Source organism: Pelodiscus sinensis, chromosome 1 (genome assembly GCF_052426305.1).
Source record: "Pelodiscus sinensis isolate ZL-2025 chromosome 1, ASM5242630v1, whole genome shotgun sequence".
Taxonomy (NCBI): Eukaryota; Metazoa; Chordata; order Testudines; family Trionychidae; genus Pelodiscus; species Pelodiscus sinensis.
Genome location: NC_143052.1, coordinates 354550747 through 354620374, shown reverse-complemented (window position 1 = coordinate 354620374; position 69628 = coordinate 354550747). Strand labels below are relative to the sequence as shown.

General features: G+C 52.7%; 6 protein-coding genes across 6 annotated transcripts; 2 read left to right on the top strand and 4 right to left on the bottom strand.

Moving 5' to 3' along the window:
• The first annotated feature begins 7649 nt into the window (after positions 1–7649).
• Positions 7650–8825, top strand: LOC142827388 (olfactory receptor 52B2-like). The gene has a single exon (XM_075922760.2). It carries the CDS (start codon positions 7650–7652, stop codon positions 8598–8600), a length of 951 nt encoding a protein of 316 aa, XP_075778875.2. The 3' UTR covers positions 8601–8825.
• A 4018-nt stretch (positions 8826–12843) lies between these two features.
• Positions 12844–13795, bottom strand: LOC149526069 (olfactory receptor 51I1-like). Its single transcript, XM_089777141.1, has one exon. It carries the CDS (start codon positions 13786–13788, stop codon positions 12844–12846), a length of 945 nt encoding a protein of 314 aa, XP_089633267.1. The 5' UTR covers positions 13789–13795.
• A 12471-nt stretch (positions 13796–26266) lies between these two features.
• Positions 26267–27423, bottom strand: LOC149526068 (olfactory receptor 51I1-like). Its single transcript, XM_089777130.1, has one exon. The coding sequence runs from the start codon at positions 27421–27423 to the stop codon at positions 26479–26481; it is 945 nt and encodes a 314-aa protein (XP_089633256.1). The 3' UTR covers positions 26267–26478.
• Positions 27424–32864: 5441 nt separating this feature from the next.
• On the bottom strand, positions 32865–34286 carry LOC142827387 (olfactory receptor 51I1-like). Its single transcript, XM_089777120.1, has one exon. It carries the CDS (start codon positions 34062–34064, stop codon positions 33120–33122), a length of 945 nt encoding a protein of 314 aa, XP_089633246.1. The 5' UTR covers positions 34065–34286; the 3' UTR covers positions 32865–33119.
• A 9472-nt stretch (positions 34287–43758) lies between these two features.
• LOC142827385 (olfactory receptor 51I1-like) lies at positions 43759–44869 on the bottom strand. Its single transcript, XM_075922729.2, has one exon. It carries the CDS (start codon positions 44692–44694, stop codon positions 43759–43761), a length of 936 nt encoding a protein of 311 aa, XP_075778844.2. The 5' UTR covers positions 44695–44869.
• Positions 44870–63060: 18191 nt separating this feature from the next.
• On the top strand, positions 63061–64249 carry LOC102446062 (olfactory receptor 52B2-like). The gene has a single exon (XM_089777108.1). The coding sequence runs from the start codon at positions 63091–63093 to the stop codon at positions 64036–64038; it is 948 nt and encodes a 315-aa protein (XP_089633234.1). The 5' UTR covers positions 63061–63090; the 3' UTR covers positions 64039–64249.
• Positions 64250–69628: the final 5379 nt, after the last annotated feature.

Genomic DNA, 69628 nt, shown 5'->3' with positions numbered 1-69628 from the left:
TGATTATAAAATGACTATGAGCCGCCATTGTGACATGGCCGTGAAAAAGGCTAATACGATCTTGGGATGTATTAGGCGAGGTGTTTCCAGTAGGGATAAGGAGGTGTTAGTGCATTGGTGAGACCCCATTTGGAATACTGTGTGCAGTTCTGGTCTCCCATGTTTAAGAAGGATGAATTCAAACTGAAACAGGTACAAAGAAGGGCCACTAGGATGATCCGAGGAATGGAAAACCTGTCTTATGAAAGGAGACTCAAGGAGCTTGGCTTGTTTACTTTAACCAAAAGAAGGCTGAGGGGGGACATGATTGCACTTTTTAAATATATTAGAGGGATAAATACCAGGGAGGGAGAGGAATTATTTCAGTTTAATACCAATGTGGACACAAGAACAAATGGATATAATTTGGCTAGTAGGAAGTTTAGACTTGAGATTAGACGAAGGTTTCTAACCATTAGAGGAGTGAAGTTCTGGAACGGCCTTCCAAGGGAAGTAGTGGGGGCAAAAGATCTATCTGGTTTCAAGATTAAACTAGATGGGTTTATGAATGGGGATCCAGCCCTATCTCATAGACTCATAGACTTTAAGGTCAGAAGGGACCATTATGATCATCTAGTCCAACCCCCTGCACAGTGCAGGCCACAAAATCTCACCCACCCCTCCTAGAATAATCCTCTCACCTAGATCTCAGATATTGAAGCCTTCAAATACTTTGAAGACCCCAAGATGCAGAGAATCCTCCAGCTGATGCAGTAGCTGGAGGGCTGATGCAGTAGCCAGACATGCAGCAGCATATGGACCTCTGGCTCCCTTTCAGATTCTGGTCTCTCTTTCTCTCCCTGTTTCTTTGCAGGACCTGATAGAACTACAGCAAGCTGCTCAACCTGCAGAGAAAAACCTTTGGGAGAAAACAGGCTGCTCCTTATCCCCAGCTGGGATAATGGGTGCACCTGATGGCTGCCCAGTCGCCCCGAAAATCTCTCACACGGCAGCTTGCTCAGGTGTCTCATCAAATGACACACATGAGCAAAAGGGGGGTGGCCTCACAGATCCCAAAACAATGGTACGCCCCAGGCGTGCACCTAGAAGCTGTCTCAAGAATATCTAATTCATGTGTGATTTGTAAGCAGTTTAATGTTGCAGGAGGCCCACAGGCTAGCAGCCACACAGAAAGAAGAAACCTAGACATAAAATGACGGTTAGGAGAGCTTGCACCTGCAGGTGAAGGAAGCCCTCCCAGTACCTACTGATGTACCGTGCCACAACATCCAACCAGGCGACTATGTTCGTGAAGGAACATCGCAGAAAGAATTCCCTGACAGCCCGGTGGGAAGGACCGTTCCAATCCTGCTCATCACCCACACAGCAGTAAAGGTGAAGGAGCGCCCCTCGTGGATCCACGCAAGTCATGTACGCCGAACTGCAGATCCAACAGAGCTGATTGACCCCGTCACCCAGGACCCCTCCCTGGAGGAATCACCTGAGGACGAGGTTCAGCGGACCGAGGAGGCAAACTCTCAAACCAGACTGTTACCAAACCGGCCTCCACCAGGAGCTTCGAGGTACAACCTGAGAGGTAGGACTGTGCCAGCAAAGACCTACAGGTCTTTCAACATACCTGTGTGAACAAACATTTTCAAGTATGAAATACGTGAAGAACAATTTGAGAACAAACTTGTCCGATGATAATCTCAGGTCACTGTTGATGTTAGGGACAACAAATCTAAAGCCAGAAATGTCTGCTATTTTGGCATCCAGGAAACAATGTCACCATTCACACTAATACAGGTGTTCATGTGTAGTGTATCAATGTGTTATTAAATAATAACTGAATAAAATAATATTAAATAAATAATTAAAAACAACATCCATGTTTTGATTGTTTTTTATTTGGACCTCAAGTGTGTAGTCGGCCCCCGAACTGCTGTTTGATAGTTAATGCGGCCCTCGGGCAGAAAAGTTTGGAGACCCCTGGACTAGATGATCATAATGGTCCGTTCTGACCTTAAAGTCTATGAGTTTATGAGTCTATGAGATAGGGCTGGATCCCCATTCTATTGGGCATTGAGCAAACAAGCCCCAAAAGGGTCCCCAGAGCAAAACGAGAATCAATTTACGGGTCACAGCCATGACGGGACAGTCGCGGTTCACAGATACTGGAATCCACAATGCTCAAAACTCCCATTGACTTTGATTTCCCATCATAGGAGACAAAAGGAAAACTCTAAAAAGAGGAGATAATGGAGTCGGTGGCAGGCCACTGGCCACGCAGGGTTTTAATTGTTCAGCTGTTTTATCACTCAGCTGCGTCTCTGCTGGAGCTGGAGGGGGAATTTCCAGCCGCGTTTCTGTTCCTAGACACCAGGAACATCACTCCTGTAAACACACAAATCCCCTGATCCCAGCCTGCCCCTGCCTGCAGCTGAGCTGGAAACTGCTCTGTGCCCAGGGCTCCCTGCTGGCTCCGACCCCGCTGGGACTCCCAGGCAGGCAGGATAAATGTCCCTGCCTCCGAGCCCCGGCCAGTGCGGTTCCTGCCCCTGCAGCTCCCCACCTGGATCCCAGGCAGAGACTCCTCATCCCCGGCTGGGGCAGGCACCCGGTGAGTGTTTGGGGAGGAGGAAAGGTTCCCTCGTATATCTTCAGTTGGACCTGAGCTCGCCAAGTACCCAGTCCTGGGGAACCACCCACGACTCCTGGAGTCCCTGGGAGCGGGGGCAGGTTGGGGGGAGCTGGATGGTGCCCGCAGGGGAAGGAAAGGCAGAGGAAGCACAGAGCGGGCTGCCAGGGGCACAAGTCTTGGTTTCCCTGCCACAAAGCCCAGGGCAGAGCCGGGCAGAGGCACCAGCATTTCCTATCCTGAGCCCCAATGACTCCGCTACGAAATGCGAATGAACGTCCGGGACACAGACACGGGGGCAGGGCTGGAGGTGGCAGGGAGGGCGGGTGCATGGACAGACGGTCAGGGACAGACGGAAGCTCTGTAGTTACTCTGTAGTTACTCAGCAACCAGCAAAATGCAGCTCCTGCTAACGGGCGTTTCCAGCCTGGGTCAGAGCAGGGTCCGGTTTGACCAGCCTGCCCCCTGCAACTGGCAGCAGCACCAGAGGATCCAGGGAATATAGGAACAGAACAGCCAGACTGGGACAGACCAAAGGTCAGCCAGCCCAGTGTCCTGTCTGCCCACAGTGGCCAATGCCAGATACCATCACCTGATCCCTCTCCTGTCACCTATTTCCAGACAAACAGGGGCTAGGAACACCATTCCTGCCCATCCTGCCTAATAGTCATTGATGGACCTAACCTCCATGAATCTATGTAGCTATTTTTTAAACCCTGTTAAAGTCCTAGTCTTCACAACATCCTCTGGCAAGGAGTTCCACAGGTTGACTGTGCGCTGAGAGATTGTTTTAAAACTGCTGCCTATTAATTTCACGTGGTGACCCCTAGTTTGTATATTGTGGGATTAAATAAATAACGGGAAGGGCAAGAAACTCCAGCCCGGGCAGATGTGGGACAACGTGACACTTCTTCCGGCATCGCCGTGAGCTGCAGTCGTCAGCCACCAATTGCACGGACAGGCGAGAGGTTTCATCTCTCTTCCATACTCGTGTACTCAGCATTTTCATAATTATTAATGGCTGGTGATTAGCATAGGGCTGCAGCCACGCTCTGCCCGGCAATGCCCAATTCCTACTGGGGAGAGGCTGAATTTCATTTGCTGCGGCCACACACGCTGCGGTGAGTCCTGGCCTAAGACCGGTGACTGTCCAGCACATGCAGGGAGATCGTACCACAGGGGAGACCACTGCTGGGGTTCTGGTCCCAGCTCTGGGGCCCTCAGCGGCAGGAGGCCGTTGAACTGACGAGGGGTCCGTAGAATAGACTGGGGAACCGGCCTTCTGGGGACAGACTGGAGGCTCTCACTCGTCTGAGTGGTACTAAGAGGGGGACGGGGTGACGTGAGCGCAGCGTCTCCGTGCCCACGGGGGGAGCAGACGTTTGCTAAGAGAGCTCCTCAGTCCCGCAGGGAAATCAAGCACTTCCCCTGTCCACTACACTTTACAAACTCAGGTAGATAGCAAAGGTGTTGGCCAGTGGACCAGGAGAACCAATCCAAATAGAGGGTGGAAATGTGAACTGGATCTAGGTTCCCTGCCTGCTTTCTTTGGGGGGGGAGTGAAAAACTAGTCATTGAGAGAGAGAGAGAATGATTTAAGCCCAGGCAGGATTACCAGGCTTCCAAGGAATTTGGGGTACGGGGGAAATCTCGTTCCCCTGGGGTACAGAGCCCCCAGCAGGGTCCGAGGCCGGAGGTCAAATCAAATCAGTCAGGCAGGAGAGAAATCTAGAAGGGAAAACTTTATGATGCATGCATGCAGGCTGACAGCAGAGCCATCGCAGTCAGCCCTGAGTTACAGGTTTTTTGATCCTTTATACAGAATGCTTAGACAGTTCAGTTGTGGATTGTTTTTCTTTAACATATCAAAGTCTCAGCCGAAGCACTCTGAGACTTCTGTTCACCCCAGGAGTGCTAGAAGTAAGTTTTACAGAACAAAGCCATATGAGAACTTGAGTGGAGAAGTTTACAAGGCAAACTGTGACAAAGATAAGGGTTTACATGACAAATTGTGACAGACTAGGAGTATCCATGAACTTGAGATAGGCATTGTAAGGGTCTTTGATTAGAGTTAGTTTGATTTCACTCTGATACAAGGAGAGAGGTCTGGAAAACTTAACCCTTACAGCAGTTTTCTTTTAGAGAGTTTTGATTTCCTACACAGTCCCCCCTTTAGACACAATTGGAGTTATTTGATTTTTCTCCCACAGGGGCATGAGAGTGAACTGAACAAAGAGAAATTTAGAAATAAAGTGAAAAGTGAATCTAGTTGTGTTCAGGTTAATTTTTTTTAATGTTGCGGTTTGGTTTGAAGTGCTCTGTGTGAATCTCTGCCTCCCCTCCCCATTTACCATCTAGCATTGTGACCAGAGACTTTTCTCTGTGGGTATGTCTACTCTACAGAGTCTTGTAGGAAAAACAGCCATTTTTCCGACAAAACTTGAGGAACATCCATACTGCAATCGCATTCTTCTGCAAGAAAATTGAAAGAACAGAGGGGTTTTTCCGACATCGTTAATCCTCATTCTGTGAGGAGGGGAAGCCTTTTTGTGAAAGATCTCTTTCAGAAAAAGGCGTGTGTGGACGGGGAAGAGGGAGATCTTTCGGAAGAAGAGGAAAAAACACAGGTGCCCTGGCATTCCGGTCATGGCCATCACAGCTTACATGCGAGAGAGCATCCATTCAGTCTGGACGCTCTCTTTCGAAAAAGCAGATCGCTTTTTTAATGCGCTTTTTCATTGTGGACACGCTCTTTCAGATGTTTTTTCGGAAGATGTCTTCTGAAAGAAGCCTGCAGTCTAGACATAGCCTGAGTTTTAATGTGTTTGCCTTAGTTGCTCTGTAACATCTAGCGACCAAATTTGTTTTCTCAAGTTTATCTTTTGTTTTCTAATAAAAAAAAACTTTTTCTAAGTGTCACGTTACTGGAATTTGAGGGAAGCAGCCAGCTCATGGCTGCACCCATAGGTGGGGGTGCTGGCCCCAACAAAGGTCTAAAAGGGAGCCATGTGGGGTATTGAATGAGAGCTTATTGTTTGCTGATCCTGTGTACGCTATTTATGTGAGTGTATAATGTCTGTGTGTGTAGGTCTGTCTGCGTATCTGCAGGTCTCCGACTGACAGGTCAGCTACTGGAGCCTGCAGCTTGTTTTCCTCTTTTCTTTTTTCAAGCTCTTTTAAGGGAAAAGAACTCGGGGTATCCGTGGGGGTGGGTTCAAGTGTTCACCCCTGATTTTTTAAGGATAAATATCACTGGATGGTGGCAGCATATCCCCAAAATCTGTGTGTTGTGATTTGGGGGGGAAGTTTTTGTAACCAGTGCCTGGAGAAGCAAAGGTGGGTTTTTTTCTTTTCTTTTTGAGCTTTGCAGGCCTTCACCTTCTACACTCGGAGTCCCGGAGCAGGGAATAGCCCTGACAAACAGGGAGTCAGATGTGATGGTCCCAGGAGTGATTTCTGGTTTTCGAATCTGTGACTCTGGGAGTCACCCTCTCTGATGTGACCAGATGTGGAGGGGTCGGTGTATTTGCTTGCTCCGCTGTCTACTGTTGTGTTCAGCATCGCTCAGTGGGGAAGTACAGAGAAGGAACAGAGCTGGGAGAAGATGGTTACCAGAGGTCGGACAGCTGAACTCCGCCTGTCACTGTGTTTCTGCGTCTAGTCCTAGAGAGTTATCCGCCCGGCCAGTCTTGCTTTGTAGCTTGTTCCCTTGGGTTTGCGGGTGTTCACGTCTGCGCTCCCTGACGGGTCACTGTCCCAGGGTACGGTTCTGATGGTTGCCGCTATAAATGCAGCTCTTGGACTCAGTTTGCAGTACAGCAAAGAAAGCCCTGCTATGGACGCCCCTCTATGCTTTATGAAATCGAGGGATGGACATGAATTTATGTGACTCAGAGGTGCTTTGAGCGAATTCTTTCGTGCAAACCACCAATTTTCATGTCACAATCCGCTGGGTCTGTTTCCCTTCCTTCGATACGTGTGTCAATGGTGTGCATAAAATTAGACACGCGGAGAGGGGAATACTCAGTGGGGATCAAATGTGTAGACATGGAGGGGGTTATCTTCAAAGTCTTGATGAGTGACGGTTAAACAATCTCTTTTGCCCTTAAGTGCTAGCAGGGATTGGTAGCGAGTGGCCTAGATTACAAAAGAATAGGAGAGCAGAGGCCTGGGTCTTTTGGCCGGGCTGCACCTGAAGGAAGGAGACGAAGACCCCAGGGTGGGGAGACAGCCTGGTTTGGAGGGGCAGCTGGAAAAGAGGTTCTAGGGGGAGTTTGAGTAAGTTTCTCCTGAGGTTTCAGTGGAGAATTAGCCAAGAGATTTTGTTATTTTTGGTTAGTAACCTACTTTGCTCGGCCTGTTCTCACTTATCACTAATTAAATCCTACTGCTCGTGCTTAAGAAAATCATTTTTATTTTCTATTAAACCCAATGTAAATAATTGTTCCCTATGGGGGCAACCAGTGTGCCCATCCCCCCTTCCACTGCTAAAGGACTTAATTCTCCGGGGTCCGATCCCAGCTGGGGAGGGGTATCCCAGGGAGCTGGGCCCTACACTGCACTCGCCTTCACCTGAAGAGGTTCAGTGTCTCTGCTGCTTCTCGGTGGGGGCAGGGACCTCAGTCTGGGGCGTTGGCTGGGGGAGACCAGGGAGCTGGCCCAGCAGGACCGGGTTGTGAGGAGCCCCAGAGAGCGGGAAGGTGAGAGGCAGGGGCCGTGTCAGCCCCTCAGGAGGCCCCCCGAGGGCTCATCAGTGACCGCCCCCAGTCACAAGCTCATTTCAAGGGCCCCGTCTCCATCAGCCCCCCAAAAGTGCCTGTTTCAGGATGGAATTCCCTCCGTGCGGAGCACGGGCCTGGAGAGCACAGCCCATCCCCCTTCCCCTTGAGCCTTTGTGGCCCTGCAGAAGCGGAGGTGGGAGGGGAGAGGTGGGGGGATTTCAGTGTGAAATAGCCACGACCCCAGCAGGCACTGACCTTGTCTCTGATTCCAGCCGGGCCCGGCGCCCAAGCGGAGCCCTCAGCTCCCCATGGCCACGCCCAACAGCACAACGATCAGTCACCTCAGCTTCGTCCTGGTCGGCATCCCGGACCTGGAGCCCTGGCACCCCTGGATCTCCATCCCCTTCATGCTGATGTACACGGCGGCTGTTCTGGGGAACTGTGGTCTCCTCCTGCTCATCGCCACCCAGCGCAGGCTGCACGAGCCCATGTTCATCTTCCTCTCCATGCTGGCGGTGGCCGACGTACTGTTATCCACCTGCACAGTGCCCAACACGCTGGCCATCTTCTGGTTTGGACCCAAGGCCATTTCCTTCAATGCCTGCCTCACCCAGGTGTTCTTTGTGCACTTTCTGTTTGTTGCTGAGTCAGGCGTCCTGCTGGCCATGGGGTTCGATCGGTACGTCGCCGTCTGCGATCCCCTGAGGTACACGACTGTCCTCACCAATGAGAATATCGGGAAAATAGCCACGGCCATTGTCATCAGAGGCTTTTGTGAAATTGTCCCTTTTGTCTTTCTCCTCAAACGGCTGCCCTTCTGCGCCAGCAACATCATCCCCCACTCCTACTGTGACCACATCTCGGTGGCCAGACTGGCATGTGCAGACATAACCATAAATAGCTGGTATGGCCTCGCAGTGCCTTTGTTAACCCTTATTCTTGACACTGTGTTTATCGCTGTGTCTTATGTGCTGATCCTCAGGGCTGTCTTCAAGCTGCCCACCAAAGACGCCCAGCGCAAAACTCTCGGCACCTGCGGCTCCCACGTCTGTATCATCCTCTTATTTTACATCCCAGCCTTTTTCACTCGCCTAAGCCACCGCTTTGGTCAGAACATTCCTAAACACATTCACATCCTGCTGGCCAATCTCTACATGCTCGTCCCCCCCATGCTGAACCCCGTTGTTTACGGGATGAAAACCAAGCAGCTGCGGGAACAAGTGAGCTGTGTGTTGTCTCGGAAGGGGAATTGGTGCTAAATGGTGCCTAGTCCTGAGCCATCTGACTTACTAGCAGGCTTCTTCCACAATGCAAGAAGAGGGCCCCTCGGCACCGACACATGGACGTTACCACTCTAACTCCTAGTTGCAAAACAGACTTTTTCAGCTCCTTGGATGTTTTGTTGTACGTCCAGGTGTATGGAACTACATGGGTCCTTCTTGAGAGAAGGCTGGGGGGCACTGGGAGAGCGCTGATAAAAGTCTCCACATGTTGTAAAGGTTCTTACCAAGAGGATGTTGATCTGTGGAACTCCTTGCTAGAGGATGTTGTGACAGCCAAGAATATAACAGAGTTCAAAAAAGAGCTAGATACATTCATGGGGGTTAGGTCCATCAATGGCTATTAGGCAGGTTGGGCAGGAACGGTGTCCCCAGCCTCTACCAGAAGATGCGAATGGGTGACAGGGGATGGATCATTTGATGATTCCCTGTCCTGTTCGTTCCCTCTGGGGTACCTGACACTGGCAGCTGTATGACTAGAGGACACCGGGATAGGTGGCCCTTTGTTCTGAGCCAGTGTGGTCGAGAGAGGCTGTGGAACCCCCGTCACTGGAGAGATGTGAGACCGGGCTGGGCTCAGGGCTGACGGGATCGGTTTCACTGGCCCTGCCTCAGCGCCGGGGCTGGACGATACGACGCAGCGAGGCCCCTTGAGCCTGACGTCTCTCTGCAGCGCTGAGCACTGATCTGCTGAGGGGGCCGGGCCTGTTTCTTGCCCCTCGCCATGGAAAGGAATCCCTTCTCCTTGCCCTGTCGCTAGGCGCCCTTCGGCCTCCCCGCCCAGCCCTTCTCCTGGGCTCGCCTCCCCTCACAGCTCAAAGGCCAGGCCTCCACGTTGGACTTGCTTTCATTGGCCAGGGGAGCCATTGGGGGCAGGGTGAGACAGGGGAGCCCCTCCCTCGCCAGGGATGTGCAGGCCAATGGTATAAACATCCCCCTGTCTCCACCCCGGTCAATGTGACCAGGCCCAACCCCTGAGCAAATGGCACCCGGGCAAGCAGCATCTTCGGTGACCCCCCCTTTGGAATTCCTTCTTTGTATTGCCCCTGTAGCCTGTCTCGTGCTTGGACGCGCTCACATGCACCATTCAAAGCCTGTGCACGAGGAGCTGTACAGCTGTGTTGCTCTGGGTCATAGGACAGCAAATAAAAACCCTGTTTCCTCAAAGCCTCTAGAAACTATTTCAGTTGCAGAAGGACCGAATTGTCCCAGCAGACCCAGGGGAGTGCGCCCAGTGCGGGGTGGGCCGGCGGGAGATCCTAGTCCTGCACTGCAAGAGGTTGCTATTCTCGCCTGTGCCCGTGTGCACTGGTGCAGAGCGTCCAACCCAAAGCCTGGCCCGAGGCATTGCCAAGTTGTGAAGTGGCACCTGCTTTATCAGTGGCTCCTTCCAACCCTGCAGGCCCCCAGCACCCGCAGACCAGCACAGTCGCACAATAAAACCAAGTTCACAACATGGCAGCCGGGCTCTCACACTCTGAGAATACCCCCAGGGGCCTGGCAGACACGGTTCCGGGAGGCTGCCGGAAAACGTAATTCTCAGAAAGTCTGGAAGGTTCCACAACATTCGACAAGGCCCAGAACACTCTGGGGGGTGAGCGAGAAATGGACCCACCTCCGGGGGGCCTGAAACATTTTCCCCCAGCGCTCCATGCTCCCTGTTGTTGCTAAGCCCAGTGCCCCCCATGCCTGACACCCAGCCAGGCCCCTGGGTCTCCTGGTCCTACATTCATATTCCCCCCACCTGCTGCCCCTCAGCAGGATCGCAGGCAGAGATTCCTCATCCCCGGCTGGGCTGGGCCGGATGCAGGAGGGGGGAGCAATTCGTGACTCTGGGCCTGACTCTCTGACTCCCCCAGGTGACATCAGGCCAGATTGATTTTGGGGGCCCAACCGTAGGCACCGAAGTTTCAAAATTGGTTCTAAATGTTGGTCCCACCTGCCCCACCCCAGAGCAGCAAACCTTCCCCCAGCCCACACAGCTAAGGCGGGAGGCATGGCCGCCTGGCGCACGGGGGCCCAGCACCGCTCCGGTTTGGCCCCACTGTCCCTGGGCAGATGGAGACAGGGGAGCAGCTGGCCCAAGCAGAGGGGGCAGGGCTGTGACCCCCCCCCCCGTGCTTCTTTCAAACAGCGTGTTCACACAGGAGAACACACGTGTGTCTCCATAGCTACCGCTGACCCCTAGCATGCTGCCCCCTCCGGGGACGGGCGGGGCGAGGGCAGGGTGCTGTGACCCGCGCTCTGGGCAGGGGATCCTGGCTCTGCCGAGGTGACCGGCAAAGCTGCTAGTGACGTCGCTAGTGCCAGGAATTCCTCCCCCGGCGCGCTGTGAATCCCCCTCATCCCCCCTCCCCGGGGCTGCTTTTCCCTTTCAAAAACAACTTTCCCAGAACCCCCAGAGCCCTGTGGCACCGCAGAGACCGACACCGATCCCCACGTTGTGTCACGCGCCATGGTGAGAACCCCCTGCCGCCGCTGAGACCCTCCTGAGTGGCCCCCTCACCCGGCGAAGGCAGGGCCCTTTCCCTCTTCCTCACCGGACACTGAACAGAGCAAAGGCCCCCGTGGCCGCTGCCCATCGCAGACCCCAGGGGAACGTTCCCCCGGTCGGTGTCCCTGGCACGGAGGAGTCGCCCATCCGGCTCCCCACCCCCCTTTCCTCCAGGCGCATTATCCCACACATGGAATGGAATGTGGATCAATGCAACGTAATGCACATTGGAGTCACTGTGGAGCGTTCTCTGAAAGCCTCCACCCAGGCTGTGTCTAGACGACTGGGCTTTTCCTACTGCTTCTACTGACTAAAATCTCCTTTTATTTTGTATCAAACCCAGTGTAAATAATAGTTACCTGGCGGGGGGGGGCAACCAGTGTGCACATTCCCCCTTCCATTGTTAACGGGGGCTCACCCTTATCCAGTTCTTCGGGGTCTGATCCTATTTGGGGAGGGGTGTCCCAGGGAGCTGGGCCCTACACTGCACTCGCCTTGGACCTGAAGAGGTTCCGTGTCTGTGCTGCTTCTTGGTGGGGGCAGGGACCTCAGCTCGGGGCCTAGGCCGGGGGAGACCAGGGAGCTGGCCCAGCAGGACCGGGTGGGGAGGAGCCCTGGAAAATGGGAAGGAGAATGGCAGTGGCCGTGTTGCAATTTGTGTGGGAATCTTCTTGCCGCCCACAGGACCAGCCCTGTGGCTTTTGGTTCCATCAATAAAATATCAAGGGAGCCAAGCAGAACACAAGGAGGGGTCCTCGGTGTCTGGTTAGCTGCAGCAAAAGCTTTAACATCCCCCCACCACCACACACACCCAGATTTGGGTCTACATCAGTGTTTCCTAAATTTTTTAAGACTGAGGAACATGAAGCAATATTTTTTTTATGAAGAATACCAAGGATTTTTTTCGACGAAAAAAAAGCGGGGGGGGGGGGAGCTTCAAGGGGACAGTTATTGAGGAAAAGAAAGTCACCTGTCCCTTTAAGAGTGGCCATTTTTAATTCTGTAGTTCTCCGCGGCACACCTCCGACTGCCTTGCAGAACACAGTTTATGAAACACTGGTATTGATTAAAGTCACAGTTTAATGAACCAAGTACATTTCCCGGCATAACGACCACCCCTGTGTCCACTTTGGCCTCCAAAGAAATTAACAAGGTCGCCCATTCAGATGACTTCTCTGGTAGAGCGAGGGGAACCAAGGACTGGGGAGATGGGGTGTCCTCTAAGAGAGGTACACAAAGAGCTTGAGGGGTGAGCAGGAAGGATGCCCGGAGGCTTTGCTGTGTGAAAGAGGTTCACTTTGCAGATGTGACAAAGTGTGTGGTCTCCCGGCATTTCGGACACAGCTATTGGTCATGTATTGAGATAGGCCTGGATCCCCATTCTATTGGGCATTGAGCAAACAAGCCCCAAAAGGGTCCCCAGAGCAAAACAAGAATCAATTTACAGGTCACGGCCATGACGGGCCAGTCACGGTTCACAGATACTGGAATCCACAGTCCCTGCTCAAAACTCCCATTGACTTTGATTTCCCATAAGAGGAGACAATAGGAAAGCTATAAAAAAAGGAGATAATGGAGTCGGTGGCAGGCCACTGGCCACGCAGGGTTTTAATTGTTCAGCTGTATTATCACTAGAGCGTTTGGAATGTTTTCTGGAAAGATCTAACCTTCATCCAACAGGGCACTGAAACCTCGTTCAAAACATTGTATCGGACAGGATTCTCTAGGTCACATGAAGTTTCCAGAGAAAACTCGGAAGATCCCCTTGCGAATCTCCTTTGTTTTCACACTGTAAACAATGGGGTTTAACACAGGAGGGACCAAGAGGTAGATATAGGGCGTAAGAATATGCACCAGTCTAGGGACATTTTTCCCAAACCTGTGCAAAACGGAGACACCGAGTGTGGGGACATAGAAGAGTAGGACGGCGCAGATGTGGGAGATGCAGGTGTTCAGGGCCGTGAGGCGCTGCTCATGGGATGCAACATTTAAAACAGTCTTCAGAATCTTAATGTAAGAGAGGATGATGAACAGCGAGTCCAAGCCGTATGTGACAACAATGGCAAACAATCCATAGATGTTATTGACGGTGGTGTCTGCACATGCCAACCTCATCATGTCTGGGTGCAAGCAGTAGGCGTGGGAGAGGACGTTGCTTTTGCAGATTGGCAGACGTTTAATCAGAAAGGGGAAAGGGAAGTTTATACCGGTACCTTTCATCACAGCGGCCAGCCCGATTCTCACGATCCTGGGGTGGGTCAGGATGGCCGCGTAGCGCAGCGGGTTACAGATGGCCACCAAGCGATCGAACGCCATGGCCACTAAAATCCCCGACTCCATGAAGGAAAAGGAGTGAACGAAAAACATCTGGGCCAGGCAGGCGTGGAAAGCGATGTCTGTGGATTGGAAGCAGAAGGTGCCGAGCACGGTGGGCAGGGTTGACAGAGACATCCCGAGGTCGTTGACTGCCAACATGCAAAGGAACAGATACATGGGCTGGTGGAGACGCCGGTCTGCCCAGACAATGCAGAGAACAAGGCAATTCCCCGCCATGGCAGTGACGTATAACACAACGAAGGGGACGGCGATCCAGTGGTAAGCCGCCTCCTGGCCTGGGAACCCGGTCAGCTGGAACGTCGCAGGCTGGAAGCTGGTGCTATTGAAACCCACCATGCTGAGCAGTCGCTGTCCCGGCCAGCTCCCAACCCCTGTGTCAATGCAAAATGAACCTGTGAGTCCCCCTGGGACCAGGGCACCGGGAAGGGACCTGCAGTTCCGCACTGACTTGCCAAATCCTAATACAGAAGAGCCCTCTCCTGCCAGCCTGGGGCTGCTCTCACCAGGGAATTGGTGAGGACTTGTTCAGAATGGAGCCGGAGAAGCGAGTCTCTTAGAGTGCGGGTTCTACCCTCCTTCGTTGAAAGGGAGACAAGAGATTCTGCCCCTCCCGCTCTGCTGCCCACAGCTGAGGAACGTGCTTCGGAAAAGTGTCAAACAGGAGACCCGAGCCAGAACGAGCCCAGCGGCCCTGCCGGTGACACACCCCCATGTTGGAAGCACATTTCAGCTACTTCAGATTTTGGAGCTGGGGAGTGGAGGGACAACCTGTGCATGGCAGGATGCAGCGGGGGGAAGAGGGTGAGAGCATGAGGGGAACGGACCGAGGGCAGAGGCTTCAGCAGTGTTACTGAGCATGTTCAGCACACGCCAAGCATCAAAGGGGAGGGGGGAACAACCCTGCCCCCACCCACACACCATCGCTAGCCAGGGCCTACTAAAGCACTGGAAATCTCTACTTTTTTGGCAGAAAACTTAGCAGTGAGCTGACAGGAGCACTGTGTCTAATCCCTATATAAAAGAAAGAAAATACAATCAATATTAGACCCACTCAGCTCCAACACTCACGTATTCGGACACCTTGTGGCAAGTCACTTATGGGACACTGTTAAACTTAACATGGTAGGTTGTGTCTACGTTATCACCCCTTTCCGGAAAAGGGATGCTAATGTAGACTTCGGAATTGCAAATTCCGCGGGGGATTTAAATATCCCCCGCGGCATTTGCATTTACATCGCTGCCGCTTTTTTCGGGCTTCGGGATAAGCCGGAGAAAAGTGCCAGTCTAGACGCGATTCTCCGGAAAATAAGCCCTTTTCCGGAGGATCTCTTATTCTTACTTATTTAAATCCCCCACAGAATTTGTAATTCCGAAGTCTACATTAGCATCCCTTTTCCGGAAAGGGGTGCCAATGTAGACACAGCCGTAATGTCTAGTCTTAGGATCATAGAACCATAGAGTTGGAAGAGACCTCAGAAGGTCAAGTCCAGCCCCCTGCTCTAGGCAGGACCAATCCCAACTAAATCAACCCGGCCAGGGCTTTGTCAAGCCGAGACTTAAACACCTCTAGGGATGGAGACTCCACTACTTCCCTAGGGAACCCATTCCAGTGCTTCACCACCGTCCTAGTGAAATAGTTTCTCCTAATATCCAACCTGGACCTCTCCCACCGCAACTTGAGACCATTGCTCCTTGTTCTGCCATCTGTCACCCCTGAGAACAGCCTCTCTCCAGCCTCTTTGGAGCCTCCCTTCAGGAAGTTGAAGGCTGCTATCAAATCCCCCCCTCACTCTTTGCTTTTGCAGACTAAACAGACCCAAGTCCCTCAGCCTCTCCTCATAGGTCATATGCTCCAGCCCTCTAATCATTTTGGTTGCCCTCCGCTGGACCCTCTCCAATGCGTCCACATCCTTTTTGTAGTGGGGGGCCCAGAACTGGACACAATTCTCCAAATGTGGCCTCACCAAAGCCGAATAAAGGGGAATAATCACTTCTCTGGATCTGCAGGCAATGCTCCTCTTAATGCAACCTAATATGCCATTAGCCTTCTTGGCTACAAGGGCAACTGTCTTACTTTGTTACTAACTCTGTATAGAGAAAAAGACCCCTACCTGGGCTCTGTGTCAGCTCTGGAAGGGGCGTGGGGTCCAGTGGGGTACAGCAGAGGACAGATACATTTCAGTTCTATATAAGAATATCGGCTCGGCCAGGTTGGTTAGACCAAAGGTCCTTCTAGCCCTGGATCCCGTCTGCCAACACTGGCCAATGCCAGGTGCTTCAGAAGGAATAAACTGAAGAGGCAACCATCATGCTCCATCCCCAATCAGCTATTTTGTTTGTGCGAGATCTTCTCCCTATAAATGTAATTGGGCCAGCTTCTTGTGAAGGAGTAAATAACATTTCTTTATTCTATTTTTCCACGCCATTCATGATCTTCTACTCCTCTAACATATTCCCCACCTTTTAGTCATTTGTTTTCCAAGCTAAAAAGTCTCAGTCTTGTGATGGTTAAAAACCCTAATCATTTCTGCAACTCTTTTTGTACCTTTTCCAAATCCAGTAGCTCTGTTTTTAGATGGGGTGACCAGATCTGCATACAATATTCAAGATGTGGACACACACTATTCCTTTCCTAGTGATTCCCAATATTCTGTGAGCTTTTTAATTTGTAGACTGTCACGGCACTTTGAAATGATCTTTTCAGGGAAGTCTCCCGAACGATTCCAAGATCTCTTTCTTAAGTGGAAACAGCGATTTTAGACTCCATCATTTTTGCATGTATAGTTAGGATTATATTTTTCCATGTGTATTACTTTGCACTTAGCTGCACCCTTGTTGTCTGCCCTTGTGTTGCCTAATAACCCAGTTTTGTGAGATCCCTTTGTAATTTTTGGCAGTCAGTTTTGGAAGAGTCGCTGTTTACCCCTGTTTCAAAAACATTAAAAATTGCATAGAAAAGTGAAACAAAAAACAGGACTATGTAGCACTTTAAAGACTAACAAGATGGTTTATTAGATGATGAGCTTTCGTGGGCCAGACCCACTTCCTCAGATCAAATAGTGGAAGAAAATAGTCACAACCATATATATTGTGACTATTTTCTTCCACTATGTGATCTGAGGAAGTGGGTCTGGCCCACGAAAGCTCATCATCTAATAAATCATCTTGTTAGTCTTTAAAGTGCTACATAGTCCTGTATTTTGTTTCAGCAACACCAGACCAACACGGCTACATTTCTATCACTATAGAAAAGTGAGATGACTTAGAAAGGTTAGATGTCCTCAAGTCACTAGAGCCTGATGAAATGCATCCTAGAATACTCAAGGAGCTGATAGAGGAGGTACCTGAGCCTTTAGCTATCATCTTTAAAAAAGCACGGAAGACGGGAGAGATTCCAGAAGACTGGAAAAGGGCAAATCTAGTGCTCATGTATTAAAAGGGAAATAACAACCCAGGGAACTACAGAGCAGTCAGTTTAAACTCTGAGCCAGGGAAGATAATGGAGCAAGTAATTAAGGAATTCATCTGCAAACAACTGGAAGAAAATAAGGTGAAAGGTAACAGCCATCATGGACCTGTAAAGATCAAATCCTATCAAACCAATTGGATAGCTTTCTTTGATAGGGTAACAAGTCTTGTTGATGAGGGATGTAACCCCCCTTTTCCCTTGCTCGGGAACAGGTCACACTCACAGGTGTGCCTGGGCATCTGATGTTTTTAACATAAGGAGATCCTGAGTACCCCAGCGGTGGTGGTGTTAGTTGGAGATTCCCTGTCCACCCCCTTGCTGCAGTCCCTTGCACCTAAAGAATATGCAATGTTGGTGCCTCCCCCTGACTAGCCCTTTACACACTTCATGGCATGCCTTGGGAGCCTCCCAGAATAGAATGATTCCAGCAATAGTCTGGCTCAAGACAACAATTCTCAATAATATGCATCTCATTGATTATATTAGAATTCACACACTTTTACTTACCAATGTAAAGAAACAGGGTTGAACAGATTAAAAGTGAATAAAATCAATTAACAAAGTACAGAGAAAGAAAGGGAACGTATCTATCTGTATTTACCCTGCCACCATTTATCCCACCCCACAGTGTGCCCTGCTCTGGGTTCAGAGTCCCAGAACCTTGCTGGTGTGGGCGCGCTTGCAGGTCAGCAGCTGGAGCGGAGACATCCCTGGGCGAGTTCTGTGTGTGTCAGTCCAGGCAGGCAGCCAGCTGCAAACTCCTGCAGCCAATGGTGCTGGGTCCTGCCATGAGGCAGGGGACTGGAGTCGATGACCCCTCGCGGTCTGTTCCAGTTCTAGGATCCTAGGATAACCTTGATGAGAAATGGTCCAAATCCAGATCCCTGCAGCACAACACACATTCCTACACATTGTGTCCCTTTCTCTATTCCGTGGCGTACCCGGCAGTGTTTTCATGATGTTCTAACGATCTTTTGATTAACGACTTCCCAGCCTTTGGCGATTCTTAATCACCCGCCTCCCGCTTTTATCACAAACTCCCTGCCCCAAAGGCAAAGCTGCAAGCAGCTCAAACTCTGTTGCATTTAAGAACTGCCTCTGGAGTCAGGATATGGGCTTTAAGCAGACCCCAAGTGGGAAATCCAGGGGCTCAGTCTTTCAAGGGGGGGATGCTGCCCTTTAGTCCCCCATAAATGGCACCGTTGCCTGGGAGCTAGCTTGTGTCTGCGAGCGCTGGCCAGGGACAGGCCCAGCTCCTAGTGTGGGAAACCAAAGGAGCCAGAGTGAAGCCGGGGAGAAGCCAGTGGCAGGAGAGGGAGATGAGAAGGAAGAAACTTGTGGGGAATTGTGCTGGCCTGTGTGTTTGTTACCCGAACATTCCTGGGTTTTATTGCCCCTTACAGCAGGGTGTGTGTGTGTGTGTGTGTGTGTGTGTGTGTGTGTGTGTGTGTGTGTGTGTGTGTGTGTGTGAGTGACTGTCTATGTATCTGTGTGTGTGTTTCTGTTTCACACGTTGTCTGTGTGAGCGTTAGCGTGACAGTGTCAGGGTGAGTCAGTGTGTTTCTGTGTGCCTGTGTCTGGGTCCGTTTCTCTGTTTGTGTCTGAAGCAATAGGAGTATGTGTGTGTGAGTATAATTCGGTGTGCAGCTGTGTGTGTGTTTGTCCATCTGTCTGTCTGGGTGTAACATGCTGAGATGTTCCCGGTAAGGGGAGATGAGGGGAGGCGCAGTCGGGGCAGGAGGCAGAGGTTCCGGGCTGGGGGGTAGCAGGGAACACCAGGGAGAACAATGAGAGCTGGATGAGATTCCCCACTCCTGCCATGGCCCAGTGCCCCCAAAACCACCCACCTCCTGCACCAACCCCCCCAGCAGTGGGCAGAGGAACCCTGGCCAGCGGCCCTGGGACAAATCCCTCCTCTCAGGACAGAGCTGAGGGATGTGGACTCTCAAGCAAAGCTGGGGATCTCTGGGCCTTAAAAGTCTCGTAAAAAATTCTACCCCTGCTTTGTTTGCTGCCTGGGGGTGACGGGGCTTTGCTGGGCACCCGGCGTTTGGGCTCCTCTGCCCCGAGGGGACTTGCCTGGAACCGACTGGCCAGCGAGGGGCAGAATTTGCCCAGCACAGACGAGAAAAGGAAACGTTTGACGCTTTGTGGGGCTGGTCTCTGCCTGGAGTCTCCCCACAGAGGGGTCAGAGAATCACCCCCCGTCTCTCCGCGCAGCCGACTCACCGGGTGGGCAGGACAATGATCTTCAGTGGAAGGAACAAGCCCCCGGGCCCGGCTGCCTGGAGCGCAGGCTGCAGCCTGCCAGGCACCGGGAGTATTTATCCAGCATCCTGGCAGCAGCGCCGGGGACTCCCCCCGCCCCTGGGACGCAGGCGGAGGCTGAGGTGTGACCAGGGGCTAATCAGGCACAGACGCCTCGTACAGCAGCAAGAGCTAATTGCCCCCGGCCTGGAGCCTGCCCAGGAACAGAGGCCCGGCCGGCATGTGCCCAGGGATCCCAGGCAGCCAGCCGAGGGCACTCAGGCAGGGCCAAGCTGCACAGGATGGGGCAGGCCCTCCCCGCAGCTGGTGGCTGTTCCCTTCTTCAGATTCACCAGCCAGCCCTGAACAGCCCCTGTGACGCCTTCCTGGTTACCCCGTCACCAACAGCACCATCCCCCTGAGCAGCCCGCGTCCGGCACCCTCCCGAGCCCAGGGCCATGGGATGGGTGCACGGCAGCTCTGACTCGTCCCTAAGGCCTCGGGCACGGTACCCCCCAGGTTCGTGAATATTTCACAGTTGGCCCCGACACACGTGTCCAGCGAGTTGTTCTGAACTACACAAATGTCTGTGACAAGAAAGCAAAGAGAGAGTGCTCTGGTTCGAAGACCAGTTCCAGCCCCCTCATGAATTCACTCCTGAGATCCCTAAGGAGCGTGACAGTCCCAAGGCCTCGGGCACGGTACCCCCCAGGTTCGTGAATATTTCACAGGTTGCCCCGAAACACGTGTCCAGCCACGTGCCGGGGTGAACCAGCCACAGAGCCCCCTGCTGGAGGCTTCTGGCCTTGCCACTCCACGCCCAGCAAACCACAGACTGGAGAAACCCGCCTCCTCCCTAAGGAACCCAGCCCAGTCCTTCCCCACCCTCCTAGGGAAATAGTTTTTCCTAATATCCAACCTGGACCTCTCCCACTGCAACTTGAGACCATTGCTCCTTGTTCTGCCATCTGCCACTACTGAGAACAGTCTCTCTCCATCCTCTTTGGAACCTCCCTTCAGGAAGTTGAAGGCTGCTATCAAATCCCCCCTCACTCTTCTCTTCTGCAGACTAAATACACCCAAATCCCTCAGCCTCTCCTCATAGGTCATGTGCTCCAGCCCCCTAATCATTTTGGTAGACGTCCACAGGGCCCTCTCCAATTTGAGGGATTTGGGCTTCTTTAGTCTGCAGAAGAGAATCATAGAATCATAGAATCATAGGACTGGAAGGGACCTCGAGAGGTCATCGAGTCCAGCCCCCCGCCCTCAAGGCAGGACCAAGCTCCACCTACACCATCCCTGACAGATGTCTATCTAACCTGTTCTTAAATATCTCCAGAGAGGGAGATTCCACCACCTCCCTTGGCAATTTATTCCAATATTTGACCACCCTGACAGTTAGGAATTTTTTCCTAATGTCCAATCTAAACCTCCCCTGCTGCACTTTAAGCCCATTACTCCTTGTCCTGTCCTCAGAAACCAAGAGGAACAAATTTTCTCCTTCCTCCTTGTGACACCCTTTTAGATATTTGAAACCGCTATCATGTCCCCCCTTAATCTTCTTTTTTCCAAACTAAACAAGCCCAGTTCATGAAGCCTGGCTTCATAGGTCATGTTCTCTAGACCTTTAATCATTCTTGTCGCTCTTCTCTGTACCCTTTCCAATTTCTCCACATCTTTCTTGAAATGTGGCGCCCAGAACTGGACACAGTACTCCAGCTGAGGCCTAACTAGTGCAGAGTAGAGCGGCAGAATGACTTCACGAGTTTTGCTTACAACACACCTGTTGATACAACCTAGAATCATATTTGCTTTTTTGGCAACAGCATCACACTGTTGACTCATATTCAACTTGTGGTCCACTATGACCCCTAGATCCCTTTCTGCCATGCTCCTTCCTAGACAGTCGCTTCCCATCTTGTATGTATGGAACTAATTGTTCCTTCCTAAGTGGAGCACTTTGCATTTCTCTTTATTAAACTTCATCCTGTTTACCTCTGACCATTTCTCTAACTTGCTAAGGTCATTTTGAATTATGTCCCTATCCTCCAAAGAAGTCGCAACCCCACCCAGTTTGGTATCATCCGCAAACTTAATAAGCGTACTCTCTATCCCAATATCTACATCATTGATGAAGATATTGAACAGTACGGGTCCCAAAACAGACCCTTGAGGAACTCCACTTGTTATCCCTTTCCAGCAGGATTTTAGAACCGTTAACAACAACTCTCTGACTACGGTTATCCAGCCAATTATGCACCCACCTTATCGTGGCCCTATCTAAGTTATATTTGCCTAGTTTATCAATAAGAATATCATGCGAGACCGTATCAAATGCCTTACTAAAGTCTAGGTATATGACATCCACCGCTTCTCCCTTATCCACAAGGCTCGTTATCTTATCAAAGAAAGCTATCAGATTAGTTTGGCATGACTTGTTCTTCACAAACCCAAGCTGGCTATTCCCTATCACTTTATTACCTTCCAAGTGTTTGCATAGGATTTCCTTAATTACCTGCTCCAGTATCTTCCCTGGGACAGACGTTAAACTGACCGGTCTATAGTTTCCTGGGTTGTTCTTATTCCCCTTTTTATAGATGGGCACAATATTTGCCCTTTTCCAGTCTTCTGGAATCTCCCCTGTCTGCCATGATTTTTCAAAGATCATAGCTAAAGGCTCAGATACCTCCTCTATCAGCTCCTTGAGTATCCTGGGATGCATTTCATCAGGACCTGGTGACTTGCTGACATCTAACTTTCCTAAGTGACTTTTAACTTGTTCTTTGTGAATCCTATCTTCTAAACCTACCCTCTCTCTGCTTGTATTCACTACGTTAGGCACACCTCCAGACTTCTCGGTGAAGACCGAAACAAAGAAGTCATTGAGCATCTCCGCCATTTCCAAGTTTCCTGTTACTGCTTCTCCCTCCTCACTAAGCAGTGGGCCTACCCTGTCCTTGGTCTTCCTCTTGCTTTTAATGTATTTATAAAAGGTCTTCTTGTTTCCCTTTATGCCTGTAGCTAGTTTGATCTCATTTTGTGCCTTTGCCTTTCTAATCTTGCCCCTGCATTCCCGTGTTACTTGCCTATATTCATCCTTTGTTAGTTGTCCTAGTTTCCATTTTTTATAGGACTCCTTTTTTATTTTGAGATTGTGCAAGATCTCCTTGTTAAGCCAAGCTGGTCTTTTGCCATATTTTCTATCTTTCCTACACAGCGGAATTGTTTGCTTTTGGGCCCTTAACAACGTCCCTTTGAAATACTTCCAACTCTCCTCAGTTGTTTTTCCCTTCAGTCTTGCTTCCCATGGGACCTTACCTACAAGTTCTCTGAGCTTATCAAAATCTGCCTTCCTGAAATCCATTACCTCAATTGTGCTGGTCTCCCTTCTACCTTTCCTTAAGATCATGAACTCTATTATTTCGTGATCACTGTCCCCTATACTGTCTTCCACTTTCAAGTTCTCAACTAGTTCCTCCCTATTTGTTAAAACCAAATCCAGAACAGCTTCTCCTCTGGTAGCTTTTTCAACCTTCTGAAACAGAAAGTTGTCTCCAATGCAGTCCAGAAACTTATTGGATAGCCTGTGCCTCGCTGTGTTAGTTTCCCAACAAATGTCTGGATAGTTGAAGTCCCCCATCACCACCAAATCTTGGGCTTTGGATAGTTTTGTTAATTGTTTAAAAAAGGCCTCATCCACCTCTTCCACCTGGCTAGGTGGCCTGTAGTAGACTCCTAGCATGATATCACCCTCGTTTTTTACCCCTTTTAGCTTAACCCAGAGACTCTCTACACAGCTATCTCCTACATTCATCTCCACTTCAGTCCAACTGTGTACATTTTTAATATACAAGGCAACTCCTCCTCCCTTTTTTCCCTGTCTGTCCTTCCTGAGCAAGCCGTACCCTTCCATACCAACATTCCAATCATGCGTCCCATCCCACCAGGTTTCTGTAATACCAATGATATCATAGTTGTATTTATTGGTTAGCAATTCCAGTTCTTCCTGCTTATTACCCATACTTCTCGCATTTGTATATAGGCATCTAAGATACTGATTTGATCTTGCCTCCCTGTTGTGCCCTGACCCTCCTTTCTCCTTGCCATTATAGGCCGTAGTCCCCCCCCATTTCCAACCCATCTCCCAGTCCCGCACATGCAGCACTTACCTGTGGGCTTTGCTCACCTGCCCCCAACAAACCTAGAAGAGTGAGGGGGGTTTGATATTCGCCTTCAACTTCCTGATGGGAGATGCCAAAGGAGAGAGACGGCAGAGCAAGGAGCAATGGTCTTAAGATGAAGTGGGGAAGTCTAGGTTGGACATTAGGAAAATCAATTTCCCTAGAGGTATGTCTGCGCTGCATTCCTCTTTCGAGAGAGGAATGCAAATGCAGGTGAGTGAAATTACAAATGAAGCACGGATTTGAATTTCTCATGCATCATTTGCATTATCGTGTCCAGGCACTTTTTTGAAATACCCTATTTTGAAAGAAAATGCAGGCCAGAGGGGGTTATTTGGGAAAAAAAAACCTTCTTTCAAAATAACCCTTACTCCTTGAAAAATTAGGTTTAAGGGTTATTTTGAAAGAAGGGTTTTTTCTGAAAACAACCGCATCTTTGCCCACGAAAGCTTATGCTCCTACACTTCAGTTAGTCTATAAGGTGCCACAGGACTCCTCGCCGCTTTCGCATCTAAACAGCGTTTTTTATCTCAAAATACGGTATTTCAAAAAAGCCGCCTGCTGTGATTATGCAAATGAAGCATGGGAAATTCAAATCTGCGCTTGATTTGCAATTTCGCTCACCTGAATTTGCATTCCTCTCTGGAAAGAGGAGTACAGTGTAGACATACCCTAGGCAGCTGGGGAAGCACAGGGATGGGTTCCTTAGGCCGGGGGTCGAATCTCCATCCCTAGAGGTTTTAAAATCTCAGCTTGACAGAGCCCTGGATGGGATGATGGAGTCAGGGCTGGTCCTGCTTTGGGCAGGGGCTGGACTTGGTGACTCCTGAGGTCTCTGCCAGCCCTGGGATTCTAGGATTCTGCTGCTGCCCCTTTAAAATGCTGCCTCTGCATGTGTTTCAAAGGGTCAGCCCTGCAGCCCAGGCTCAGCAGGGAGTCCCCAGCTGCCCCTGGGTTCTGCTGCCACACAGACCCTGGGATCAGCTGGGCAGTCCCTGGGCTCCACGGCAGCTGCCCCTTTGAAATGCCACAGATAGCTTTTTAAAGCAGAAGCCCTGGAGCCCGGGGTCATCTGGGGACTCCCTGCTGATTCTGGGCTCCCCGTGGCAGAGGGACTCAGGGTCAGCTCGGCTCTCAAGTTGATGCTGGGTTCTGTGTTGCGCTCCCCCTTTGATGCGCCACCGAGGCGCTTCAAAGGGGCTGCACTGCATGGAGCCAAGGGTCAGCTGGGGACTCCAGCTGATCCCGGGCTCCATGAAGAGCTGGCCCGGTGACACACCGGGGTGGCGTTTCAAAAGGGAGGCGCACGTGATTAATCGGAATTACATTTTTTAATTCCTTGACAGCCCTGGTTTATTCATTGAAAGGAAAAGTTTGACACTAAATAAAACCAGAAAGTGAAATGTCTAGAAATGTCTCATCAAAACGGACCCATCTCTGTGGACTGGGCTGGGTCTGGAAATGGCCTTTTCAGGCTGGCAACCATTCCAGAGACCTGTCCCACCCGCTGGCAGGAACAGACTCCCCAAGGAAATTGTGAGCAACAGACACCACTTGGCAACACTGCCCTGTGCTTCCCACTGCTCTGGCCAGGTTCTCTTCCCAAGCAGCAGCCACATACAATGTCTGGCCCAGGCCCACTGTATTGCAGCGTGTTTCTGCCCATCTCCTTATTCCTCCAAGCCATTTATCTGCCAGGGAATGTGGATAGCCAGGCACAGGGCAGACAGGAACACAGCCTGGTGGCCTGTCTCTGTTTATTTGTCGGCAATGTGGTACTTTTTGAGTGCTGCGGCCAACCCATTACAAGGTTTCAGGAACTCTCCTAGCCACTCATGGGCTCAGCGCTATGGGGTTACGTGCCTTCAAAAAAACCAACCAAGTGGCAAAGGGGAACACAAGCAGGAGTTCTTGGTGTCTGATTAGAAGCACCAGCAATGTCATCCCCTTCTGGAACTGGCTCTAGAGCGAAGCCACGGTTGACGGGAGTCATGTGCACCTCCCAGCGTAACAAACGTCCCCATCTCAGCTCTGGCCTCCAACGCAATGTCAGTGTCACCCCTTGGGATGAGTTCTCTGGCAGAAAGAAGAGAACTGAGAAGGGGGAAGAAACGGGTGTTGCCTGACTTCCCTTGAGAGGGGGCACACAATGAGCATGGGGAGTGGGGCAGAAAGATGCTCCCCAGCCCCTGGTGTGGGCAAGATGTGTGCAGATGTGAGAAAGCATGTGGCCTTCCCCCATCACAGATATGGGGGACCTATGGCGAAGGCAGGAGTGCTGCCCCTCCCCACCCCCGTCCTCGTGCGAGATACACGGGGCTGACAATGGGTCTGTGCTGTAGAACTGACATCAGACCAGCAAGGTCTCTGGTTTACAGGAGCGTTTCCGTCCTCCTATTTCCCTTTTATAGCCAGGGCCCAGCCATGATGTTTTGGCCCCTGCTCACAGCCACACTCTCCACCCCGAAACACTGATTGACTTTGAATTCCTTTAATGTCTGAGACAAATGGAAAGCCATCAAAGGTGCTACAGGACACTCACTGTGACGGCGCGTTGGGGGTCCCCCGTCTCCTGCACCCCGAAATGGCACAAACAGACTGCACCAGCCGGTGGAATAGAGGAAGTTTATTGCCTCTCCAGGATACAGCACAGCACAGATGGAATCTGGTCACAGAGCTGGGCTAGGATGCCTCAGGCCCCCTTGAGATGGGGGAGACTGGGCCCCTAAATTCCAGCCCCTTTCCCTAGGCTGTCTCCTCCATGCTCCCAGACAGCAACTAACCAACACTCTTCCAGCCCTGCCCCCCAGCCAGGGCAGCATTCCACCTTCCTTTGTTCCTCTGCATGGGGGGTGTCTGGCCATACTGGTTGAGAGATCCCTTTGCATAGTGACTCATCCGGTTTTGCTGGGTCGTGATACCCACGGCAGCCAGTGGGGGTTACCCCAGAGCCAGCAGCATAGAAACCAGCCAGGTACCCCCACTACGTCACACTCACCATATACAGTTTGAGTGACTTTAGTATGTTACAGTTGGATAGCTTGAAATAACTTCTGGAAAGATGTGGAGCTCTTCTGTCAAGGCATTCAATACTCGTCGAAGCAGACCTTAACTCATACAACTCCCTGTTTACATTATGTCTCTAGAGAAAAGGCGGAAGATCCCCTTGCGAATCTCCTTTGTTTTCACACTGTAAATGACAGGGTTTAACACAGGAGGGACAAAGAGATAGACATAGGACATGAGGATTTGCACAACATGAGGGACATTTTTCCCAAACCTGTGAATAACAGAAAGAGAAGTTATTGGAACAAAGAAGAGTAGGACGGCACAGATGTGGGAGATGCAGGTGTTCAGGGCCGTGAGGCGCTGCTCATGGGATGCAATATTTAAAACTGTCTTCAGAATCTTAATGTAAGAGAAGATGATGAACAGTGAGTCTAAGCCGAAAGTAAAGACAATGGTAAATAGCCCATAGACGTTATTGACAGTTAAATCTGCACACGCCAGCCTTATCATGTCTGAGTGCAAGCAGTAGGCATGGGAGAGGACGTTGCTTTTGCAGATTGGCAGGCGTTTAATCAGGAAGGGGAAAGGGATGATCGTGCTGGTACCTTTAATCACAACAGCCAGCCCGATTCTCACAATCCTGGGGTGGGTCAAGATGGTCCCGTAGCGCAGCGGGTTACAGATGGCCACAAAGCGATCGAAAGCCATGGCCACTAAAATCCCCGAATCTATGTGGGAAAACAAGTGAATGAAAAACATCTGGGCCAGGCAGGAGTTGAAAGCGATGTCTGTGAAATGGAAGAGGAAGGTGCCGAGCACGGTGGGCAGGGTTGACAGAGCCATCCCGAGGTCATTGACTGACAACATGCAAAGGAACAGATACATGGGCTGGTGGAGACGCCGGTCTGCCCAGACAGTGCAGAGAACAAGGCAATTCCCCACCACGGCAGTGACGTACAACACAACGAAGGGGACGGCGATCCAGTGGTAAGCCGCCTCCTGGCCTGGGAACCCGGCCAGCTGGAACGTCGCAGGCTGGAAGCTGGTGCTATTGAAACCCACCATGCTGAGCAATCACTGTCCCGGCCAGCTCCCAACCCCTGTGTCAATGCAAAATGAACCTGTGAGTCCCCCTGGAGTAAGGGGACAGGGAAGTCCACACTGACTTGCCCAATTCCAACATGCCAGAGCCCTCTCCTGCCAGCCTGGGGCTGCTCTGCCAGGGAATTGGTGAGGACTTGTTCGGATTGGGGCCGGAGGAGCGAGGCTCTTAGAGTGCGGGTTCTACCCTCCTTCGTGGAAAGGGAGGCAGGAGATTCTGCCCCTCCCGCTCTGCTGCCCACAGCTGAGGAACGTGGTTCAGGAGGGGGGTTGGTAACGTGGCCCCCGGCTTGTCACACTCAGACTAGGGGTGGATTGCACATTGTATCAGCAGGAGAAATTAGCCCTTGGATGGAACAGCCGAGATCAGCTGGGGATTCCTGTTCCTGGGCAAGTGGGCTGCTTTTCTACAAGCCCTGCTCTGGCCGGACCAGGGATTCATTCAGGGCAGGTCTCCGGCAGGAGCTCAGAGTCGCTGCTCACACTGGTCCCGTCCGGCCGTATCCCGTGTCTCTGCCTGTGAAGGGGGCACGTGGCTCCTCTCCATCGCCCCTCGCTCACTGCCGCCTCCCCCGCCCTCCCCATAAACAGAGAGAAGTCAGGAGACCTACAGGCCTGGTCTGACTCTGGCCGAGTGCGAAGGGCGACCTCCTCACCATAACCCCTCAGAGCTTCTGCGCCTGCCCCAGCTCTGCGGGGGTTGGAAAGTGTCAGGCAGGGGATGCAGCTGAAAGCAGGATGGGGCCTGCGTGTCCCTGAGCTCTGCAGGGAGCCGGGCACTTCCTGGCCCTCTCAGGCGCGTGGAGCGTGTGGCGAGTACAGATTTCTCATGGCCCATGGGACGGGCCCAGGCGCAGGGGAACATCAGCACGGACGGGGGACGAGACAGGCCCAGCAATGCGCATGCACAAGGCCCAGGCTGAGCAGGGTTCAGTGGGACTGGACGGCAGGTCGGTCGGAGCAGGGTTTGTCCCCCTGGCTCTGGCAGCACCGGGAGCTGGATTGTGATTCTCTGCACTTGTAGGCAGGCTCCTGACAGCTCTCATCCAGCTGGAGCGCGGAGCGTGGGGGGGAGAAGGGGGACAGGGCTGAGCTGTGCCAGGTACAAACCGACCTGCCCGTGACTCTGGCTAGAGCGAGCCCAGAGACCCTGCCATGGGCACGCGCCCGGCTTGCTGAGAGCTAGTCTGCATCTGCGAGCGCTGGCCAGGGATGGACCCAGCTCCTAGTGTGGGAACCCGAGGGAGCCAGAATGAATTCAGGGAGAAACCAGCGACAGCAGTTAGGGGATGGGAAGGAAGACGCTTGTGGGGAATGTGCTGGCCTGTGTGTCTGTTCCCTGGGCACTCCTGGGTTTTATTGCCCTTATAGGAGCTGTGTGTGCGTGTCTGTCTGCCTGCCTGCCTGCCTGTCTGTCTCTCTGGGTGTAACACGCTGAGATATTCGTGGTGAGGGGAGGGGAAGGGAGATGCAGTTGGGGCAGCAGGCAGAGGTGCCGGGCTGGGGGGTAGCAGGGAACACCAGGGAGAACAGTGAGAGCTGGATGAGATTCCCCACTCCTGACATGGCCCGGTGCCCCCAGAGCCACCCACCTCCTGCACCAACCCCCCCAGCAGTGGGCAGAGGAACCCTGGCCAGCGACCCTGGGACAAATCCCTCCTCTCAGGACAGAGCCGAGGGACGTGGACTCTCACAGAGCAGAGGAGATCCGGGTGTTAAAATTTCACTTTAAAAATCCCCCCTGCCCCTTCCCCAGGTGCCTGGTTTCCTGCCTGGGGGTGACAGGGCTTTGCTGGGCACCCGGCGTTTGGGCTCCTCTGTCCCGAGGGGACTTGCCTGGAACCGACTGGCCAGCGAGGGGCAGAATTTGCCCAGCACAGACGAGAAAAGGAAACGTTTGACGCTTTGTGGGGCTGGTCTCTGCCCTGGAGTCTCCCCACAGAGGGGTCAGAGAATCACCCCCCGTCTCTCCGCGCAGCCGACTCACCGGGTGGGCAGGACAATGATCGTCAGTGGAAGGAACAAGCCCCCGGGCCCGGCTGCCTGGAGCGCAGGCTGCAGCCTGCCAGGTACCGGGAGTATTTATCCAGCATCCTGGCAGCAGCGCCAGGGACACCCCCGCCCCTGGGACACAGGCGGAGGCTGAGGTGTGACCAGGGGCTAATCAGGCACAGACGCCTCGTACAGCAGCAAGAGCTAATTGCCCCCGGCCTGGAGCCTGCCCAGGAACAGAGGCCCGGCCGGCGTGTGCCCAGGGATCCCAGGCAGCCAGCCGAGGGCACTCAGGCAGGGCCAAGCTGCACAGGATGGGGCAGCCCCTCCCCGCAGCTGGTGGCTGTTCCCTTCTTCAGATTCACCAGCCAGCCCTGAACAGCCCCTGTGACGCCTTCCTGGTTACCCCGTCGCCAACAGCACCGTCCCCCCGAGCAGCCCGCGTCCGGCACCCTCCCGAGCCCAGGGCCATGGGATGGGCGCACGGCAGCTCTGACTCATCCCTAAGGCCTCGGGCACGGTACCCCCCAGGTTTGTGAATATTTCACAGTTTGCCCCGAAACACGTGTCCAGCCACGTGCTGGGGTGAACCGGCCACAGAGCCCCCTGCTGGAGGCTTCTGGCCTTGCCACACTGGCCCAGCAAACCACAGACTGGAGAAACCCACCTCCTCCCTAGGGAACCCGTCCCAGCACTTCCCCACCCTCCTAGGGAAATAGTTTTTCCTAATATCCAATCTAGACCTCTCCCACTGCAACTTGAGCCCATTGCTCCTTGTTCTGCATCTGTCACCCCTGAGAACAGCCTCTCTCCAGCCTCTTTGGACCCTCCCTTCAGGAAGTTGAAGGCTGCTCTCAAATCCCCCCTCACTCTTCGCTTCTGCAGACTAAATACACCTAAATCCCTCAGCCTCTCCTCATAGGTCATGTGCTCCAGCCCCCTAATCATTTTGGTCGCCCTCCACTGGACCCTCTCCAATTTGAGGGATTTGGGCTTCTTTAGTCTGCAGAAGAGAAGAGTGAGGGGGGTTTGATAGTCGCCTTCAACTTCCTGATGGGAGATGCCAAAGGATAGAGGCTGTTCTCAGTGGGGGCAGACGGCAGAGCAAGGAGCAATGGTCTTAAGATGCAGTGGGGAAGTCTAGGTTGGACATTAGGAAAATCGATTTCCCTAGAGGTATGTCTGCGCTGCATTCCTCTTTCGAGAGAGGAATGCAAATGCAGGTGAGTGAAATTACAAATGAAGCACGGATTTGAATTTCTCATGCATCATTTGCATTATCGTGTCCAGGCACTTTTTTGAAATACCCTATTTTGAAAGAAAATGCAGGCCAGAGGGGGTTATTTCGAAAAAAAAAAAAAAAAAAAAAAACCCTTCTTTCAAAATAACCCTTACTCCTTGAAAAATTAGGTTTAAGGGTTATTTTGAAAGAAGGGTTTTTTTCTGAAAACAACCGCATCTTTTCCCTCGAAAGCTTATGCTCCTACACTTCAGTTCGTCTATAAGGTGCCACAGGACTCCTCGCCGCTTTCGCATCTAAACAGCGTTTTTTATCTCAAAATAGGGTATTTCAAAAAAGCGGCCTGCTGTGACTATGCAAATGAAGCATGGGAAATTCAAATCTGCGCTTGATTTGCAATTTCGCTCCCCTGAATTTGCATTCCTCTCTGGAAAGAGGAGTGCAGTGTAGACATACCCTAGGCAGCTGGGGAAGCACAGGGATGGGTTCCTTAGGCCGGGGGTCGAATCTCCATCCCTAGAGGTTTTAAAATCTCGGCTTGACAGAGCCCTGGCTGGGATGATGGAGTCAGGGCTGGTCCTGCTTTGGGCAGGGGCTGGACTTGGTGACTCCTGAGGTCTCTGCCAGCCCTGGGATTCTAGGATTCTGCTGCTGCCCCTTTAAAATGCCGCCTCTGCATGTGTTTCAAAGGGTCAGCCTTGCAGCCCAGGCTCAGCAGGGAGTCCCCAGCTGCCCCTGGGTTCTGCTGCCACACAGACCCTGGGATCAGCTGGGCAGTCCCTGGGCTCCATGGCAGCTGCCCCTTTGAAATGCCACAGATAGCTTTTTAAAGCAGAAGCCCTGGAGCCCGGGGTCATCTGGGGACTCCCTGCTGATTCTGGGCTCCCCGTGGCAGCGGGACTCAGGATCAGCTGGGCTCTCAAGATGATGCTGGGTTCTGTGTTGCGCTCCCCCTTTGATGCGCCACCGAGGCGCTTCAAAGGGGCTGCACTGCATGGAGCCAGGGGTCAGCTGGGGACTCCAGCTGATCCCGGGCTCCATGAAGAGCTGGCCCGGTGACACACCGGGGTGGCATTTCAAAAGGGAGGTGCACGTGATTAATCGGAATTACATTTTTTAATTCCTTGACAGCCCTGGTTTATTCATTGAAAGGAAAAGTTTGACACTAAATAAAACCAGAAAGTGAAATGTCTAGAAATGTCTCATCAAAACGGACCCATCTCTGTGGACTGGGCTGGGTCTGGAAATGGCCTTTTCAGGCTGGCAACCATTCCAGAGACCTGTCCCACCCGCTGGCAGGAACAGACTCCCCAAGGAAATTGTGAGCAACAGACACCACTTGGCAACACTGCCCTGTGCTTCCCACTGCTCTGGCCAGGTTCTCTTCCCAAGCAGCAGCCACATACAATGTCTGGCCCAGGCCCACTGTATTGCAGCGTGTTTCTGCCCATCTCCTTATTCCTCCAAGCCATTTATCTGCCAGGGAACCTCGATAGCCAGGCACAGGGCAGACAGGGACACAGCCCGGTGGCCTGTCTCTGTTTATTTGTCTGCAATGTGGTGCTTTTTGAGTGCTGCGGCCAACCCGTTACAAGGTTTCAGGGAATCTCCTAGCCACTCATGGGCTCAGCCCTGTGGGGTTACGTGCCTTCAAAAAAACCAACCAAGTGGCAAAGGGGAACACAAGCAGGAGTTCTTGGTGTCTGATTAGAAGCACCAGCAATGTCATCCCCTTCTGGAACTGGCTCTAGAGCGAAGCCACGGTTGACGGGAGTCACGTGCACCTCCCAGCATAACAAACGTCCCCATCTCAGCTCTGGCCTCCAACGCGATGTCAGTGTCACCCCTTGGGATGAGTTCTCTGGCAGAAAGAAGAGAACTGAGAAGGGGGAAGAAACGGGTGTTGCCTGACTTCCCTTGAGAGGGGGCACACAATGAGCATGGGGAGTGGGGCAGAAAGATGCTCCCCAGCCCCTGGTGTGGGCAAGGGGCTGAGTGTGCAGATGTGACAAAGCATGTGGCCTTCCCCCATCACAGATATGGGGGACCTATGGCGAAGGCAGGAGTGCTGCCCCTCCCCACCCCCATCCTCGTGCGAGATACACGGGGCTAACAATGAGTCTGTGCTGTAGAACTGACATCAGACCAGCAAGGTCTCTGGTTTACAGGAGCGTTTCCTTCCTGCTCACAGCCACACTCTCCACCCCGAAACACTGCTTGACTTTGAATTTCTTTAATGTCTGAGGCAAATGGAAAGCCATCAAAAGCGCTAACAGAACTTGCTACAGGGCACTCACCATACACAGTTTGAGTGACTTTAGTATGTTACTGTTGGATAGCGTGAAATAACTTCTGGAAAGATGTGGAGCTCCTCTGTCGAGGCATTCAATTCTCGTCGAAGCAGACCTTAACTCATACAACTCCCTCTTTACATTATGTCTCTAGAGAACAGGCGGAAGATCCCCTTGCGAATCTCCTTTGTTTTCACACTGTAAATGACAGGGTTTAACAGAGGGGTGACAAAGAGATAGACATAGGACATGAGGATTTGCACAACATGAGGGACATTTTTCCCAAACCTGTGAATAACAGAAAGGGAAATTATTGGGACAAAGAAGAGTAGGACGGCGCAGATGTGGGAGATGCAGGTGTTCAGGGCTGTGAGGCGCTGCTCTTTGGATGCAATATTTAAAACTGTCTTCAGAATCTTAATGTAAGAGAAGATGATGAACAGCGAGTCTAAGCCGTAAGTAAAGACAGTGGTAAATAGCCCATAGACGTTATTGACAGTTAAATCAGCACACGCCAGCCTTATCATGTCCGAGTGCAAGCAGTAGGCATGGGAGAGGATGTTGCTTTTGCAGATTGGCAGTCGTTTAATCAGGAAGGGGAAAGGGAAGATCATGCTGGTACTTTTAATCACAACAGCCAACCCAATTTTCAGGATCCTGGGGTGGGTCAGGATGGCTGCGTAGCGCAGCGGGTTACAGATGGCCACCAAGCGATCGAACGCCATGGCCACTAAAATCCCCGACTCCATGAAGGAAAAGGAGTGAATGAAAAACATCTGGGCCAGGCAGGCGTGGAAAGCGATGTCTGTGGAATGGAAGCAGAAGGTGCCAAGCACGGTGGGCAGGGTTGTCAGAAACATCCCAACATCGTTCACTGCCAACATGCATAGGAACAGATACATGGGCTGGTGGAGACGCCGGTCTGCCCAGACAATGCAGAGAACAAGGCAATTCCCCGCCATGGCAGTGACGTATAACACAACGAAGGGGACGGCGATCCAGTGGTAAACCGCCTCCTGGCCTGGGAACCCGGTCAGCTGGAACGTCGCAGGCTGGAAGCTGGTGCTATTGAAACCCACCATGACGAGCAGTCGCTGTCCCGGCCAGCTCCCAACCCCTGTGTAAATTCAAAATGAACCTGTGAGTCCCCCTGGAGTAAGGGGACAGGGAAGTCCACACTGACTTGCCCAATTCCAACATGCCAGAGCCCTCTCCTGCCAGCCTGGGGCTGCTCTGCCAGGGAATTGGTGAGGACTTGTTCGGATTGGGGCCGGAGGAGCGAGGCTCTTAGAGTGCGGGTTCTACCCTCCTTCGTGGAAAGGGAGGCAGGAGATTCTGCCCCTCCCGCTCTGCTGCCCACAGCTGAGGAACGTGGTTCAGGAGGGGGGTTGGTAACGTGGCCCCCGGCTTGTCACACTCAGACTAGAGGAGAGATGCGCATTGTATCAGCAGGAGAAATTAGCCCTTGGATGGAACAGCCGAGATCAGCTGGGAATTCCTGTTCCTGGGCAAGTGGGCTGCTTTTCTACAAGCCCTGCACTGGCTGGACCAGGGATTCATTCAGGGCAGGTCTCCGGCAGGAGCTCAGAGTCGCTGCTCACACTGGTCCCGTCCGGCCGTATCCCGTGTCTCTGCCTGTGAAGGGGGCACGTGGCTCCTCTCCATCGCCCCTCGCTCACTGCCGCCTCCCCCGCCCTCCCCATAAACAGAGAGAAGTCAGGAGACCTACAGGCCTGGTCTGACTCTGGCCGAGTGTGAAGGGCGACCCCCTCACCCTAACCCCTCAGAGCTTCTGCGCCTGCCCCAGCTCTGCGGGGGTTGGAGAGTGTCAGGCAGGGGATGCAGCTGAAAGCAGGATGGGGCCTGCGTGTCCCTGAGCTCTGCAGGGAGCCGGGCACTTCCTGGCCCTCTCAGGCGCGTGGAGCGTGTGGCGAGTACAGATTTCTCATGGCCCATGGGACGGGCCCAGGCGCAGGGGCACATCAGCACGGACGGGGGACGAGACAGGCCCAGCGACGCGCACGCACAAGGCCCAGGCTGAGCAGGGTTCAGTGGGGCTGGATGGCAGGTTGGTCGGAGTAGGGTTTGTCCCCCTGGCTCTGGCAGCGCCGGGAGCTGGATTGTGATTCCCTACACTTGTAGGCAGGCTCCTGACAGCTCTCATCCAGCTGGAGCGCGGAGCGTGGGGGGGAGAACGGGGACAGGGCTGAGGTACAAACCGACCTGACCGTGACTCTGGCTAGAGCGAGCCCAGAGACCCTGCCATGGGCACGCGCCCGGCTTTCTGGGAGCTAGTCTGCGTCTGCGAGCACTGGCCGGGGATGGACCCAGCTCCTAGTGTGGGAACCCGAGGGAGCCAGAATGAATTCAGGGAGAAACCAGCGACAGCAGTTAGGGGATGGGAAGGAAGAAGCTTGTGGGGAACGTGCTGGCCTGTGTGTCTGTTCCCTGGGCGCTCCTGGGTTTTATTGCCCTTATAGGAGCTGTGTGTGCATGTCTGTCTGCCTGCCTGCCTGCCTGTCTGTCTATCAGTGTGTGTGTGTGTGTCTGCCTGCCTGCCTGTCTATCAGTGTGTGTGTGTCTCTCTGGGTGTGTCTAGACTACATGCCTCCTTCGACGGAGGCATGTAGATTAGCCAGATCGGAAGAGGGAAATGAAGCCGCGATTAAAATAATCGCGGCTTCATTTAAATTTAAATGGCTGCCCCGATCTGCCGATCAGCTGTTTGTCGGCAGATCGGGGGAGTCTGGACGCGATGCCCCGACAAAGAAGCCTTTCTTCATCGACACAGGTAAGCCTGGTTTCACGAGGCTTACCTGTGCCGATGAAGAAAGGCTTCTTTGTCGGGGCATCACGTCCAGACTGCCCCGATCTGCCGACAAACAGCTGATCGGCAGATCGGGGCAGCCATTTAAATTTAAATGAAGCCGCGATTATTTTAATCGCGGCTTCATTTCCCTCCTCCGATCTGGCTAATCTACATGCCTCCGTCGAAGGAGGCATGTAGTCTAGACACACCCTCTGGGTGTAACACGCTGAGATGTTCGTGGTGAGGGGAGGGGAAGGGAGATGCAGTTGGGGCAGCAGGCAGAGGTGCCGGGCTGGGGGGTAGCAGGGAACACCAGGGAGAACAGTGAGAGCTGGATGAGATTCCCCACTCCTGCCATGGCCCGGTGCCCCCAGAGCCACCCACCCCCTGCACCAACCCCCCCAGCAGTGGGCAGAGGAACCCTGGCCAGTGGCCCTGGGAGAAATCCCTCCTCTCAGGACAGAGCTGAGGGACGTGGACTCTCACAATGCAGAGGAGATCCGGGTGTTAAAATTTCACTTTAAAAATCCCCCCTGCCCCTTCCCCGGCTGCCTGGTTTCCTGCCTGGGGGTGACGGGGTTTTGCTGGGCACCCGGCGTTTGGGCTCCTCTGCCCCGAGGGGACTTGCCTGGAACCGACTGGCCAGCGAGGGGCAGAATTTGCCCAGCACAGACGAGAAAAGGAAACGTTTGACTCTTTGTGGGGCTGGTCTCTGCCTGGAGTCTCCCCACAGAGGGGTCAGAGAATCACCCCCCGTCTCTCCGCGCAGCCGACTCACCGGGTGGGCAGGACAATGATCTTCAGTGGAAGGAACAAGCCCCCGGCCCCGGCTGCCTGGAGCGCAGGCTGCAGCCTGCCAGGCACCGGGAGTATTTATCCAGCATCCTGGCAGCAGGGCCGGGGACTCCCCCGGCCCCTGGGACACAGGCGGAGGCTGAGGTGTGACCAGGGGCTAATCAGGCACAGACGCCTTGTACAGCAGCAAGAGCTAATTGCCCCCGGCCTGGAGCCTGCCCAGGAACAGAGGCCCGGCCGGCGTGTGCCCAGGGATCCCAGGCAGCCAGCCGAGGGCACTCAGGCAGGGCCAAGCTGCACAGGATGGAGCAGCCCCTCCCCACAGCTGGTGGCTGTTCCCTTCTTCAGATTCACCAGCCAGCCCTGAACAGCCCCTGTGACGCCTTCCTGGTTACCCCGTCGCCAACAGCACCATCCCCCCGAGCAGCCCGCGTCCGGCACCCTCCCGAGCCCAGGGCCATGGGATGGGCACACGGCAGCTCTGACTCGTCCCTAAGGCCTCAGGCACGGTACCCCCCAGGTTCGTGAATATTTCACAGTTGGCCCCGACACACGTGTCCAGCGAGTTGTTCTGAACTACACAAATGTCTGGGACAAGAAAGCAAAGAGAGAGTGCTCTGGTTCGAAGACCAGTGCCAGCCCCCTCGTGAATTCACTCCTGAGATCCCATATCCTGGTGGAGTTGATGAGCTTTGTAGCTGCAAATGGTTCTTCCTGCCTCAGTGCGGAGTTACCAATTCAATGGCCATTTCAGGGGCACCAGGGTGTGCCGGGATGTCAGTCTGTGACTTGAATATTTCTCTACCCAGCATCCCAGCAGATGGGAGATGGAAAGCATCAGACGCCAGGGCCTTTATACAGCGTGTTTCCCAGCAGGCTCGGAGCCACTCCAGCCTGGGTGCGCAACAGGCCCTCATGCATCCGTGGTCCAAACAGAGGCCTCTCCCAAGCATCCATGGTCCACAGGTTAGCTGAAGAGGGAGGCCTCGCACCCAGATGGTTTGCCATCCCCTGCAAAGAGGGGTGAATTCAGTGTAAACAGGAACCATTTGCTTACACAGGTCACCTCTGACAATACCACTGCGCACACACAAACACCGATGTTCCCTGACAGTGTGTCCCTAAAGGTTGAATTTGGGTCATCGATCCTGAGGGGGATCGACCCTTGCCTGTCTATAAACTATCCTGGAAAATGACCCCTCATTCTCGCAGGCCTTGGGAGCCAGGTCAGTCTACAGACAACCCCCCAACCTGAAGCAAATACATATCACACCAGCAGCCACACATCATACCGCAAACACACTCAACCCAGCAACCTACCCGTGCAACAAACCCCGCTGCTAACACTGCCCACGCATCTAGGCAAGCGACACCCTCACAGGCCTTAACCACGTCAGCCACCACACCAGGGGCTCATAAACTGTACATCCTCCAATGTGATCTATGCCGTCAAGTGCCAGCAATGTCCCACTGCCATGGAGACTGGCCAAACTGGACAGTCTCTGTGAGAAAGGTTAAATGGACACAAGTCAGACGTCAGAACCGGTAACACAAAGAAAGCTGAAGGGGAACATTTAAATTAGCCTGGGCACTCAACTGTGGATTTCAAAGTAGCCATTCTTCCACAAAGGGATGTCACCAGCCAATTTCAGAGAGAGAGTGAGAGTGCAGAATTGATCTGGATCTGCAAATTTGACACTGAACAAAGACATTAATGGGGTGTCTTTTTAGAAAACCAGCCTTCCCTGTGTTTAACACCTTGTGTATATCAGAAGCAAAGTATGGGACACTTCCAGCCAACCTGATTAGCCTCATTTGCCCTTGTCCTACAATTATCAGACACCTTCCCCCTTCTGTTGCTGTTAGTTCTGGGTTCTTGTTATTTCCACTCCAGCTCATCTGAGGAAGGGGCTTTGCCAAGAAAGCTTAGGATACTCTCTGTGGTTTTTGTTAGTCTCTGAGGGTACGTCTAGACTACAGGCTTTTGTCGACAGAAGTTTTGTCGACAGATACTGTCGACAAAACTTCTGTCGACAAAGAGCGTCTACACTACATTCAGTTCTGTCGACAAAGCAAGCTGCTTTGTCGACATGGTAGTGTAGACGCAAAGGACAGTTTACATGCAATAACACCTTCTGTCGACAGAAACTCTGTCGACAGAAGGCGTTATGCCTCGTAAAATGAGGTTTACCAGCGTCGACAAAATTGCTGAGTTCTGTCGACGTTATGTCGACAGAACTCAGCGGTAGTGTGGACGCATGTATAGTTTTGTCGACAAAAGTCCACTTTTGTCGACAAAACCCTGTAGTATAGACACACCCTGAGGTGCCACAAGACGACTTGTTTTCAAAGTTACAGACCAGCCCGGTGACCCTAGCACTTGGAAGAGGGGAAAGTGATCAGGAATAGTCAACATGGATTCACAAAGGGCAAGTCGTGCCTGACCAACCTGATTAGCTTCTATGATGAGGTTACTGGCTCTGCAGATATGGGGAAGTCAGTGGATGTGATATACCTTGACTTTAGCAAGGCTTTTGATATGGACTCCCACAATATTCTTGCCAGCAAGTTAATGGAGTATGGATTGGATAAATGGACTGCAAGATGGATAGAAAGCTGGCTAGACTACTGGGCCCAACAGGTAGTGATCAGCAGCTCGATGTCAGGATGGCAGTCGGTTTCTAGTGGAATGCCCCAAGGATCTCTTCTTGGACTGGTTTTGTTCAATATCTTTTTTAATGACCTGGCTGAGGGGATGGATTGCACCCTCAGCAAGTTCACAAATGACCCAGGGAAGATAATGGAGCAGGTAATTAAGGAAATCATATGCAAACACTTGGAAGGTAATAAAGTGATAGGGAATAGCCAGCATGGGTTTGTGAAGAACAAGTCATGCCAAACTAATCTGATAGCTTTCTTTGATAGGATAACGAGCCTTGTGGATAAGGGAGAAGCGGTGGATGTCATATACCTAGACTTTAGTAAGGCATTTGATACGGTCTCGCATGATATTCTTATTGATAAACTAGGCAAATATAACTTAAATAGGGCCACGATAAGGTGGGTGCATAATTGGCTGGATAACCGTAGTCAGAGAGTTGTTGTTAACGGTTCTAAATCCTGCTGGAAAGGGATAACAAGTGGAGTTCCGCAAGGGTCTGTTTTGGGACCCGTACTGTTCAATATCTTCATCAATGATGTAGATACTGGGATAGAGAGTACGCTTATTAAGTTTGCAGATGATACCAAACTGGGTGGGGTTGCGACTTCTTTGGAGGATAGGGACATAATTCAAAATGACCTTAGCAAGTTAGAGAAATGGCCAGAGGTAAACAGGATGAGGTTTAATAAAGAGAAATGCAAAGTGCTCCACTTAGGAAGGAACAATCAGTTCCATACATACAAGATGGGAAGCGACTGTCTAGGAAGGAGCATGGCGGAAAGGGATCTAGGGGTCATAGTGGACCACAAGTTGAATATGAGTCAACAGTGTGATGCTGTTGCAAAAAAAGCAAATATGATTTTAGGTTGTATCAACAGGTGTGTTGTAAGCAAAACTCGTGAAGTCATTCTGCCGCTCTACTCTGCACTAGTTAGGCCTCAGCTGGAGTACTGTGTCCAGTTCTGGGCGCCACATTTCAAGAAAGATGTGGAGAAATTAGAAAGGGTACAGAGAAGAGCAACAAGAATGATGAAAGGTCTAGAGAACATGACCTATGAAGCCAGGCTTCATGAACTGGGCTTGTTTAGTTTGGAAAAAAGAAGATTAAGGGGGGACATGATAGCGGTTTTCAAATATCTAAAAGGGTGTCACAAGGAGGAAGGAGAAAATTTGTTCCTCTTGGTTTCTGAGGACAGGACAAGGAGTAATGGGCTTAAAGTGCAGCAGGGGAGGTTTAGATTGGACATTAGGAAAAAATTCCTAACTATCAGGGTGGTCAAATATTGGAATAAATTGCCAAGGGAGGTGGTGGAATCTCCCTCTCTGGAGATATTTAAGAACAGGTTAGATAGACATCTGTCAGAGATGGTGTAGACGGAGCTTGGTTCTGCCTTGAGGGCGGGGGGCTGGACTCGATGACCTCTCGAGGTCCCTTCCAGTCCTATTATTCTATGATTCTAAGTTGCAGTGGGGGAGGTCTAGGATGGATATTTGGACAAGCTATTTCCCTAGGAGGGTGGGGAAGCGCTGGGATGGGCTCGCTAGGGACGGGGTGGACTCTTCATCCCTAGAGGTGTTTAAGTCTCGGCTTGACAAAGCCCTGGCTGGGTTGATTGAGTTGGGTTGGTCCTGCTTTGGGCAGGGGGCTGGACTTGATGACCTCCTGAGGTCTCTTTCAGCTCTATGATTCTAGGATTCTATGACCCCTCTGAGACTTTCTTGGCATGTGTGACACTGAATCTGACCAATGCCCTGCAGCCCAGCACCCTGTCCTCTGACAGCGGCCAATGGCAGGTGCATCCCAGGGAACGAGCAGACCGGGGCAGTTACTGCGTGATCCGTCCCCTGTCGAACAAACTTTTTGGGAGTGCGGGAAGCTTAGCCACACGCATTATTATCTGGCTAACTGAAATCATGCCGGTCCAGAGATGCTACCAGACCAGAGAGTGCCAGACTAGAGGGGTTCAAGCTGTAGTTTTTGACTTCACAAAGTCCTCTGGCAGTGAGTTCCAGAGGTTGTGTACTGTGGGAAGAAACATCTCCTTTTGCTTATTTTAAACCCACGGCCTGTTAATTTCACTGGGTGACTCTGGTTGGGGTGGTGCATGAAGCAGTAAATCACACTTTTATATTCACTGGTTCCACTAATAGACCTCGATCGTCTCCTTCCTTACTCATCTCTTTTCCAGACTGTAAAGTCCCGCTAGTTTTCATCTCTCGTCCTATGGCAGCCGTTCCATACCCCTCTTCATTTTTGTTGCCTTTTTCTCAACCTTTTCCACTATCTATTATTTGAAGTAGGTCAACCACATCTGTGCACAGTATTCCAGATGTACCATGGATTTATATAGTGGCATCTGATCTATTCTGTCTTATTCTCTCTCCTTTCCTTAATGATTCCCAGCACTTTGCTTGCTTTTCACACTGCCCCTGCACACTGATAGGACGTTTTCAGAACTTTATCCACGGTGACTCCAAAACCTCTCCCGTGTGTGATCTGCATCCATGTTTCAGAGTGTGTACATCTGTCTGTTTGTGCGTCCGTGAGTCCGTTTGCTCAATAACTCCTCCAAAACCATAAGAGCTAGGACCACCAAATTTGAGATGCTAAGTTATCCTAACTTAAACCAAGGCCTGGGTTCGGTGGTGGCAGGAAAACAGGAAGTGCCTGGAATCCGATGGTTTTCCAGAACATGGCCAGGGAGGGGCAGAGAGAGGAGAGACGTCATACTGCAGACTCACCACTGGGGGCAGCGAGTGCAGAGAACAGCCATGCTGCACAGAGACCCCTGGGGTCAGTCACAGGTGGACCACAGGGGCTCCCTGTAGACAGGGCTCAGCACCCTGCCCAGGAAGGGTCCCCCCGTCCTTCAGCCCCAGCTAACGCTGGACCAGGGATAGCAGCCCAGCCCGGGACCCATAATTCACCCCAGGGCCAGGGAATATGACCCAGGCCCAGCTCCGGCCCCAGCTCCAGGCCTGCCCTCCAACACGTGCCTGGGGAACGTGACCCAAGCCAGCCCCCCCTCCCAACACACACACCTGAGGCTGGGGGTAGGGAAGGCGTCCCACCTCCACATACAGGCCATGGCTGGGCAAAGGGGACCATGCCCGGAGGACAGGCGGGGGAGGTGGGAGCTGTGGCCCAGTCCAGCTCCCACCCACAGAATAGGTGGGGGAGGGAGCGTGGAGCCACGACTCAGCCTGGCCCCCATCCAGAACCATCCTGGCCCCCTGCGCCAGAGCACAGCCGGAGCACGGGTCCAGAGAGGGGCCCTGGCAGTGCGACCCCGGACAGGGCTGCGCTCTCACACCCTCTCAGCCAAGCTGGACATCCCTGCTGGCTCGTGCCTCCCGCCCTCCCTTGGATCTGCACCAGGGCAGCGCCCAAGGGGCCCGCAGGGCTTGGCACTGGGCTGCCAGCTCTCCAGCACGCTGAGCCTGCCGGGGAGCGGGGTCCCGTGTTCATCCTTCCGCAAGGAGCAGCCCCAGTCCGGCCCTGAGAGCTGTGTCATTAACACCGGGGGGAGGTGAGATGGCAGCCGGCCAGGGGCAGACGGAAAGTCACGGAGGAGCAACTCTGAGCTGACGCCCGAGCTGCTGGAGGAAATCCCACGTACGAATCAGCTGTTGGAACTGCTCTCGAGGTCTTGTGTCGGGTTTGCATGGCTTTTATTTATAAGTCATTTGCAATCTCCCCTCGCTCCAGCTACCGAGTGTGCAGCTGTGATACAGAGGACAGTCACGTTTGGCACCGTCTGCCTCACACAAAGAATTGTGCATAAAGAATAAATTAGAGACAAAACATCTCCCAGAAGGCCACAGTTCACCCACCTCATCTCAGAGTTGGTGTCGTCTCTTTTTGCATGATCAGCCAGACACCTGACGCACAAGGAATGTCCTACATATGAAAGGAGACTAGAGATTTTAGTGGCTTCAGTGTGTAGATGCCTAAACCGAGATGTCTTCAAGTGCCAGTTCTTGGAGAACCTAAATCCAGACCTTTTTGAAATCAGGCCCTGTGCAGTATCTTCGGTGAGATGCCCCAGAATAGAAGACCCCCGAATTATTAGTGACTTCAGAAACTATAAAACATCTCTCCAACCATCTATTCATCCATCAGCCCATTTCTCTATCCATCCATCCGCCCATCCATCCATCCATCCATCCACCTACCTCTCATCCATCAACATTTTTCTCCCATCTATCCATCCATCCTTCTGTCCATCTGTCCATCTATCCATCCATTCACCCACCCCTCAGACATCAACCCATTTCTCCTATCCATCCATTTATCCATCCACCACATATCCATCAACATATTTCTCCCTGCCATCTATCCATCCCTCATCCATCCCTCTATGCATCCACCCCTCATCCATCTGCCCATTTCTTCCAAACTTCTTCCCTCCCTCCCTTCCTCCCTCCCGGCCTCCCTCCATCCATTCATGTACTTATAAACCCAGAGAAGTACATTAAAGAAACCTTTCCCATCTCCAGTTTGGGTTAGCTACCTAGAGAACATTTTGAGGATACTCTTTCGAATTTCCTTGGTTTTTATGCTATAAATGATGGGGTTTAACACAGGGGGTATGAAGAGGTAAAATATGGACATCAGAGAGTGGACTAGAGGAGGGGTGTGCCTAGCATACCTGTGTATCACAGAGACGGACATCATTGGGATGTAGAATATTAGCACGGCACAGATATGGGAGATGCAGGTGTTCAGGGCCTTGAGGCGTTCCCGCCCAGAGGCTATATTGAAGATGGTCATCACAATGACAACGTAGGAGATGAAAATAAGCAAGAGGTCTAGTACAAAGGTCAAGAGAAGAACAGCTAAGCCATAGCTGACATTGACTGAGATGTCTGCACACGCCAGCTTCATCACGTCAGGGTGCAGACAGTAGGCGTGGGAGAGGGCATTGGAGCGACAGAACGGCAAGCGTTTAATGAGAAAAGGAAATGGAAACAACACACTGAAGTTTCTAACCACAACAGCCAGCCCGATTCTCATGATCCTGGGGGGGGTCAGGATGGCTGCATAGCGCAGCGGGTTACAGATGGCTACCAAGCGATCGAACGCCATGGCCAGTAAAATCCCTGAGTCCACCATAGAAAAGAAGTGAATGAAAAACATCTGGGCCAGGCAGGAGTTGAAAGCGATGTCTGTGGAGTGGAAGCAGAAGGTGCCGAGCACGGTGGGCAGGGTTGACAGAGACATCCCGAGGTCGTTGACTGCCAACATGCAAAGGAACAGATACATGGGCTGGTGGAGACGCCGGTCTGCCCAGACAATGCAGAGAACAAGGCAATTCCCCGCCATGGCAGTGACGTATAACACAACGAAGGGGACGGCGATCCAGTGGTAAGCCGCCTCCTGGCCTGGGAACCCGGTCAGCTGGAACGTCGCAGGGTGGAAGCTGGTGCTATTGAAACCCACCATGCTGAGCAGTGGCTGTCCTGGCCAGCTCCCAACCCCTGTGTCAATGCAAAATGAACCTGTGAGTTCCCCTGGGACGAGGGGAGGGACGTGCAGTTCTACATTGATTTGCTGAATCCCTGCACACAAGAGCCCTCTCTTGCCGGCCTGGGGCTGCTCTCACAGGTATCAGTGGGGACTGTTTGGAACGGAGCCGGAGGAGCCAGGCTCCAGGAACTCAGGGGCATCTCTCCCCAGAAATGGAGCTCGCTTTAGTTGCTGATTTCCAGCCCTAGCTCATTTCAAAGGAACCAGGGATCCTGCCCCCCCGCAGCTCTGCTGCCCGCAGCTCCAGAGCGATCGCTAGGGAGGAAGTTGATACCTTGGCCCCACACTAGTCACAGTCAGGCCAGACCTGAGGTCACATTGTTACCGGCCGGGAGATTGAACGCCTGGAAGGGCCAGAAAAGTGTCCCTGAGTTCTGCAGGGCCCGGGCACTTGCTGGCCCTCTCAGGCGCATGGAGCGCAGCAGGAGTACAGATTTCTCACGGCCCATGGGACGGGCCCAGGCGCAGGGGCACATCAGCACGGACGGGGGGCGAGACAGGCCCAGCGACGCGCACTCACAAGGCCCAGGCTGAGCAGGGTTCAGTGGGGCTGGACGGCAGGTCAGTTTGTCCCCCTGGCTCCGGTGGCGCTAGGAGCTGGGGTTCGATTCCCTGCACCTGTAGGCAGGCTCCTGCCAGCTCTCACCCAGCCAGAGCGCAGGGCACCAGAGGGAGAATGGGGGCAGGGCTGAGCCGTGCTGGGTACAAACCGACCTGCCCCTGTGACTCTGGCCTGGACACGGATCAGCCCTGCCTCTGCGACCGGCCAGAGCGAGCCCAAAGACCCTGCCATGGAGACGCACCCGGCTTGCTGGGAGCTAGTCTGTGTCTGCGAGCGCTGGCCAGGGACGGGCCCAGCTCCTAGTGTGGGAACCCGAGGGAGCCAGAGTGAAGCCGGGGGAGAAGCCAGTGGCAGGAGGCGGAGATGGGAAGGAAGAAGCCGATGGGGAATGTGCTGGCCTGTGTGTCTCTTCCCTGGACACTCCTGGGTTTTACTGCCCCTTGCAGCAGGGTGTGAGCGCGTGAGTGTGAGCGAGCGTCCCTGTGTCTCTGTGTGTGTTTCTGCATCACACTTTGTCTGCGTGAGTCTTAGCGTGGCAGTGTCAGGGTGAGTGAATGTGTGTCTGTGAGTGTCAGTCTGTGTCTGTTTCTCTGTTTGTGTCAGTGTCAATATGAGTGACTGAGTGTGTGTGTGTGTGTCTGTCTGAATGTGACCTGCTGAGATGTTCCCATAGAGGGGAGGTGCAGTCGGGGCAGCAGGCAGAGGCGCCGGGCTAGGGGGTAGCAGGGATCACCAGGGAGAACAATGAGAGCTGGATGAGATTCCCCACTCCTGCCATGGCCCGGTGCCCCCAAAACCACCCACCCACTGCACCAACCCCCCCAGCAGTGGGCAGAGGAACCCTGGCCAGCGGCCCTGGGACAAATCCCTCCTCTCAGGACAGAGCCCGGGACAAGGCAGAGCAGAGATGGTCTCAGCTTTGAAAGACTCATTGGAAAAATCCCCCCCCCCCCGCCTCTTTCCCTGGTTCTGTGCCCGGGCGTGACGGGGGCTTTGTTGCGCACGCTGGCGAGGGGGTTGTCTGTCCATTAGGAAAATCGTCCAGAGTCACTAGCAAGCAAGGGGCAGAATTACAGAAGCTTTGTGGGGCTGGTCTCTGCCTGGAGTCTCCCCACAGAGGGGTCAGAGAATCACCCCCCGTCTCTCCGCGCAGCCGACTCACCGGGTGGGCAGGACAATGATCTTCAGTGGAAGGAACAAACCCCCGGGCCCGGCTGCCTGGAGCGCAGGCTGCAGCCTGCCAGGCACCGGGAGTATTTATCCAGCATCCTGGCAGCAGCGCCGGGGACTCCCCCCGCCCCTGGGACACAGGCGGAGGCTGAGGTGTGACCAGGGGCTAATCAGGCACAGACGCCTCGTACAGCAGCAAGAGCTAATTGCCCCCGGCCTGGAGCCTGCCCAGGGACAGAGGCCCGGCCGGCGTCAGACCCAGGGTCCATCTAGCCCAGGATCCATCCTCTCCCAGGGGCCAGGGCCTGGTGCTTCACAGGGAATGAGCAGAACCGGAGAATTGATCTAGTTCATTATTGACTTCGTCCAGTCCCAGCTCTGGTCCTCAGAGTCAGCAGCACCCGGAGCCGGCGGGGGCCTCCCTGGCTAATCGCCTTGCAGGGTCCGTCCTGCAGCATCGTATCTAAATCTTTGCTGCGCCACGTTGCACTTGTGTCCTGCACAACATTCCCCTGCAACAAACAGCCTGGAGGAAAGGATCCCCCCCCTCGAGTCGCCCCACCACGCCCTGCTCCCGCCAGGGAATGGGCACCACCGACAGACTTTGGGGTGAGCTTCTGCAGCCCCCGCTCCTCTCTTCCACCCCCTGCTGCCAGGAAGGGTTCTATGGACTGGACTGTGGAACAGGGATTCTTGATTTTGACTCCCAAAGGGTCTGTCTACACGACAGCACTAATTCAAACTAACTTAATTCAAATTACTTAATTCAAACTAAGCTAATTCGAACTAGGGCATCTAAACCTAAAATCTAGTTCGAATTAGCATTTTGCTAATTTGAACTAGCGGGTCCACATTGAGTGGACCCTGAACCAAGGTTAAGGATGGCCGGAAGCAGTGCCGGCAGGGCATCAGAGGAGGACTTAGAGCGTGGAGCTGCTGTCTCAGGCTAGCCGAGGGCTGTGCTTGAAGGGACCCGACCCCCACCCCGGACAGACAGTTCTCAGGGTTCCCAGCTCGCTTGTTTAACTCGATGAGGGACAGCAAAGCAGTCCTGGCTTGGAGTGCCCTGAATGCCCACACTCGGCACATCACAGCAGTCGACCTTCAGCTCAGCTGTACTTGCCGCAGGCTGCCATCCGGGGGGGGGGGGGGGGAGGTCAATTGGGGGGCTGCAGGAGAGCTTCCACCCCGAGGAGCCCGCAGAACCACCCCAGTCCTCCCCATCAGGGGCTCGTGCCCCATTCCTCCCTCACCTCCTTCCACTTACCCCTCCCTAGTCCCCCTTCCTGATGTAAAAAATAAAGGACACGTGTGTTCAAAAATGGAAACTCACTTTATTGAACAAAACTAGGGGAGACTGGGAAAAGGAGGTGGGAGTTGGGAAGAGAAAGGGAGGAGGAAACCTGGGAGGAGGGAGCTGGAAGGGGGAAGCCAGGGAAAGAAGGAGGAGGGGAAGTATCAAACTATGGTACACCCACATCTTCAGTACTGTGTATCAACTATCAGAAAAGATATTTTGGCCTTTGAAAGGGTTCAGAAAAGGGCAACTAAAATGATGAGGGGTTTGGAACAGGTCCCATATGAAGAGAGGCTAAAGAGACTGGGACTTTTCAGCTTAGAAAAGAGGAGACCGAGGGGGGATAGGATAGAGGTCTATAAAATCATGTGTGGTGTGGAAAGGGTGCATAAAGAAAAGTTCTTCATTAGTTCTCATAATAGAAGGACTAGAGGACACCAAATGAAATGAATGGGTAGCAGGCTTCAAACTAATAACAGAAAGTTCTTCTTCACAAAGCAAATAGTCAACCTCTGGAACTCCTTGCCACAGGAGGCTGTGAAGGCTAGAACTATAAGGGTATGTCTACACTACAAAGTTAGTTTGAACTAACAGACGTTAGTTTGAACTAACTTTAATAGGCGCTACACTAGCGCTCCGCTAGTTCGAATTTGAATCGAACTAGCGGAGTGCTTAGTTCAAACTAGGTAAACCTCATTTTACGAGGATTAAGCCTAGTTCGAACTAGCTAGTTCGAATTAAGGGCTGTGTAGCCCCTTAATTCGAACTAGTGGGAGGCTAGCCCTCCCCAGGTTTCCCTGGTGGCCACTCTGGCCAACACCAGGGAAACTCTATGCCCCCTTCCCGGCCCCGGACCCCTTAAAGGGGCATGGGCTGGCTACGGTGCCCGTGCCAGGTGCAAGCCTGCCAGCACCCAGCCAGCAGACCCTGCACCTGGCACAGCTCGAGCCACCCACCCAATGTCCCCCAGCCCACCCCCTCTTCCTGGGACCAGGCTGGCGGCTCCCGGGAGCTTGCCCTGGACCGCAAGAGGCGGGCACCCGCCTGGGCTAGTGCGGACATCGTGGACCTCCTATTAGCCAGGGTGTAGAAATGGTGTCCCTGGCCTCTGTTTGTGGAAAGCTGGAGATGGATGTCACGAGACAAATGGCTTGGTCACTGTCTTCGGTCCATCCCCTCCAGGGTCCCTAGGGTTGGCTGCTGTCGGCAGACAGGCTATTGGGCTAGATGGACCTTTGGTCTGACCCAGGACGGCCATTGTAAGCTCAGGGCTCAGGGTCGGGGGTCTCACTGGACCACCCTGATTTTCATGCAAACCTGCTCCTGGATGACCAGGCTGGCAGCTCTCCTGCCCTAGACGGCCACTTTCCTGTGCCTAGTGCGGATGTCGTGGATGAGGTCCACGATCTCCTCACTAGACCAGGCGGGCGCCCGCCTCTTGCGGCCCTGGGCAGGCTCCCGGGAGCCGCCAGCCTGGTCCTGGGAAGAGGCGGAGGGCTGGGTGGCAGCGGGTGCCTGGTTCGTGCCGTGCCAGTTGCAGGGTCTGCTGGCTGGGTGCTGGCAGGCTTGCACCTGACACAGGCACCATAGCCAGCCTGTGCCCCTTCAAGGCTTCTGGGGCCAGGAGGGGGGCAGAAGAGTTTCCCTGGTGGTGCCCAGAGTTGCCACCAGGGAAATCTGGGGAGGGCTAGCCTCCCACTAGTTCGAATTAAGTGGCTACACAGCCCTTAATTCGAACTTCTTAATTCGAACTAGGCGTTAGTCCTCGTGGAATGAGGTTTACCTAATTCGAATTAAGTGCTCCGCTAGTTCCAATTAAGTTCAAACTAGCGGTTTGCCTGTGTAGCGCCTATCAAAGTTAATTTGAACTAACGTCTGTTAGTTCGAATTCACTTTGTAGTGTAGACATACCCTCCGAGATCTGATGGGCAGAATCCCCTGGGATGCTAACATGAAGGGGAAAGCAGTCCAGGACAGCTGGCAGTATTTTAAAGAAGCCTTAATGAAGGCACAGAAAGAAACTATCCCGACACGTAGCAAGAGAGTTCTCGTGGGGGACTTTAATCACCCTGACATCTGTTGGAAGACCAATACGGCAGTACACAGGCAATCCAGGAAGTTTTTGGAGAAAGTTGGAGATAACTTCTTGGTGCAAGTGCTGAAGGATCCGACCAGGAGCCGTGCGCAGCTTGACCTTCTGCTCACAAACAGGGAGGAACTAGTAGGGGAAATAGATGGTAGATTTCTGGATCCTGACCAAAGGAAGGAAATAGAGTAGTAAAATACACACCTGGACTTCAGAAAAGCAGACTTTGACTCCCTCTGAGATCTGATGGGCAGAATCCCCTCGGATGTTAACATGAAGGGGAAAGGAGTCCAGGACAGCCGGCAGTATTTTAAAGAAGCCTTATTGAAGGCACAGAAAGAAACCATCCCGACGCGTAGCAAGAGAGGCAAACATGGTAGGAGACCGGATTGGCTTACAGGGGAAATCCTTGGTGAACTTAAGCACAAAAAGGAAGCTTACAAAGAGCGGAAAATTGGACAAATGACCAGGGAGGAGTTTAAAGGTATAGCTCGAGAATGCCGGGGGGTTATCAGGAAGGTGAAAGCACAAATGGAATTGCGACTGGCTAAGGCTGTGAAGGATAACAAGAAAGGTTTCTACAGGCATATTAACAAGAAGGTGATCAGAGAGGGTGTGCAGTCCCTAATGGATGAAGGAGGTAACCTAGTGACAGAGGATGTGGGGAAAGCTGAAGTACTCAATGCTTTCTTTGCCTCTGTATTCACGGACAAGGTCAGCTCCTCGACTTCTGCGCCAAGTGACGCAAGATGGGATGAAGATGGACAGCCCGTGGTGGGTAAAGAACAGGTTAGGAACTATTTAGAAAAGCTAAACGTACACAAATCCATGGGTCCGGACTTAGTGCATCCGAGGGTACTGAGGGAGTTGGCAAATGTCATTGAGGAGCCTTTGGCCATTATCTTTGAAAAGTCGTGGAGATCGGGAGAAATCCCAGATGATTGGAAAAAAACAAATGTAGTGCCTATCTTCAAAAAAGGGAAGAAGGATGATCCAGGGAACTATAGGCCGCTCAGTCTTACCTCAGTTCCTGGAAAAATGATGGAAGGGATCCTTAAGGAATCCATTTTGAGGCACTTAGAAGAGAGGAAAGTGATCAGGAATAGTCAGCATGGATTCACAAAGGGCAAGTCGTGCCAGACCAATCTGATTAGCTTCTATGATGAGGTAACTGGCTCTGTGGACATGGGGAAGTCAGTGGATGTGATATACCTTGACTTTAGCAAGGCTTTTGATACGGTCTCCCACAATATTCTTGCCAGCAAGTTAAGGGAATGTGGATTGGATAAATGGACGGTAAGATGGATAGAAAGATGGCTAGAAGGCCGGGCCCAGCGGGTAGTGATCAATGGCTCGATGTCAGGATGGCGGTTGGTTTCTAGCGGAGTACCCCAAGGTTCGGTTCTAGGACCGGTTTTGTTCAATATCTTTATAAATGACCTGGATGAGGGGATGGATTGCACCCTCAGCAAGTTTGTAGATGACATTAAGCTAGGGGGAGAGGTAGATACACTTAAGGGCAGAGATAGGGTACAGAATGACTTAGACAAATTGGAGGATTGGGCCACAAGAAATCTGATGAGGTTCAACAAGGACAAGTGTAGAGTCCCTGCACTAGGGACGGAAGAATCCCAAGCATAGTTACAAGCTGGGGACCGACTGGCTAAGTAGTAGTTCTGCAGAAAAGGACCTGGGGGTTACAGTGGATGAGAAGCTGGATATGAGTCAACAGGGTGCCCTTGTAGCCAAGAAGGCGAATGGCATATTAGGGGGCATTAAGAGGAGCATTGCCAGCAGATCCAGAGAAGTGATTATTCCCCTTTATTCAGCTCTGGTGAGGCCACATCTGGAGTATTGTGTCCAGCTCTGGGCCCCCCCACTACAAAAAGGATGTGGACACATTGGAGAGGGCCCAGTGGAGGGCGACCAAAATGATTAGGGGGCTGGAGCACATGACCTATGAGGAGAGGCTGAGGGAGCTGGATGTATTTAGTCTGCAGAAGAGAAGAGTGAGGGGGGATTTGATAGCAGCCTTCAACTTCATGAAGGGAGGTTCCAAAGAGGCTGGAGAGAGGCTGTTCTCAGTAGTGACAGATGCAGAACAAGGAGCAATGGTCTCAAGTTGTGGTGGGAGAGGTCCAGGTTGGGTATTAGGAAAAACGATTTCACTAGGAGGGTGGTGAAGCACTGGAATGGGTTCCCTAGGGAGGGGGTGGAGTCTCCATCCCTAGAGGTGTTTAAGTCTCAGCTTGACAAAGCCCTGGCTGGGTTGATCACATTGGGATTGGTCCTGCCTAGAGCAGGGGGCTGGACTTGACCTTCTGAGGTCTCTTCCAGCTCTATGGTTCTATGATTCTATGATTCTAAGTATTTGCAGATGAATGCCTTATTATCTCCCTGGCACAGAAGTTAAACTGACTGTTCTTTAGTTAAAATGGGAGTTTGTTATAACAAGACTCTTTCCCTAGGTGGGTGGGGAAGCGCTGGGATGGGTTCCCTAGGGAGGGGGTGGAATCTCCATGCCTAGAGGTTTTGAAGTCTTGACTTGACCAAGCCCTGGCTTGGATGATGGAGTTGGGGTTGGTCCTCCTTTGAGTAGGAGGCTGGACTCGATGACCCCTGAGATCTTGTCCAACACTAGGATTCTATGACGGTAGGCACATTTGGGACAATTTTTATCAATGCTGAATTTCATTTGGTTGCCCGGTCACTCAGTTTTGTGAGGTCCCTGTGTCACTGGTCACATTCAGCATCAGACTTAACTGTCTTGAAAGAGTTTGTATCCTCTGCAAATGTTGCTACTTCACTGTCCACCGGCATTCCCTGTTCATTAGTGAGCATGTGGAACAGCAGAGAGCCCAGGACAGACCCATGGGGGGACCCTGCTGTTACCTCACCCCGTTGTGAAAACTGACCATTTCTTCCTGCCCTTTGTTTCCTGTTCATTCACCAGTTAGTGACCCAGGAGAGGACCCGCCCTCTTCTCCCAGGACAACTTCCTTTGCTTTAGCGCCTTTGGTGAGGGACTTGTCAGAGGATTCCGGGAAGTCCAAGGACCCCACAGCCAGTGGGTCCCCCGTGTCCACACGCTGGTTCACCCCATCAGAGATCTCTAGTCGCCTGTGGGGCCTGGTTACTCCTCACAGTAGACGTGTAACCCCAACGTGCTGCGTTTGCCTCCCCAGCCCATTGGGGATTCCTGTCACTAGCAGCTGCAGGTGGGCCGGGGTCTAGCGTCCCCCAGATCATCGCCCACATCAGACTGGGAAGGTCCCTTGGCCGACGAGGAAATGTCTTCGGGCAGAGTGAGGGGGGTGGCTGATGGCTCTGGGACAGGGCGTCACACCCAGCGGCTGCCCACGGTGTGAGGGCAGAACCAGGCTGGGCAGGGCTGGGGCAGGTTTGTACCTCAGTGAACATGAAATTAAGAACATAAGAACGGCCAGACTGGGTCAGACCAACGGTCCATCCAGTGCAGGGGCCTGTCTGCCCACAGTGGCCAATGCCAGGTGCCCTGAGGGAGTGAACAGAAACAGGGAATCCTCATGTGACCCCTTCCCAGCCCCTGACACACAGAGGCCAGGGACACCATCCTAGCTAACAGCCACCAATGGACCTATGACTGTGGCACGTGGAGCCCAGGCTGGTGGGTCAGGCGAGCCCAGAGACACCCCACGTGCAAGAGGCACCCGGGGGGCTATGGAAGAGTTTGGTGCATTTACATGTTTGATGTTATCTGATTCTATGTTTTCTTTCCCACCGAGCCCCAGCCTCCACCTGCCGCCCTGTTGTGCCCTTGCGGTGGGTTTTGTCCCCTGGTCTGACTGCATCCCAGTGACGGTCCTTCTGCCCCCATGTGTCTGTGATGCCTGTTAGAGCAACATCCACATCCCACAGACGAGTTCCCCCAGCGTGTTAGCCAGACTGCCAGCTGCCGTCCATCCACACTCTCCCACGCGTCACTACTCAACTCTCCGCTCTGTGATGGTCCCAGTGGGCTTTTCCACTTGGCTGTTTCTCTTCTGCTCTTACCCACATGGTACCATCTTCCATCCTCTCCTCTTTACCAGGACAGAGAGAATCTCTATTAATAGACCCCCTCAAGGGATGTCTCTGTCCCGGTCCATGTGCTCCTCCGCACCCGTCAGCTTTCCCCCAGCCCTTCGTTTCCAAAGTGCTCTGCGACCTTTTCAATGTTCAATGCCAGCAGTCTGGTTCTGTTTCTGTTTAGCTGGGTCCCATCCTTCCTGTCTAGACTCCCCCTTGCCCAAAAGTGTCCCCAGCTCCTAATAAATCTAACCCCCTCCTCCCTACACCAGCGTCTCATCCATGCACTGAGATCCCCCGGCTCTGCCTGCCTACCCGGCTCTGCGTGTGGAACGGGAAGCGTGTCAGGGAACCCTACAGTTGAGGTCCTGGATTTCGGTCTGTTTCCTAGCAGCCTCGATTTGGCCTCCAGACCCTCTCTCCTACCCTTCCCCGTGTCATTGGTACCTACTTGTACCACGCCCGCCGGCTCCTCCCCAGCACTGCACAGAAGTCTGCCTAGATGCTTCTCACCAGGCAGGCAAGTCCTGTGCTTCTCCCGGCCATCGCAGACCCAGCTCCCTCTGTTTCTAATTACTGAATCCCCCATTACTAACACTGGCCTTTCCCTAATGACTGGAGCTCCCTCCCCCAGACCAGGGCTGGGCTGCTCTGCCCCAATTGCACAGTTCTGATTGTGATCGACAGGGGACGGGGTGGAGAGCAGTGGGGGTCAGGGTGGTGCAGGAGCAGGGTGCGGACAGAGGGGTCCCCGGGAAAATATTCCATAAGTCTTGTGTGTGGGGTAGAGACATTGTCAGGTCTAAGCTGAGAGCGGTTTGCAAAGAAGCAGGAACAACTTATCAGAGCCCCAGCGTACAACCGGAGACTGGCCCAGACACACCAGGGCGGGGAAAGGGGTAATTCTTTGTTGTTCTTCCCCACCTGAGTCAGTCTTGGAGGCCAGGGCCTCAGCATCACCACAGCCTTTCTGAATAATGTACAAACAGAGACAGGCTCAGACTCCGCCAGGGAGGGGAAAGGGTTAATTCTCGGCTGCTGTTTCCCACCTGAGTCAGTCTCAGAGGCCAGGTCCCGGGGGCTCCCTGCTGGCTCCGAGCCCCCGCTGGGATTCCCAGGGCTGCTGTATAAACACCCCTGTCCCTCAGCCCTGCGCAGTGTGGCTTCCCCATCCCTGCAGCTCCCTGTGTCCAGCCAGCGATCGCTCATCCCGGCCGGGGCAGGAGTCTGGTGAGTCCTGGGCAGGGCAGGGATCTGCCCCGGGGCGGCTGGAAACCCCTGGCCCCTAGGAAATGTGGGAAGGGGAGTTGGCTGGAACGGGGCTGCCTCCCTCGCACTGCAGGGCAGCACGGCAGCCCCTGGCCCTGAGCAAACGCCCCTGGCTCGGCGCGGAGCGGCAGTGTCAGGCCGCGGGTGCAGGTGACACTGACCCTCGCCCACAGGAGTCAGGGGGGCGCTGGCTGTGGGACTGGGAACAGGGGCTGCTTGTGACCGACCTGCCCCTCCTGCCGCTGCAATGCTCCGTGGCAGGCGACGGGCAGGGCTGGGCTGCACAGGCTCTATGTGACTAGAGAAGGTGGGTGCCGATGGCAGAGCTCTCTAGCCGGGGGAGTTAATCCTGCAGCCCGAGAGGGGGGAGCCGTGTGTGCTCGGGGGCTGGGGCTGGTGTCCCTGCATCCCACAGGGAGGTGGAATTATCCCCCCCCCCACCATGTCGCTATCCAGGGCAGGTCTGTGCTGTGTGGGGAGGTGTGATGGAGGCTGGGCTGTGGGCTGGTCTCTGTCTGTGCTGCCCCCGCTCTGCACCCCCAGCTGGCCCAGGAGACCTGGAGCAAACCGCCCAGGGAGCTCAGAGTCTGGCAGGGTCGGCAGGCACCCGGCCGGGGCTACTGTCCATGAGGCAGAGGCCCAGCTACACGCTGCCCCTCTGAGGGAGCTGGGAGCGGTCCGTGGCCTGGTGCCTGTTGGACATCTCTGCCCGTCCCTCCCGCCCGGCCTGTGTCTCTCGGCGGGTCGGCCTGTCCCTGGGCTCGGGGGGGAACGGATGCTCAACCAGCACCGCAGAATAGTAAAATCCATGGGCTGCAGACGGGCCTGTGGGTGAACCCCTGTTATGTGGTGACCTCACGTTGCCCTGCCTTCGTCCACGCCCCGTCTGTGCCCTGGTCTGGCCATTCCCGTGTAGCGCTGAGGGGCAGATTGTATCGTCCTGTTGGGTCTCGTTCCTTCTGACGGGCCTGGGAATGTTCGGCCCTGGGCTTTGCCTGAGGAATGAAGTTGCATGTAGGACTCATGAGCTAACAGGGCAGAAAACTGTGCTTAGGACCATGCAGCAGGAGGGTGGTGCCCAGGGCAGGGCTCCCCATTCTCCCTGGGACAGAGGCCCCCGTAGAAGCGCTGTGGGGAGAGGGTGGGGCAGGCTGTGCTGGAAGAGGCTCAGAGTAAGCAGCTGAGTTCGGTGGGCTCTGAAGAATTGTGTCTGTGCGCGCAGCTTCCCTCTGTGGGCTGGCTGGCTGGGATTTGGAGCAGCCCTGCTCTCTGGGTGTGTGCTAATGTGGAGCAAGTGTGTGTCACCGGCCCCCTTTTTTCCCTTTTCCCCCAAGAGCCCCATAGGGGACCTGAGGAGAGCTGGGATACTGGCTCGGGAGGGGAGTCTAACACTTTGAGTTGTTGGGGGGAGACCTTTAAATTGCCCCCCCCCCCATGAGCTGTTGGTCTTGTCCTCCTGCTTCCCTGGCTGGCTCAGAAGTTTTGCTCACTTTTGGGGGGGAGGTTGGAGGGGGGAGCTTCTGCTGCTCCCCAATGTGAGGCAGGTGGGTGCAGAAGACACGAGTATTACCGAAATCAGCTCTTCCATGTGCCCCCTAGGGAAATGAGCCACAGTGGGTGATGTCTAGCTGGATAGTTGAAACAGAGGGTATGTCTACACTTGCACCCTCTTTCGAGAGAGGGATGCAAATGAAGACATTCCAAATTGCAAATGATGCCGCGCTTCATTTGCATATCCTGTGCTTCATTTGCATATTCACGTTATGGCACTATTTCGAAATAACAGACACTGTTAAGACGCGGTTGTTTCGAGAGAAAACCCTTCTCTTGAAATAACCCTTATTCCTCATACAATGAGGCTACATCTACACTGGCATGATTTTCCGGAAATGCTTTTAACAGAAAAGTTTTCTGTTAAAAGCATTTTTAGAAAAGCGCGTCTAGATTGGCAGGATGCTTTTCCGCAAAAGACACAGCCTGAGAGTTACCAGTTATTTTGAGAGACGGGTTTTTTCTCTCAAAATAACTGCGTCTTAACAGTGTCTGTTATTTCGCAAAGCGCCATCACGCGAATATGCAAATGAAGCGCGGGATATTTAAATCCCGGCGTCATTTGCAATTTGGAATGTCTTGATTTGCATCCTTCTCTTGAGCAGACAGACCCAGTTACCTTCCATTCAATTCTTAAGGACCTAGCCACACCCTCAGGTTTTTTTATGTTTTCACTACAAGTCGTATTGTATTCAGAACGCTGACATTTCTCAGGTCAGGGGCCTTGTTGAAGCTGGTTCTGAGCAGTGTTGTTCTTTCATTACGATTAACAATAGGAACATTTGCTTTGCTCCCATCCCAACCTGCAAACCTTCTTCAGCTGAGAAGACGCAGACATTCCCCTCGCACACTGGAACCTTGGGGGGCCCAGGCTTGTAGGTTTTGCATGCTCCAGCCCCTTGGGGGGGATGGCAGGAGGTTGGAGCACCGGTACAGTTTCCTAATACTGGGTGGAGGAGGAGGGAGAAGCCCTGAGCCTCAGGGACCAGATCCTGGCAAGCCGGGGACCACACCCAGACCTCAGGCCTTAGGTTCTCCACCCCTGATTTAAGCTACAATAATCCGTTGCTCTTAAAAGAAGGGCTTGGCCAAGGACCATGACAACTTATGACAACTCCCTTTGCAAGAGGGAGAGACAACAGCCCTGTGCTAAGGGGAGCAGGGGACTGAGCAGCTTCCAAGAGAAATGCGGGGGGCACCATGCTCAGGGGAGGGAGGGCCGGGGCACGAAATGCAAGTTTGCCTTGGGTGCCATTTTCCTTAAGGCCGGCCCTGCATGCGGGAGTGGGGAGCCCCGAGCCTCACGGGCCGGATCCGGCGTGTGGGGGAGAAGAAGCGCAGGGCCACACGCTGCTGCTCATGCTGCTCCCAGCTGGGGGAACGTGGGGCTGGAAACTGCCTGTGAGTGTCTCCCCACTGCTCCCATTGGCCAGATTTCAGGGCTACATCAGTGACGGGGTTTTGTTTGGCTTTGGGGGGGGGGCGTTGCCTCTCAGTTGTGTGACCCCCACCTGATTATTCCACAGGTCAGTGGCTCCCAACCCAGAAAGGGTTCCCCACCCCGATGTACGGTTTTCCAGAAGGAGCATCTTCTCCATCAATGGCTATTGTTGTTACACACACACACACACACACACACAAAGTATCTATGCACACACACACACACACACACACACACACACACACACACACAGAGTATCTATGCACACACACACACACACAGAGTATCTATGCACACACACACACACACACACACAGTATCTATGCACACACACACACACACACACACAAAGTATCTATGCACACACACACACACACACACACACAAGTATCTATGCATATCATATATATAGTAGCCCAATGTCTGTGAGTCTGTAACGCTGATGTACACGGCCCCACCCCCTGGTCGTGTACGTCACCGCCCCACCTCCTTTCCCCTCCTGCTGTGGCACTCGGCTGAGTGCTGTGCCTCTCAACTGGGCTGTGGCGGGGGAGCCATCGGCCGTTTGAGGTCTGCGCTCCCCATGCAGTGGTGCAGAAGTCAGCAGAGAGCCACGGTGGGAGGCAAAGGGGGGCGGGGTGGTGACAGACATGGCCCCGCCCCCTGGCCACATACATCACAAGGGTAGGGTAAAAAAAAACCCAGACACCTTTGATCGGGGGCCGGAGGGGGGAGGAGCGGGGCTGGCTGGGAGGAGAAGGGTGGGGGCGGAAGCAGAGCTGGGAGGGGTCAGAGGCAGCGTAGCTGTCCAGGGGAGAACGGGAGAGGGGTGGCCGGTGGGAAGCAAAGATGGTAGGGGGTGGGGGTCGGAGGCCACGGGGCAGCCAGTGGGAAGCAAAGCTGGTCGAGGGTGGGAGTCGGGGGCAGTGAGGCTGGCCTGGGAAATCAGGAGGAGGAACTGGCTGGTGGGGGCCGGGGAGAGGGAACCGGCGGAGAGCCAGACTCACCCAGGCGTGTGCATCCCCAATGGAGAGAGAGTGAGAGGCAGGAGGGGGAGAAGAGAAAGAGAGGGATGGAGCGGAGAGACGGGGGGAGGCAGTAGGAGCAGGAGAGAGAGAGAGAGGGAGAGATGGAGCGAGAGACCAGAGGCTTAGGAGAGAAGACCGACATGGAGGAGAGACCTGAAAATCCCGTCGTATGACGGGCTAAATGGCCAGTATATATATAAATGCACATTGTGTGTAGGAAAAATAATGGTGCTTTATGATAACTCGGGTGGTTAGCCATAGGATGGCTACTTTTTACTTCTGGATACTTGAGTACAATTAAGATGTGATACTTTTGTACTTTTACTCAAGTAGTTTTCCAGAAGGATACTTTGACTTTGACTTAGTTACATTTTTTTCAAAGTAGCAGTACTTTTACTCAAGTAACTTTTTGGGGTACTTTATCCACCACTGCCACCCAGGGATCCTCACCGTGTGCTCACAACTCCATGAATGGGGTGACCACACAGCCTGCTTCGAAAGGGACAGTCCAGAGCTTCAATCCTGCTGGGGTCCAAACTTTTTCTGAAAAATGGGCCAATTGTCCTATATTTTCTGCTCTCTGCTCCCATCTGTTCTGGTGGGTCCTTCTGCTGGCCGGATCCTTGTTCCCTGGCTGCCCATCCACTGGCAGTGTGAGTAGGAGGGCAGTGGCTGGCACGGGGGGATGGGTATAGAGCTGGTGGGTGGGCACCGTGCTATGTGCCGGGCTGGTGTTCACACTTCAAGCGCATTTTTGCGCAAGAAAATCCACAGGCAATCAACAGAACAGAGGGCTTTTTGCAGTGTAGGTGTACCTCCTTCTATGAGGCATCACTCCTTTTTGTGCAAGAGTTGTTGCACAGAAAGGTGTGTGTGTGTATGCTCAACAGGGGTTTCTTGCGTAAAAAGAGCCTATGACAAAAAGCACAGGTGCTCTGGTGGCCATTCTGTGAATGGCGATCAGAACTTTCTTGCACAAGTGTCCATGCAGCGCGGGCATCTCTTGCACAAAAGCACATTGCTTTTGCGATGCGCTTTTGAGGTGTGGCCACACTCTTGCACAAGACGTTTTTGCAGAAGATCTCTTCTGCAAAAACCTTCTTGCGCAAAACCCCTGGGCTACGTCTACACTGGCATGATTTTCCGGAAATGCTTTGAACGGAAAAGTTTTCCGTTAAAAGCATTTTCGGAAAAGAGCATCAAGATTGGCAGGATGCTTTTCCGCAAAAGCACTTTTTGTAGAAAAGCGTCCGTGGCCAATCTAGACGCGCTTTTCCACAAAAAAGCCCCGAACGCCATTTTCGTGATTGGGGCTTTTTTGCGGAAAACAGTACTATGCTGTCTACACTGGCCCTTTTGTGCAAAAGTCTTTCGGAAAAAGACTTTTGCCTGAAAGGGAGCAGCACAGTTTTTCCAGAAAAGCACTGATGATTTTACAGTAGATCGTCAGTGCTTTTGCGGAAAATCAAGCGGCCAGTGTAGACAGCTAGTAAGTTTTTCCAGAAAAGCGGCTGATTTTCCGGAAGAACTTGCCAGTCTAGACACAGCCCTGCAGTGTAGACAAAGCCTAAAAGAATAGCATTCTCTCTGAAATATTACTACAGATCGGTTCAGATTTATTTTCTCAGTTTGCTAAATTCGCTGATGATGCCGCACCTTAAGCTAACTTTATCGAGTTAATCGCTCCTGGCTCAGGTCTTGCTACCATCCTATGTTGCTTTTCACCCACCTCACCACTCTTTGGCTCTCTCTTTCTCTCTGTTTTAAAAGTTATAAATTATAGTGTTTTACAGAACCCTCCAAACGATAAAGCAATCGGAATCAGAACAAAACAATAAACAGACAAAGGGAAATCAAGGTAAAAATGTTACTTACAATAGATCCCATTAATTCATCATTTTCACATTTCAGGAATGCAGCAGCTATGCTTACTTCTAAATTTCTTGAAGATCTGGGTGCCAAGCCAAAAAAGTGCACAGTACTCCCCAACACAACAAAGTGGCATACAGCTTTTAGATCCTTACATTGTTTACATGGACACACATTTAAAATGTATTTTGGTTTAATTATGATAACGCTTTTCTGTTATGGTACAAGGAAGTTGTGGTTGCTAAAGGTTGTGTTTCTAAACAGCTAGAAGTGTCATTGGTACCACAAGTCAAATGACATTGAAAAGTTTTGTAAAAATTATGTTACTATCATGTGCAAAAGCAGACTAGTCAGAGGGGGAAAGCATTGTACTTTCTCCTAGAAGATTTGGAGCATCTCTTTTGGGAATAAAGTATCACATTTGGTACAAAATATTAGTACTGCACCTTAAGTGAAGATGAATGTCTAGAGAACTATTGCCAAGTGTAACTCGTATTATAAACTCAAGGCCTCATCCTCCTTGATTGGATCCACCTTGTCATCTCCAGCCTGATCCTGGCCTGCATATTTATTCCTGCCTCTGGAAATTTCCACTACATGCATCTGACGAAGTGGGTCTTTGCCCACGCAAGCTTATGCTCCTACACTTCAGTTAGTCTATAAGGCGCCACAGGACTCCTCGTCGCTTTCGTATTATAAAAGACTTGATCCATATTTCATTGCAAACACACAAAGTTATCTCTGTATAAAGTTGGGTTGCTGAAAACAAGACACGTGTAAAACAAAAGGACGAATCTAAACTGTTTAAGGTTCCATCCCATTCCACAGAGCAATGACGCAGAAGAATATTTCATCCCAAAGACAACAGAAGAGCTCAGTATACCGTAAAAGAACCCCTCCCCCAGTATCAAGAAAAAGAAAATAATAAAAAAAGAATGGTCAAACATACCGCACTCTACAGTATCTGGATAATTAAGTTGGTAATCAGCTAAAAAGTGCGGTCAGTTAATTTGAAACGTAACTACTCTATAACAGAAACCGTTATGGCAATATGGTTGCTGTAGTGTTTCATTGATGATTTACATGTTTACAATGGGCATAACTGCTAAAATGTGTAGCCAACAGCTAGGTAAAAATCAACAAATGAAGGGCAGCAAAACCCAGGAAGACATGGAAAAGACAATTGTGTTCAATGTCTGGTACCAATGTTGCCCCTTGACAGCAATATTTGATAAATTAGTGACGGTCCAATTCTAAAGGCAGCATCCCCCAGAAACATGAAGATGTCTGTCATCTGTTAGTGTATCACAAAGCACAACAACCAATGGAACGGAGAAACTAGTGTTCTTGTTCCCAGCTAAGGGGGGAGGGGCTGTCCAGGGTCTTGCACCCAGTGCAGCATGTCAGAGTAGCTGCCATGCGGGGAGGTGGCATGTGGCTGCTTTGGGTGCACGGAGCCCGTAGAGATTCTGCTGTGGACACCAGAGGTACATGTAGACAAAGGCGCTATTTTGGGATACTTCCAGTATCTCGAAATAGCATTTTCCACATCTTGCCAGCATGCCCCTTATTTCAAAATAGCTTTTGAAATATCGGGCACGCTATTCCGACACCCGGCAAACCTCGTTCTTCCTCCTTAGTTTGAAATTAACTCGGAATAAGCTATGCAATTTTCATAGCTCAAATTGTGTAGCTTACTTCGAGCTAACGGTGCAGTGTAGATGCACCCAACACCTGGAGGGCTCCCTGCTTACCCCAGGGCCAGAACTGCCCCCCCCCATCTCCCCTCTGCGGGGATGGGGATGTTCCGTAGCAGGAGAGTGAGTCTGGTCCAGGGTCCCACCCGACAGGCTGCTCACACCAGGGAGGTTTGCTGGGGTCTCTGGTTCTGTCCCCAAACACAGTCCAGTCCTGGCTGCCCCTCTAGTTCTCACTGATTTTCTCTTCTGTGTTAGCTGCTAGAAACAGAATAGAAGCTCCAGGGGACGGTGCATGATGCCAGCCGACAATCACAGCGTTTTTACCCCAGAAATCTTCATCCTGACCGGATTCCCAGGTACGGAGGAGTCTCAGGTCTGGCTCGCCATCCCCTTCTGTCTGATGTACGTTGCGGCGCTTCTGGGGAACTCTCTGCTCCTGTTCATCATAGCGACAGAACGAAGTCTCCATGAGCCCATGTACCTTTTCCTCTCCATGCTGGCCACTGCTGATCTGCTGTTGTCCACCAGCTCAGTGCCCAAGATGCTGGCCGTGTTCTGGTCCAGGGCAGGGGAAATTTCTTTTGCTGCCTGCCTCACCCAGATATTCTTCATCTATGTTAGTTTCACCTCTGAGTCGGGCATCCTGCTGGCCATGGCGTTTGATCGGTACGTTGCCATCTGCAACCCCCTGAGATACACCACCCTGCTCACCAAGCCTGTGATCGGGAAGATCGGGCTGGCGGTTCTCACAAGGAGCGTCAGCGCCTTTTTACCTCACTTCGTTCTCCTGAAACGCCTGAAGTTCTGCAGAACCAACGTCCTGCCTCACAACTACTGCCAGGAATGGGCCATGGCTCAGCTGGCCTGCAATGACGTCACAGCCAACCTGTGGTACGGCAGAGTCATGGCGATTTTAGCATTTGGCTTGGACGCCGTGCTCATTGCTGCGTCTTACGTGCTGATCCTCAGGGCCGTCTTCCAGCTCCCATCCAGGGGCCCCCGGCTCAAAGCCCTGCGCACCTGCGGCTCCCACGTCTCTGTCATCCTGATGTTCTACATGTCGTCTTTTTTCTCCTATTTTGCATACCAATTTGGGCGCATCGTCCCTGGTACTATTCTCAACCTACTGTCCAACAGCCATGTGCTCCTTCCCCCCATGTTAAACCCCATCATTTATGGGGTGACATCAAAAGAGATCCTGAAACGGGTGAGCCATTTGTTTTATCGCAGCTACAGATGAAGCTCCCAGTAGGGTTAAGGGTAGCAGCAGAAAATACCCTCAGATACGGCAATTAACGCTGGGTTTTCATCGGAACTGTCGGCCTGTTGTCATTATGAACCTGCCCTGAGTTAGCTTGAATATTTGACTCACTTGCAAACATAAATGGGTGCAATAAAAGATATTTCCTTCTCCACTCTCTCTAGTTATATCCTGGGACAAAACCACTGCACATTTCCACAATAGGCTGCCAAACCGCATGCGTCTTGTCCTGAGTTGAAAGGAAAAAACAAAGGAATAAGGAACAAAGGCAAAACCACCCTGAGGGAGAGCACAGTGTGTGCATCTCACCTGTGACAAGCTGCATCTGAGATGGAACGTAAATGACAACAAAAAACAACAACCAAGGGAGCCATGACTTGGGCCAGGGGGGATATGCCCTTCAGTGCAGGTTGGGGAGAGCGGGTGTCTACTCTTCGCTCTGCCACTGACTTGCTGTGTCCCCTTGGGTGAGTTCCTTTTCTTCCCAATTTACTCCATGGCAAAGTGAGTTTAATTTGGAGCCAGAATGGAGGCCAGGAACATGTGTCCTCGAGGAACAGTGGCCCCACATCCCAGTAGAACAGGAGTGGGTTCACAGTGCTTGACCTGGAGACCCACCTTAAGAGGACGTAGCTGAGGCAGCACAAACCTTCCCCACACACTCCACAGCAAACCCAGAGGGTCACCGAGTTTAAGGCCAGACAGGACCCCGGTTTGAGCTGAATGACACAGGCCCTGGAGTGTCACCCCCTGTGCTGAGCCCAGTCCCTGTGTGTGGCCAAAGCACCCGTCACCGAGCTGTGGAAACTCCTAAATCCTTCCAGTGCCTGGCCGGGCTCAGCCCCCCGCTCCGTAGCCCTGGCCTGTGGCTCTTGGATGCTGCAGTGGCTGCCTTAGGGCTCCTGTGGCAGGGCTGGGCCCGGCTGAGCCTGGCTGCTCTCGCTCTCTGCCCCACACAGGTAGCTCCCTGGCAGTGCCGGGGTGGGGGAGAGTTCAGGGGGGCTGTGGCCTGGGGCGGCGGGGGAAGGGCTCACTGGCCCGTGCTCTCGGCTCCCCCCGACCGTGGGAGAGGGAGAGGAGCAGCGTCTCTGGGAGAGAGCCACATTTGTGCTGCTCATAAGAACATAAGAACGGCCATACTGGGTCAGACCAAAGGTCCATCTAGCCCAGTAGCCTGTCTGCCAACAGTGGCCAGCACCAGGTGCCCCAGAGAGGGTGGACTGAAGACAATGATCAAGCGATTTGTCTCCTGCCATCCCTCTCCAGCCTCTGACAAACAGAGGCCAAGGACACCATTTTATCCCCTGGCTAATAGCCTTTTATGGACCTAACCTCCATGAATTTATCCAGCTTCTCTTTAAACTCTATTATAGTCCTAGCCTTCACAGCCTCCTCTGGCAAGGAGTTCCACAGGTTGACTACACGCTGTGTGAAGAAGAACTTTCTTTTATCCGTTTTAAACCTGCTACCCATTAATTTCATTTGGTGACCTCTAGTTCTTCTGTTTAGGGAACTAACAAATAACTTTTCTTCATTGGCCCTCTCCACACCACTCATGATTTTATAGACCTCTATCATATCCCCCCTCAGTCTCCTCTTTTCTAGAGGGATGTTTTGCCAGTGAGGGGACCGGGCTGATTCTTCTGGCCCTCTTCTCCCAGGACAAGTTCCTGTGCTCAAGAGACTTTGGTGAGGGACTTGTCAGAGGATTCCGGGAAGTGCAAGGACCCCACAGCCAGTGGGTCCCCCATGTCCACACGCTGGTTCACCCCATCAGAGATCTCTAGTCGCCTGTGGGGCCTGGTTACTCCTTCCAGAAACCATGTAACCCCAACGTGCTGCGTTTGCCTCCCCAGCCCATTGGGGATTCCTGTCACTTAGCAGCTGCAGGTGGGCCGGGGTCTAGTGTCCCCCAGATCATCGCCCACATCAGACTGGGAAGGTCCCTTGGCCGACGAGGAAATGTCTTTGGGCAGAGTGAGGGGGGTGGCTGGTGGCTCTGGGACAGGGCGTCACACCCAGCGGCTGCCCACGGTGTGAGAGCCTGGTTGGGCTCAGGGTCTATCTCTGGGAGGCGGGAGGCAGGTGGAGCGACGGTAACACTCCCTGTAATGCAGCAGCTTTGTCTTAGACACCTGCTGCTCCAGCTGTAGGTCACTGACGGGCAGGAGAAATCTGATCCTTCCTGTCCCCCAGACCCGCCCTGTGACGCAGGGGCAAAGGGTCCCCTGGGTGGGAGATGCAGACCCTGGATGAAATGCACATGCTGCAAATGGGGACTAGGATTCAAGGGGTCTGACTCCTATCCCCAAACTCTGCTACTGCCCTGCTGGATAACCCTGGGCAAGTCAAGTCACCGCCCTGTGCCTCAGTTTTCTCATCTGTAAAATGGGCAGAAGTACAGGCCTCAACAGGTCATCTAATCCAGTCCTCTGCATTCACAGCAGGACTCAGTGCTGCCGAATCCATTCCTGACAGGTGTTTGTCCGACCTGCCCTGCAGAATGACAGGGATTCCACAACCTCGCCAGGCAATTGATTCTAGTTGTTAACCACCCTGAGAGGTGGGAGGTGTTTCCTAATGTGTCTCCTAAACCTCCCTTGCTGTTTGGACAGTCACCAGAAGTTGGGAAGAAAAATTTTTCTCCCTCTTCTTCCAGGAATCTTTTAAGTACTAGATATCTGTCATCATGTCCCCTCTCAGTCTTCCCTTTTCTAATCTAAATTAAACTTTTTTGTGGTTGTTGTTGGGGTTTTTTTGTTCAATCTTCCCAGATAGGTCCTGTTTGTGTTGCACTTTTTCCTCTTTCTCCTCATCTTTCCTGAAATGCGGCACCCACAACTCAACAAAACGCTCCAGCTGAGGCCTAATCAGCACAGAGTGGAGGGGAAGAATTGCTTCTCGCATCTTACAACTCTCCTGCTCGTGCAACCCAGAGGGATGTCTGCTTTTTTTGCAACAGTGTCACACGGCTGACTCATATTTCACTTTTCATAGACTCATCGAACACGAGAACTGGAAGGGACCTCGAGAGGTCACCAAGTCCAGTTCCAATGGCCCATCTAGCCCCAGTGTCCTGCCTTTCAAAAGGGGCCAGGTGCTTCAGAAGGCATAGGCAGGAGATACAATTATCAAACGATCCATCTCTTGTGCCCCATTCACAGCTTCTGGCAAACAGGCTACAGACACCCTCCCGGCCCTTTCTGGCTAGTAGCCCAGTCAGATAGACCAAGCCTCCTTCAACTTATTATGCTTATAATGGATCCCTGTTATAGTCTGGGCCTGTCCATCATCCCCGTGGATGAACGGGAAAAAACATTTGCTTTGTTTTAAATCTGCTGCCTGTCAATTTCATCAGGTGAGCTTCATGTGTCATGTGAGGGAAGGGATATCTAGTTTTCCACGCCATTCATGATTTGCTAGACATCTAACATATAGGCCCCCTTGCAACATTTCTCTTCCAGGCTGAATCCCCAGCCGTGTCAATATCTCCTCATATGAAAGCTGTTCCTTACCCCCGTCGGGGACTCAAACCCGGACGGCATCTGTTCGTTGTCTGACCACAAAGAGACAGGCAACACCAGCAAGATCTAATCACAAGCTCTTTATTGAATAGTGCACACTTACAATAGAGAGCGGCCCGTCTCCAAAGAGAACCAGCCCCGATTTCATTAACAGGTAGGCCTATATAGACAGTTCCGTCGTGTCACAGACTATTTGCCCAAGCAACCCACCCCCCTTTGTCGGTTAGAAACTTTTAATATCCATGCACACCTGGCCAAGTATACATCATGGCCTTAAGTAATTCAGAATGCATCAGCAATTCCTTATCAGCCCAAAAGACAGGTACTGGGCAACAAGGAGACAGTTTGCTATGGCCAAAGGAGAACATAAACAGGGAGTTTGGAACAAACGGGGAGAGCAGAAACAGGGAGTCTCCTAATCAGGTCTCAAAACAAACTGTTCCTCATCACAGCAGGTACAAAAATGCAGCTTCTCTCCAGTTCTGTCCAGGGACTACCCAGAAACCTTTGTTACATTTGCTTTAGCACAACTGCACTAGGCCTAATTTTCTAGGGCCTAACACCCCTGTAGCCGATCAAGTTACGTTCCTATTGTGCTAATCATACGTTTGTGTTAAATTAAATTAATTCTACAGTCCTAATCATCCAAGTGGCCCTTTCTGTACCTTTTCTAAGCCCAGTCTATCTTGGTTTCGATGGGGTGACCGGATCTGCAGACAGTCTGAATGACGTGGCGTCCCATGACTTTATCTAGGGGCAGTAACAGCAGGAGTCCAAACGCAGTCCCCTGCCACACAGCACTGTGTATTGCTCCTCTTTCCCCCTCTCTTGTAAGTGGAGTGCAGGGCAGAGTTTGGGGACCAGCTAAGGATCCTTCACGCACTTGGCTGACCAGCTGTTTGTTAATTTCATCACCTGCCTCCCTCTGGCAGCACACAAACTCCCTGCCCCCAAGGCAAAGGTGGAAGCAGCCCAAACCTTGGAGCTGGGACACGGATTTTAGCAGATCTCGGGTATGACATCCAAATTGACCCCCTGAGCCCCTATAAATGACACCTTGACGGGAGGTGGATTCTGCGGGCGCAGCTCTGAGCTCTAGGCCTGCCCCCACCAAGGGCAGTGACTGGGAGTGGGCGGCTGAGACAGGTCAGGCCTGTTTTGGGGGGTTTTCCCCAAATGAACCCCACGCTCCTTCCCTCCCTTAGGGTCTGTCTACACTACAGCGCTAATTCGAACTAACGCATCCAGACTAAAAAACTAGTTCGAATGAGCATTTTGCTAATTCGAACTAGCATGTCCACACAGAGTGGACCCTGAACCGGGGTTAAGGATGGCCAGAAGCAGTGCCGGCAGGGCATCAGATGAGGATTTAGAGCGTGGAGCTGCTGCCTCAGGCTAGCCGAGGGCTGCGCTTAAAGGGACCCGACACCCACCACGGACAGACAGTTCTCAGGGTTCCCCACTTGCTTGTCTACCTCGATGAGAGACAGCAAAGCAGTCCTGTCTTGGAGTGCCCGGAGTGCCCACACTCGGCACATCACAGCACTCGGACATCAGCCTGCTGCACTTGCTGCAGGCTGCCATCTGGGAGGGTCAATCTGAGGGCTGTCAGGATCCAGGAGGCCCTGCAGGAGAGCTTCCACCCCGAGGAACCTGCAGAGCCACTTGTATTGCCCGGAGTACCCACACGTGGAACATCACAGCACTCGGCCATCAGCCCGGCTGCACTTGCCGCAGGCTGCCATCTGGGGAGAGGGGGCAATCGGGGGGCTGCAGGAGAGCTTCCACCCCCAGAAGCCCGCAGAGCCAGCCCAGTCCACTCCATCGGGGGCTCGTACCCCATTCCTCCCTCACCTCCTTCCACTTACCCCTCCCTAGCCCCCCTTCCTGATGTACAAAATAAAGGACAATTGTGTTCAAAAATAGAATCTCTCTTTATTGAACAAAACTGGGGGAGACTGGGAAAAGGAGGTGGGAGAGGGGAGGGCAGCTACAATGATGAGGGGTTTGGAACAGGACCCATATGACGAGAGGCTAAAGATACT

Bases quoted from the DNA above. Each gene is read 5' to 3' on its own strand.
- LOC149526068 (XM_089777130.1), bottom strand. From the start codon at position 27,423: ATGGTGGGTTTCAATAGCACCAGCTTCCAGCCTGCGACGTTCCAGCTG.
- LOC149526069 (XM_089777141.1), bottom strand. From the start codon at position 13,788: ATGGTGGGTTTCAATAGCACCAGCTTCCAGCCTGCGACGTTCCAGCTG.
- LOC142827388 (XM_075922760.2), top strand. From the start codon at position 7,650: ATGGCCACGCCCAACAGCACAACGATCAGTCACCTCAGCTTCGTCCTG.
- LOC102446062 (XM_089777108.1), top strand. From the start codon at position 63,091: ATGATGCCAGCCGACAATCACAGCGTTTTTACCCCAGAAATCTTCATC.
- LOC142827387 (XM_089777120.1), bottom strand. From the start codon at position 34,064: ATGGTGGGTTTCAATAGCACCAGCTTCCAGCCTGCGACGTTCCAGCTG.
- LOC142827385 (XM_075922729.2), bottom strand. From the start codon at position 44,694: ATGGTGGGTTTCAATAGCACCAGCTTCCACCCTGCGACGTTCCAGCTG.